Consider the following 72089-nt stretch of genomic DNA (forward strand, 5'->3'; position numbering starts at 1 on the left):
CTGTCTGTCTGTCCGTCCGTATGTCACAGCCACTTTTTTCCGAAAGTATAAGCACTATACTGTTGAAACTTGGTGAGTAGATGTATTCTGTGAACCGCATTAAGATTTTCATACAAAAATAGAAAAAAGACATTAAATTTTTAGGGTTCCCCATACATAGAACTGAAACCCAAAATTTTTTTTTTCATCAAACCCATACGACCATGTGGGGTATCTATGGATAGGTCTTCAAAAATGATTGAGGTTTCTAATATCATTTTCTTCTAAACTCTAAATAGTTTGCGCGAGAGACACTTCCAAAGTGGTAAAATGTGTGTGTCCCCCCCTGTAACTTCTAAAATAAAGAGAATGATAAACCTAAAAAAAATGTATGATGTACATTACCATGCAAATTTCCATCGAAAATTGGTTTGAACAAGATTTGGTAAGTAGTTTTTTTTAATACGTCATAACATAAACCGTAAACCCCAATTTTATTATGTTACTTGCTGTCACGGAACTCTTCATGGGCGAGTCCGACTCGCACTTGGCCGCTTTTTTTCTATTAAGCGTATTACTAGTATGAGGGTGGTGAAGTTACACCAAGAAAAGTCTGCAACGATTTGACAGCCCTCGCAGTGCCAGTGTTATTTTAATCGTCAAACTTCCATGAAATTATGACGTATAAATAACACTTCCACTGCGTGGGCTATCAAAATCGCTGCAGACTTTTCTTGGTGTAACTCTAAGTACCTACTGGTAGAATTATTTCCTAATGAGTAGGTATGCTAATTGTCTGCGAAGCGGCAAGAAAATTAGGCATCTAGATTTAGGGTCGGTTGCACCAAACAGTCTGTCACCGTTAAAACGTTCGCTAAGTTTTATTGTCTGGGAAGTTTCATAGTTCACTCCTGACTCTCCTGAGTGATGTTTATCAGTCCATTATATCGATGATTATGTGACGTTATAGATTTAAATTAGTTGTGCGATGAAAATAGTACCTTTGTATTTTAGTTTTAAGTATGATTTGCTCGACAGGGCGTGACAAATTTTAATGGATGGGGTGATAGAGTTTTGATTTTTAGGGTTTTGTAAATGTAAGTATAGTCAACCAGGAACTCTTACAGTTTCGCCGTGTCCGTTCATCTATTTGTCTGTGCGTGGCTTTTAGCTCAGTGACCTTTAAGTACTCGGAGATAGTAAAGCTACAGACATGGGTATACATATAATATATCTGTTTTATATTTTACTTCTGTCCCGATTGGTTTTAATGCTATTAATTTAAATTAATTTTGTTTCAGTGCAAGATGTTCTTCGTGATCACAATTATTTTAAACATAATGATGATGAGGAAGACACGTCGACGAAAGCACAAACCCCAGTGTTTGACACCGCAACGTCTGCGACTACCATTCGAGCTGATCTTCAATCTACATGCCTAAGAATTCAACCGGATAAAGGTAAGCGTAGAATTATGAAAATGTTATTGGCTCAATTAAATGCTATTGAGCATGCGACTTGTCCACCGAACAAGAAATGGTTAGGTATGGGATCATCCATTAATTACGTCACACGAATTTCTAGGTTTTTGACCCCTCCCCCCTCCTTGTCACACTTGGTCACATTTTGCAAATCCCTCCCCACCTGGTGTGACGTCACATTTTAGGCAATTTTGTTTTCAACGAAATCGGCAATACTAACTCGGCATTGTATAGCGGGCGTGGGTATAGTAATAGTCGGCACTGAAGTTAAAAGCAGTTTATTAAACTTAAAGTACACGGATTACGATACAACACAGTCCACTACACATTAAAATACTAAGGGTCGGTTGCACCAAACTGTTACGAACGTTAAAGAGTTCGCTAAATTTTTATGTATGGAAAGTTTCAGGCCCTATAAGTAGGTCAAATAGATCGGTATAAGGGCCCCCCCACATCTGGCGTCTTTCGAGCGTCGGCTTCTACAATTCTATGGCCGCTGCTCGATGCAACGTCGACGCAGCGTCGACGCAACTGCGCAGCGACGTCATTTTCCATAGCGCTGACCAGACGCCGACAGACGCCGACGCTCGAAGGACGCTAGATGTGGGGGGGGCCTAAAACAGATAAGAATAAGTTCAAAGTAATGTACATACCTACATATTTACACTTGGTTTACCGCCTCCGCCTACTAGGACTGACAAATAAAAATAAGTGATGATTTTACTCCTAGGGATAAAGTAATCGTATGAAATCCCATTTTATTCCGATGCTCTAACATTTTAAATCCTGCATATAAATTAATAGACCATACACGGTGTAACATGAGTAAACCGAATAATTTTAACAGCGTATTCCTGATCATATTTAGAAACAAAAATGTCCTATAAACTTTTTTTTAAAAACGCCTAGATTCAGAGATAATATTAATTTCAAAATAAACAAGTTTTTGTTGTTACATAATGTAAAAGGCCTTTTTGATGGTGATGTTGCTGCTATGGGACGTAGTCTAAATATCGTCGGTATACTTCTAAAACATGATAACTACCTGAAACATAGTTTCGAGAAATCGCGAGTTGAAAGTTTGGTCCTCAAATAAGGGAATTTAGAAACCCGTTTTGACTAATTTACTTTCACACTTAAAATTTTTGGATATTAAAATTGTCTATTAATTGATAAAAGTGATATTTTTAAACCGAAAAATATAAAATATTGGCCGACAAAAACATGGCATGTGTTAGTTATCATGTTTTACCTGTATAAAAAATGAACTGATTTTGGTGTATTTGTTTATAATCATATAAAAATAATTATATATAATTTAAAAAAAAGACAGTGATAAAAAATACTAGTTCACACGATATTATAAGCAAATTCTAAACACTAACGTAGAAATAAAAAGTAATAAATTACATGCAACGTGTAATTATTTACATGTAAACAGTTATAAGTGATTCTAATATTACTTTTCTCTCCTTTATTGAAGAATCATATGACAATACACTCCTTATTAACTAAATTACTTCAAAAAATTATGATACTGATATTGTTAGCGTTTACCGAGCATACTTAAATCAGTCTTAAGTGAATTTAATATTATTTAGTTGTATAATAGATCGTGTATTGAAAGAAATGCCTATAGGTAAATAATAATGAATAATGTTATGATATTTTACCAGTTACTCTAACTAGGTTCTAATTAATAACTACACTAATAACGGTAATTATAACTACATTCAGACAAAACATGTTAACGTTACTTTATATATTTTGCATGACCAGTTTTACGAGATATGTTGTTTTAAATACCCTTATTATTTTTTACGTGTACACTATATTTAATTTCCTGTCTGTTAGTACTTTTTTACACTCTATAACTTTGTAAATAATAAACATAAAAAAAAAATCACATATATATTTAAAACAATAAAATGTGAACAAAACTATATAAACAACTCATTTTTGACCATTTTGTCAGTTATCATGTTTTGGAAGTACACCGACGATATCTTTATTGATAGATGTCAAAAAGTGACAAGTAACACTTTGCAAAAAGAAGGTTTTACGAAAAAAAACATGTAAAAATCAATTTAAGTAACAAATTTACCAATAAGATTTATTATTTATGTACAAATACATTCAAAAATTTTAAAAAACAAACCAAAAAAAATTTTTTTTGGCGAAATTGACCTAAACTCGTGTTACATTCTTTCCTTCTTTTGACCTCAGAAATGCGTGGTTAAAATTATTCGGTTTCCTCATGTTACACCGTGTATATAAGGAAACCATTCGTTCAACCAGACAAATATAGTTGGTAATAGTAGATTGTACAACAAGGGCATAAAAGTGACATAAAATTATAAAAATGAAAGGGCATAAAATTGTAAAAATGGACATTTATAGCCCTTGTTGTACACTCTGCTTTTCACTACGATTGCGAGGAAAATAAATTATATTTTTCACGGCAATTTACACCATGAAATTGTCGTAAAGCGAAAGAACATAATACATATCCAATTCCCGCCAACTAACTTTTTTTTTATTTTCAACATGTGATCAGAGTTTCTGACGCTTGGTTTTCTGCCAAGTCAAACATTTCGGAGCATTTTTGAACGATAATCGATTCCTATTTTATGTGATTTACTAAATTTAATGACGGAAAATACGGATTTCAAATAAATTGTAGCAAAAATAAAATAATATAACAAGTTTTGTCATCTACACAATTTTATTGCTCAGTAAAATTGTGCAATAAGTTTTAACTGTTTGGCTGTTGAGACCGATTAGAAGAAAATCACCTATCAATCAAAGAAAAGACCTTAGTCTTAGAAGAAAATTTTACTTTTATGCTCTTAACTGCAAAACGTAATTCAAGACCAAAACAAAAAAAGTAAGAAATGTTGTCACTTTTTTACTAGCGCGTCTTGTTGCAGCCCTTGTCTCCTGATTTTAAACTGAAGTATTGGCTGCTGAAGTTTTTCTCTTGGTGTGCCTTGATGGGGATCGTATACCACGTCGGACACACAAATACTTCCGAAGCCACATTCGTTCGGTTCCGAGTTACCTCAAGATCGATGGACGTTAAGGCCAGTTATCTTTTACCTACTCACATACTACTTATTTATTTTATTATAGTAATAGTAAAGTAGTATAGTAAAGGCAACCATCATGGGACATTTAATGCAGGCCACACACGTAACGATAAATCGTAGCGATAAAACTGTGCAGTCCGATTTGCGCAGTTTTATCTGCCGTGTGTATGACAAATCGTTGTCGATTATCGTTGATCGGTGGCAGTTGCAAATTAAAGGCTTGCTACACGGTCGCCGACAAGCCTTCTAACCGTCTGACCTTGGTATGTCCTTAGTCAGTTTTGGTCAAATTTTGTTGGTAACAACTCTCTACACGGTCCGGGACCGGCCAAGGCCACGCGGTCTGGGGGCTTGTCGGCGACCGTGTAGCAAGGGCTTTATATCAGAAAAATCGTTGTCGATGCGTTTGCACAGTTTTATCGTTGCGTATGGATGGCGATCGTTCATTTCGGCAGTACTTCACGTCGCTCGCTTGTGTGCGCACGTTCGTTCCTCAAGTAAATAATGAAAATATAATTTTGAGTATTTGTGATATTTCCCTGATACATGTAAAAGTTCTACCGCTTAGCGTGTTAAAAGATGAATGTCCTATCAGTCTTTCCTGATTCAGGCGTGTTGTATCAAAGATACTGCAATTAGTTTCCACATACTTAACAAATTAAAACTAGGTTTTTTCTCCAGTCATCGACACCAAAGCTCCAGTAATGGAACCCCGGTAATGGACGTGAATCCAGTAATAGGCCCCCTAGAATGGACATACCCTATCAGTATAAGATATTGGAATAGGGAATAAGTATTTGGCAAAAAACTAGTTATTAGTTATTTTTGGTATAAGCTTTTATGTAAGAATGTATTTGTCTTTCCACAGCCGACTAATACTCATCGAGACAATTCTAACAAGCCCAAACACAATTAGGTGGCGTTTATCACAGAGTTCACATGGCCACCTCCTGTCTCCATCATGAGATCAGGTCAATGTTATCATAATATTGCATTGTCATCCGATTTGCATACGTATCCAAAATTTCAACTCAATCGGAAATCCGAAAGTGGCTCAAATTAGTTAATCGGCTCCAATGCTACCTATTTTGGATTTTTCCGCGGATGTACCTGGTACCTCATGAAGTTTACCATCGCCGGAAAGCTAATTGCTGACTGTAATTCACCCTCCTAAAGTTTTGGACTCATCTAGATCAAAGTTTTGGTTTACTACTGTCACTACTGACTACCAAAGAGTTCATATAGGTATCCACTTCTTATCATCAGTTCAGCTTGATATATGGTACCTACCAAATTAATGAAATTGATTTAGGTAGTTTAACAAAAATACCCAAGACTGAACTAAAGGTAGGCTGAAATCAACTTATAAAAAAATTATTATATTTTTAGTCCGTATCGCGTTACATTCCATGCTTGATACGTTCACGACAGCACGGTCATAGTATGATACTGCATGGATGGGTAGAGCCTTTACGTATTTTTAGTCACTCGCGCGACGGGTTTCCGAAAGCTCCATCATCATCATATCAGCTGAAAAACGTTCACTGATGGACAAAGGCCTCCCTCAACGATCTCCACAGCGGCCGGGCACACGCCGACCCCATGCAACTCCATCTTGTAGAGGACCTTCCCACGCTGCGTCTTCCGGTCCGTGGTTCCTAGAGCATATACTTGTAGGTCTCCATTTTTAAGTAGGTAGGTACTAATAACAGAGGCAAGCAGAGGTCACGTTCACGATGGCCCAGCGCCGCGTCCTTAATGCACGCGCTGCGTAGGTAGTACGCGACACGGCGCGTAGGTACCTACTACGCTCGTATAATAATACCTCTATAATTATGCGGATTATTTAATTTCAGCTTCAATACCAGCGAAACGCAGGGGCCTTGCTGACGAACTACCTGTTGGATCTAGGGATACTCTAGTTCTTGCTTCTGATAATCGAAAAACGAAGAAAAGGCTGGTAAGTCAATACGGTTTTGTTACTCATATTAAAAAACCGGGCAAGTGCGAGTCGGACTCGCGCACGAAGGGTAAAAAGCAAAAAAAAACGGTCACCCATCCAAGTACTGACCACGCGACGTCCGACGTTGCTTAACTTTGTTGTCCCATACAACTTAATCTTTAATTTTATTGCCCCATTTAAATCTTTATTTTATTCTGTTTTTAATATTTGTTGTTATAGCGGCAACAGAAATACATCATCTGTGAAAATTTCAACTGTCTAGCTATCACGGTTCGTGAGATACAGCCTGGTGACAGACAGACGGACGGACGGACAGCGAAGTCTTAGTAATATAGGGTGCCGTTTTACCCTTTGGGTACGGAACCCTAGGGTCCCGTTTTACCCTTTGGGTACGGAACCCTAGGGTCCCGTTTTACCCTTTGGGTACGGAACCCTAAAAATAAGTTTATCTCTCAGTAGTTTGAAGCATTAATTCCAAAGTTCATATTTATGCACAGCATATTATTATCTCATCTTCGGTTTAAAGGATGTATACGGCGGAATGGTACCAAATAATACTTTTTAATATTAGCCTGCATAATACATACCATTGCTTAAAACAAACCTAATTTCATCCACTTGGTAAAAGGTTCTCATACATCTTTTAATTTTTCCGCGGATGTAGTATTATGTTTGCATTGTACGAATAATGCATTTACGAGACCAAAGATTTCTACGGAGTTTCTTTAAAATTAATTTGGACTTGTTACAGATTACACTACAACGAAGAATGAATTGCTGAAGAAGCTCCAGAAAGTGTAATCGACTTTACTTTATTCAGCTTTTTGCCATCTTAAAACCATAGCTAGGAGTACAGAGGGAAGTAGGATATAAATAGTAAGCCTAATTCATAACTGCCATAACGAAAACTACTTAGAACACAGTTATAGGATTATTTGTATCTTGTTGAAAATGAACATATTTTACATGTCAAGATATTAGGTACATTTTATTCACAAAAAGATTGTCACATAGGTATATTTATATATTTATTTAAAAAACACAAGACAATAACAGTGACATAATCTAAACTAAAACAATGAGCATTAAAGTAATAAGTCCTCGCTGTATCACAATACTTATTCATGGCACGTATTTAACCGGTCAACTAATTAATTGAATTTGAGTAGTTTAAAAAAATAGAAATGGGTACTAAAATTAATAGATTGGCAACAAAAACTGAGCCTTAAAATATATCAATATGAGACAACATTTAATGCCGTTGCAGCTTTTGTTTATTTTTAAGCAGGTACCAAATATTTATTTGGCAACTGAATTATTATATTGGAGACCATTTATGAAGCACATTTTAAAAAGAAAACGGCTATCTATTAATTAAAAAATTAAGTTCTTTTAAAATATTTTGTCTGGTCACTACACGATCCTGTTTTCTTTTCAAAATGTGCTTCATAAATAGTCTCCAATATAATAATTCAGTTGCAAATAAATATTTGGTACCTGCCTAAAAATAAACAAAAGCTGTAATGGTATTAAAATGTTGTCTCATATTATATATTTTAAGGCTCCGTTTTTGTTGCCTAACTATTAATTTTAGTACCCATTTCTATTGTTTTAAACGTAGGTCAGGAAATGAATGCTCAAAAAACGTTGTAGAGGGAAATGCTAGGAACACAATTTTTGACTCCGTAACTTTGTTTGGACTAGTTAGGAGGTGAACATATCAAAAGTCCCCGGCTGTAGCCCCAGTGCTGGGGGGTAGAGGGGGGTAAGAAGGTCGGATTTTTCGATTTTTCATTGATATCTTGGAATGTCTTGGAAACTTTGCGTCTTAGCGACATGAATACTAAGACAAACCGAAAGCTTGTAAAATTAGTTACAAGCTTTATCCAGTCAAGTTTTTCGATATCTTGAATAGTTTTTGAGATACCCGCTCTTGAAAGTTTATTCAGGGATTTTAATTTTATCTTGATATCTACATCAGTGAAGCTGTTAGGCCATGTTTGGTATCATTTTCGTATAAATCGGGGGTGCTGAATTTTATTTTTGTTGGGTGGTCCACCACCATTCCTAAGAAAAAACTTTCAAGAGCGGATATCTCAAAAACTATTCAAGATATCGAAAAACTTGACTGAATAAAACTTGTAACAAATTTTATCAGCTTTTGGTGTTTCTTAGTAGTCATTTCGCTAAGACGCAAAGTTTCCAAGATATAAGTGAAAAACCGAAAAATGAGACCTTTTTTGCCCCCTCTACCCCCCCAGCACCGCGGCTACGGCCGGGGACTTTTGATATGTTCACCTCCTAACTAGTCCAAACAAAGTTACGGAGTCAAAAATTGTGTTCCTAGCTTTTCCCTCTATAACTTCTTATTGCTTGCCCTACCTACCCAAATTCGATTAATTAGTTGACCAGTTAAATACGTGCCTTTTGTTTTATTCGTATTAACTTGGTGATTGTACTTATGTAGCCATTCTGTGTCAGGGGTTAATAAGGGTCACATCACACAGTCCACAGCAGATCCGGCTTAAAGTTACCTACCTAGGCATATATAATTTCGATTCTTAAGTGTGTTAGGTATATATAATTCGGTTAGTTCCTACTTCCCTCCTACAGTTATATTTTTGTTTACCTTATCCTATTTAAATATATTAAATTCTAAGATTGGGTAAAAAATCTTTAGACCAAAATATTTGATTTTGTAACGAGCACAGTGTATCCGTTTTTAAATTCTACCTGAATATATTTTGTACAGTTCAGTGTGTAAAAATATAGGTACAGCATAATTATTTGTACATTCAGTATTCAAATTGTGCAATAAGAACAAATATGTATATACCAAGTATCAACTTAAGAAATTAATAAACTTTGTTATAAACTCACTGGTGTTTTATTTTCTACGATAAAAAAAATGTATGAGTAGGAGAGGAGTAGGATTATCAAGCGGACGGTTTTTATCGGTTTAGGAAGTCACTATTATCGATTTTTCGCAGCACTACTTTCTGTCATGTCGGTTATTATCGTTTCGAGAACTCACTATTATTGATTTTTCGCAGCACTACTTTCCATAAACTAATTGTCATTTGGCTTAAAGGTCTCGTAACCAGGCCATAAAATCCCAGAAAAAAAACTTTTCATTATGTTGGTATGAATGGAACTCCGACGATAAACGTCAAACCAAACCGTTTGACAAGTACTGTCAAATAATTACGTACTATGGAGTTCCGTCTCTTAGAACGTAGTGATTATATGCTCTTTGCTATCTAAATATGCGCCACACTCTTTAGCAAATATTATACTTTTAGCCAAATGCTAAAATAGCTAAATCATCATTATAAATAATCATAAGCGTAACAAATGACCCCAAATTTTTCGAAATGTAAATTTACCTATTGTGAACTATGAATCGCTATCGCCGTTTAAATAATTGTTAGGAAGTGGTGTTTTTTAGTAATTTTCTTCAAAATGCGACTTTATTCAAAGAAATTCCTCGTATTAGGTCCAGTTTCCTTATTTATTATATCAGTTATGTCCTTTTTTAACGGGAACGAGGGACCTATAGTGAGAGAAAGAGTCAAAAGAGAGCACATAGACAATAGGATCAACAAATTGGAGGAGTTGGTGGTGGAGCGGATTGGGAAGAAAGTAGAGGGGGATCCACCGGCTCCACCCAAGGAAGGCGTAGTGAATTATCTGCGAGATTCGGACGTTGGGAAGGCCGAGTCTAAAGGTACATTAACATTTATATTATAACTATTAGCGACCCGCTGTCTGTCTGTCCCTATGTATGCTTAGATCTTTAAAACTACGCAACGGATTATAATGCGTTTTTTTAATATATAAGAGTGATTCAAGAGGAAGGTTTATGTATAATTTGTTAACCCGTGCGAACTGCGAAGCCGAGGTGGGTCGCTAGTATGTTTATAAATAATAAAATATATGTTTCTATTGTGATTCCAGACACAGTACTACCGGTGCTCGTGATAGCGTGTGACCGCATCACCGTCAAGCGGTGTCTGGACAACCTCATCAAGTTCAGACCCAGCAAAGACACATTCCCGATAATAGTCAGTCAGGTGTGAAAATTTACCACGTTCTTGATTTCAGGACATGCTTTGATTTCGGATTTATTTCGCCTAGAATGAGGAGCTTTTCAAACCAGAAAAATAATCAACTGCAAAATGAAAATCCTTCATAGGTATCCCCTGTTTCTCTGTACTATTGTTCACACCTCTCAATTCTTTTATAAACCTACTCGTAAAGACGCAAGGATCGCTAATGGTTAATTAAGAATCCCTGAGGGACGTATAATCTGTTGGCTCATCTACACGATGGGACAGCGCCGGCCACTCCAAGGGACGCATTTATGCGTTAGAGGGAGCAAATGATATTGCTATTTCTGCCGTAAAGCTACTGTTACACATGCTGATTTCTAGCACGAAAGCATGCCACTATTGAGCAATTGCTACTTAGTAGCATGTGTGTCGAAACATTGCTAATAATGAGCATGCTCGTTTTGAGTTTGCTCAAAAATCAACGGTCGTGCGATTTTTGGGCATGCTACCTGCAGCGCGGGTGGAGGGGGGGGCGTGCTTTTAGCGCGTGTGAACAGGTTTCCTTATTGAGCATGCTAGTATCGATCAGTCGTTTGCAACAGGTGCGCATGAACAATTTTAACGCCAAAATGTCTCGCTGGGGCGACGAAAAAACGCTCAAATTTGTAAATTTGTATCGAAATAACGAGTGCTTGTGGAATCCCCGCATACCGCAGTATAAAAATAATGTTTTTCGAAATAATGCGTACCAAGACATATTAACGAACATGGAGGATGCGTCCTTGACTTTGAAAATCATTAAAACTAAGATTAAGAATTTAAGGTCTGTGTACCATACCGAACCATAACCCGCAGCATCTTCTTCTCGCATTTCTGTAAGCAATTGAGCACTTGCACCAAAGTCCTGTCTTCTAGATATCCAATCACGGACCCAAATCTTTCTCTTTCTTTTCTTTTTTTGCCGAGCTGATATAAGTTTCTGGATGCATTGCATCGCCAGCAAAAGGATGATCTTATTCAGCTCCATACGGATAGCTGTTTGATTGTCCATAGCTTTGTTTGAACTGACAGAGACCGAGAGAGCACGCTATAAAATAGCATGTGTATTTGGAGTGTTTGCTTTGAGTATGCTTATTCAGGAGCATACTTAAAACTAGCATGCGTATTGCTAGCAAATGTAAACTGCATATAAGCATGCTCGTATTGAGCATACTCAATAGCACGCTTTTTAGCATGCTATTTTAGAGCATGTGTAACAGTACCTTCAGGCTGCGTCCCTTGGAGTGGCCGGCGCTGGCCCATCGTGTAGAGCCATGTAATATTTTTGTATACTTCCAGGACTGTGGCCACAACGCCACATACCAAGTGATCAAATCCTTCACCGACGCCGACCCTTCCATCACCGTAGTACGCCAGCCCGACCTGTCGGAGATACCCCTCGAACGTACCAACATCAAGTATAAGGGCTACTACAAGATAGCGCGGCATTTAAGGTTCGCCCTGAACCATGTGTTCAAGACTTTGAGACACGAGGCTGTGATTATCGTTGAAGGTCAGTAAAGGTCATAAGTCACAGCTATCTATAAATTAAGGTCATACCGCAATTTATATAATGGCTATTATAACAAACTCCTCTTAATACTCACAACGTTGTATTAACTATCGTCAAGGTCATATAAGTCAAGGGTTCTAAAGGTCAAGGTCATTTATAAATTTATATTACCGTAGTCCGTCAACCTGACCTTTCGTAAATACCCCTCGAACGTACCAATCAGTTGGATTGGCAACGCAATGACGCATATCTTTCTTTGCAGATGATCTGGTCATTTCGCCAGATTTCTACGAGTACTTCCAGGGCACATATCCCCTCTTACTCAAGGACTCGAGCATATGGTAAATATATAAGTCTAACAGCAGTTATTAAACGGTAGAAAACCGTCGGACGTTTCAGTGGTTTCAGAATATTTTGAAGTCTGTAGTGAAAAAGCAGTCGAGAGTACAAATACGCAAGTGGCGGAAAAATATCGATAAGATCAAAGTGCCATAAATATGTATACACGACCTAATTGCCCATATATTAAGGTACCACTACCTGCTGCTTTGTCTGTATCGATATTTTTAGACGTGACCTTACTCTAATATTTATTATTTTAACATATTAGACTCGGAAATATACAAAAGAAGCTGGGCATGATTCGTAGTAAGTACCTACCTAGGAAAAGTAAACATCGTTTAATGTATCAATATAGAAACTCTCATTAAAGTTTGTTCCCGAATTCTCTATCGTAGTCTGGTTATGTTTAATATCATTGTTCTCAGGTGCGTCTCAGCTTGGAACGATAACGGCAAAAAACAGCTGGTGGACCTCTCAAGACCAGAACTCCTTCACCGCACAGACTTCTTCCCTGGTCTGGGCTGGATGCTGCGGGCGGACTCCTGGGCCGAGTTCGAACCTAAATGGCCTAAAGGGTAACTTATATACTTCAAGATTGGAAATCATATCGGATAGAGATAGGTTGGTATCCTACCGACTGCGCCATGTCAGGAGATATATAAACGGCCATTACATAACATAGACTATAGATACATATTCAGCATAGCCTAGCCAATTATCTAGCCATATTCTCGCGGTCCATGGAACAAAGGTAAGCGGATGGTGGTAATACAGAAAAATATTTATGGCTCCTCTACACGACAGCCCAGCGCTGGGCCAGCGAGATGGCCATGCGATGGTCGAGAGCACACACTATGGAATGGGCCACGTGTAGAAGCGTACGCACCATCGCTGGCCCACTACCTTTGATGTACGGACGGAAAACCGACACCGTGGCCATCCCATCAAACTTCAAACTTCAACATTTATTCAGCAAATAGGCCACAAGGGCACTTTTAAACGTCAACGTTGAATTTACATAGAAGCAAAAAAATAATAACGATACATCAACAATTATAAAATACAACTAACTGCAGCTACCAAATCAAACTAACGTATTACATCGCCATCCCGCAGCGCCATAAGCCATCCGACCCACTACCCTCTCTACACGCTGGCCCAGTATGATGGCCCATCGTGTAGAGCAGCTATTAAATCCATAGCTCAAACCTCAATACCTGTGATAAACACAAGTAGTAAGGAATTGAGAGTTCTGGCGCACCAGAACCCTTACCAGGATTCGTAGGCAGGGTCACAACCGACTAAGCTAGAAGTCCGTCAAATGATGACGATGACGTGTTCTCCAGGTTCTTCGACGCCTGGCTCCGCGACCCCGTGATCACGCGGGGCCGCGCCTGCATCCGCCCGGAGATATCCAGGACTTATACATTTGGCAAGGTTTTGACCTTTTAACTGGTTTATTTCTACATCCTTATACCACATCTTATAAAACAAAGTTCATATGTAAATTATGAATGAGTCAATTCATAAATGAGAGTGTAACTCTGTCTATCTGTTAAGCCCCCTACACACTCGTGCGCGAATCGCGGCATGCAGCCGCGAACGAGTGTGGAGGGGGCTCTACCACTCTTACCACTTCACGCTTTAACGCTGCAAGCATTTAGATTTGGTATGGAGACATAGTGTAAGTTAAAAAGACAAATCCAAATTGACTTCGAAGTTGAAAAACCGGCCAAGTGCGAGTGCGCGTTCTAGGGGTTCCGTACATTAAGGGCCTACTGCAGCCGCGTCTGGCGCTTCGTAAACCACGCCCGCTAGTTCTTCCCTCCCCGCTAACACGCACACATGGAAACGCTTCGCGCCGCACGTGAAGTTTGTGTGACCTTTTAGCACCATCTAACGTTACAGAAGTTAACTACCATTATACGCGGTCGCTGCGGTCGGCCAGAAACTTGAATTCGGAAAAAATTGAAACAGATGGCGTTGTTATTTGTTCATAATAGCAAACAATAAAATAATTAATTCATATACCTGCATATTTATTGTTGTTTTGGAAGATGTTAACAGCATAGAAGCAGCAGCGTATATAGCATATAAGTTAAGAGTGATAATAAGAAAATAGCACAAGAACAGAAAATAGATTATTTTTGATAAAATATGATGAAAACAGATTTACTTGATTACGCTCACCTGACTTTGCGGTCACTAAATGCAAATTTCAACCTTATTGTTATGGAGTTACAATACCCCTGGGGTTGCAGGCGTCCATAGTCGTTATTATTATAAATGCTTTGGTTGAAATGATTTTTAACCCTCGAATTTTTCATAGGTACAGTCACCTGCAATAATATGTTACTCTTCGACGGCCGCAAAAATATGTGACACGCTCTTATGGCTCTACAAATAAGATCTAACATGATCTACCGCAAAACGGCCTTCGGTGTGTAACATATTATTGCAGCTGACTGTACTCGTATTCATTGTTGTATAGGTAGGTATTAATATCTTTTATCCGATCGATTTGCATTTATTTGAAATAAATCACAGTGTTTAGTAATTATATGTTTTATTGAATAAGAGATTATTTAGGTATGTAAGGAATACAGGGTGCCTTTTTGAAACACTCATTTTTAGAGTTCCGTAGCCAAATGGCAAAAAACGGAACCCTTATAGATTCGACATGTCTGTCTGTCTGTCTGTCCGTCTGTCCGTCCGTATGTCACAGCCACTTTTTTCCGAAACTATAAGAACTATACTGTTGAAACTTGGTAAGTAGATGTATTCTGTGAACCGCTTTAAGATTTTCACACAAAAATAGAAAAAAAAAATTTTTTTTGGGGGTTCCCCTTACTTAGAACTGAAACTCAAAAAAATTTTTTTCATTAAACCCATACGTGTGGGGTATCTATGGATAGGTCTTCAAAAATGATATTGAGGTTTCTAACATCATTTTTTTCTAAACTGAATAGTTTGCGCGAGAGACACTTCCAAAGTGGTAAAATGTGTGTCCCCCCCCCCCTGTAACTTCTAAAATAAGAGAATGATAAAACTAAAAAAAATATATATGATGTACATTACCATGCAAACTTCCACCGAAAATTGGTTTGAACAAGATCTAGTAAGTAGTTTTTTTTAATACGTCATAAATCCCCTAAATACGGAACCCTTCATGATTTCAATTTTGAATTTCAATTGTCAGGGGTGCCTACATTATTTTTTAATACATTTTACAATGACAACAAACAAAAGTTCAAATTCGCCGTATTTTTATTACCCGGGTCGATCGCAACAAAATAGAAAATCATGTTTCTCAAATCTAAGCGTTATTGTAATTTATCTCAAATAACCAAAAAGTCAATCTGACTAGAACTTAAAAACAAACTGAATTATTTTAATATGTCGATTTTTCTTGGTGACCCAGGAGAATTTTTTTTGTATCCCATACAAAAAGAGCGTATTCCAATCGCGTATCGGTTTTGGTTTTTACTTATAAGTGTGAAAAATATATTCTACCATATACGAAGGATGTGTGTTTTTTCATGTTTTATGTGTCTTTTTGTACAATAAAATGTTTTACTGCTACTAATATATCATATTAACGATTAACTAAAAAGGTATTTACATCTAATTTAACTGGTAAATTATTAAAGTCCGCTAAAATTAATATATATTCAAAATAATATTTGTTAATATGTCCCAAAATCATGGCTCATTTTTTAAGTCTCCTGACTTACCAAACATATCGCAACGAAGGCAAGGGTACAACGCGGCATCGTGAACCTAATAACGTAACGTTTCAGTTACTTTTTTAGTCGCCGACCATTTTATCCGGGGTACGAAAAGAGGTATTAGATCTATCCTGGGTCTAATATGTTATAAAAACATAGTTTTTTGAAAAATGTTCGTAGGTAGTACACAAAATTTACATTTTCTTTTAAATGTGATTTGGGTCATCGTTCTCCCTGGTGACTTTTCTGATGACCCAAGAGACATCAATTTTATTATGACTCAGGAGACTTTTTTTCTATGCACTTTGATTTTTTTGATGCGCTAATTTTGTAATCTTAAATAACTTTAAACTGCTGATATACTTATATCACTTTGCTGATGAGTGGAAGTGGAATTGAAACTTAATTTATTGTTCTCTCCCTTGACATTTTGGCATACATTTGACATGCTGCAATGCACTCCTAACGTTAATAAAGACATAATTTTTAGAAAAAGCTTTAGGAAAACTCACTCTTGAGCTTAAAACGATTAAGTCCTTATCATATTATGTTAGATTATTAGTACAGACCCCAAATCAGTGAAAATGTCTCTTAGCCAACTAAATTTGTCTCTGGGAAAAGTACGATATCCCTAAAAATTGTACGTACATTTCGCATTTTTCTGAAGGAACGGAATTCATAAATTGGTTTATTATTATTTTTTCAGATTATTTGATTGCATTGACATATCACCAAGATAGATAGAACATTTAAGTTACCAGAAGAAAAGCATTTGTGTTCTTTTATACAGTGTGGAAAAAGTAGGTTCGATTCCCGGGCGCGACTAAGCGAATTTAAAAAAAGCGGCCAAGTGCGAGTCGGACTCGCCCATGAAGGGTTCCGTATTTAGGCGATTTATGACGTATAAAAAAAAAACTACTTACTAGATCTCGTTCAAACCAATTTTCGGTGGAAGTTTACATGGTAATGTACATCATATATTTTTTTTAGTTTTATCATTCTCTTATTTTAGAAGTTACAGGGGGGGGACATACATTTTACCACTTTGGAAGTGTCTCTCGCGCAAACTATTCAGATTAGAAAAAAATGATATTAGAAACCTCAATATCATTTTTGAAGACCTATCTATAGATACCACACACGTATGGGTTTGATGAAAAAAAAATTTTTGAGTTTCAGTTCGAAGTATGGGGAACCCCAAAAATTTATTGTTTTTTTTTTCTATTTTTGTGTGAAAATCTTAATGCGGTTCACAGAATACATCTACTTACCAAGTTTCAACAGTATAGTTCTTATAGTTTCGGAGAAAAGTGGCTGTGACATACGGACGGACAGACAGACGGACAGACAGACAGACAGACAGACAGACAGACATGACGAATCTATAAGGGTTCCGTTTTTTGCCATTTGGCTACGGAACCCTAAAAAAACAACGTGTTGCATTCCGGGAGTGCCGACAGAAGTGAAAACTCAATGACTAGTCCAAAATGTCTGCAGCACTATGTATAATTGACCCATCCTCCTTTCTATTGAAAACTTTTGGTTCCGAAATTGCTGGTCAGTGAGCTTGTTTAAAATTCGAAATTCAAATTTATAGCGTTAATTGTTTAAAATTCGAATAGAAATTGTAAAGTTACCTTGCAGACCTCGCATCTAAATATATTTGGTCATGATATTTTGAGTTTTATTCACCAGTACTAGAGTTCACTTTTATTAGCGATTTCATCAAGATGTAGCTTTATTGAATTATATTTGAGTGATATAAAGTTATAATACTGTGAGATCCTCGTATTTCAGCCCGTACAAGATTATAACCTTTTTCATGTAATGTCATTGAGTTTTTCTTTATTGATTTAAATGCCATCTAAACCTTACGGTCACATGATCGCCTTACGCTGTCTCGAGTTTATCATTTTTTCCCCACCTTAAAAAGTGCCTAGCGCCGCTAAAGAAGTTTTCACTTCAAAAATCTTTGAATGCAGTTGTTTCTTTAAAAAACAATAATGTTTCATTTAAGTAAAATGAGCAAACTTAAGGTTTTAAGGCACTTTCCCTCCAGGGCCCATAATTTTTTTCCACCCGGTAGTAGACAACTATTTTTTTCGACTAAATGAAGTTTTATTAGACACAACGTTGATCACATGGTTCGTTTCACACATCACATCAAATCGTTTGTCATCACAATCAAAATGTGTCAAAAGTAATGAAATTTATGCCAAAAAAACATAAATAAAACATAAATTCAACACATTTTTTTAATAAAAATCTTTCTCGATGATATAAAAAAGAACATCGACAAATTATGTTCAAAGAATTAATATCAAAACAGATGTCATAATTAGGATTGGCTACTTTAAGAAAGGGACAGAGAGATTTAATCCTCTCGCTCTGCACGTTTTTCTCATTACTCCTTGTCAAGCCAAAATAAACTATAAAATAAAATGATAGTAACACAGTACATTGTAATATTCACTTTTTCCACGGTATCATGTCATTGTAAATTACTTATGTGAAATTGTAGTGGCGTGCGACTTTCAAACCGGAGGTCACGGGTTCGAACCCCGGCCCGTGCAAGTGAGTTTTTTTAAGTAAGGACCTTTTTTAGTGGTACTTAAATATAATAACTTTTCGTATTATTGAAATAAAATATTTTATTCAAACAAACTTAATAATATAATAATTAAAACGAATAATATCAATTAGTTTTTAATATTTATTCAATTATTTTAAATTATTTGAGCATGAAACATACTAGATTTATTTTTATCATTACAATAGAAAAAAAGCAAAAAATATATTCTTATAGATATTTTATTTTCAATCAAAAATAAAGCAAAAAGTTACGGTTAGATTCTGATGGCTAAACACCAAACAGCTACCGATACATTTCAATATCTGTCGAAATTTCCTAACCCGTTGTAACTGACAAAGAGTATAGATTTCGACGTAGCATGACGTAGCCTAGCAAACACGCACACATGCGTAACGTATAGGCCTGTAAGAAGGCACCATCATAGGTTTACCTCCGATTCCGTTACTACTCAATGGAGTTACGACTCAACGTTTATTGGATATTAAAATTTTACGTAATTCGGAGCGCTGCGCGAAGTGACATAGGTCTTACCTCTTTGAGGCACGACGGCCATCTAACATTACTGGCATAAAGGATGCATTTATGACTTTGACGCATGACAGAAAGAGAAACCGAACTGCGTAAAATGGGCGTTTGCTGTTGAATTCGTAAAATCAAAAATCGATAATAAATCCATCGGTAAAGGATAATAAGTTAATATTTAGTTCTTTGAAAGTTAAGACGAGATGAAAACCTTTGCTGTAAGGTGGGTTGTTCTGGATATGGATGTGTTTTCTAGTTGCACGAAGCTAAAACCGAAAAATGAACACGTAAGTTTGGATTTATTTTCTATCGAGAAAATTTTAAGCATTCGTGTTTCGACTACTACGAAATCACTTATCATATAGTCAAGAAACATATATCCGAAAATCACTACTGTTTGTTTCCGGGGCTAGCCACTGCCACGTTTCTAAGATCCTGTTATTTTTCAATGCACGGCCTTAAGTCCGACTCACGCTTGACTGCACATTTCTCATAGGTTTTCCTGTCATCTATACTCTATAGGTAAAAGAAGTATTGTGTGTATTTTTTTTTTAAATTTTAGACCCAGTAGATTGGGGGAATGGTCATTTGTTGCCTTTTTTCTTAAATTACCTACTTTACTACTAAAAAAATACATTCGAAAATTTCAAAATGAGCTCTTTTATTCGATATATAACACGAAATAGTTTGAAAAACTTAATTTTTTAACTTTTTCATTTACCCCCCAAAAGTGGCCTCTATGTTTTGTACTTAAGTAAGAAATTGGCTATAATAATTATGTTTCCAGGCTGGCGTCAGTCAAGGCCTGTTCTTCGACAACTATCTGCGCTACATCGTACTCAACTCCGAGTTTGTTGAATTCACCAAAAGGGATCTCAGTTATTTACTAAAGGTAGTTTCACATTGTTCGATCCTTCGATCCGATATTGGATGTCGGATGACCCGTGGAACAAAATAAATTAATAGCCGCTAGAGAGTGCACAGGGCTTAAAAAAGAAGCTTTTATTTCGGACAGCTTACTCATTGTATTTTTGTATGTATCGGCACTTTATCCATTAAATGGATAAATAAATGTAAAAAGGCACAATTGAAATTTTACTCCTTTTCGGATTGGACTTGGCTGTTTTCTAGCTGATTATTTGCAGTTTTTTAATCATTTAAATCTTGTTTTACTATCAACTGTGGAACAGCGAATAATTTGGCTCTATCATAACTTTCATAAAGTACCTAAGCCCTAAAGTCTCCAAATAATTTCTACTATCGTAACCTCGAATCTGCGTGTCTCAAAAACCCGTTCATAACCAAAACTTATTCCTAACAGGAAAATTACGACAGCAACTTTACAAAATACGTGTACTCCCTGCCTGAGAGCACTGTAGAGGCAGTAGTGTCGGGCGCAGCGCCGGCGCCCACCGTCCGTGTAACCTACCAGGACTGGGATACGTTCAGCATGGCGGCCAAACGACTCGGCCTCATGGATGACCTCTGGGTGAGTTGTACCATGGTTGTACCACAGTATAGAGAAATATAGTAAGACAAGAGTGCTCACTCCATACATCAGTTAGACTATTAATTTCAGTGTCTACATCTAGCGTCGAGTAGCGGAACTATCAGTACTGCTACTTGACAATAGATGTAGCAGTACTGATAGTTCCGCTACTCGATGCTAGATGCTAATAGTCTTTCGTACTAAAACTGATGTATGGAGTGAGCAATCTAGGTATGTATTTTTTCTCTATGACCACATTATAAATAATAGAACTAGGTAATAGGTACAGAAGATTCACTCTACAAAACGCGTCTACGACAGACTCCTAAGTGGCGCAAGCGTTTGCCGCTCCATCTATTGTTAAACTAGCAGAACTGATAATGTCCGCTACTTGACGTTAGATGTCGACTACGCAATAACTCGCGTTTTTGTAAGAAAACTGATGTATGGAGTTACCACTTTTTCTTTACTTATATTTATCTATGCTATGGCTAGACGCCAAAATTGGTGTCGACCCGTCGACCGCATGTACTTTGTAGGTAGTTGTAGCGACGCGACGAAATTGCGGAGTGAGCCACGCGTGGAACGGTTGTACAGAGAGAGGCAGAGTATGTGTCCGTTTTTTAAATTATACAAAATGATACTTTACGCAAACGTCATAAATGTCATAATTCATAATCAACTAATATGTTTTCCCTTTCAGACTGGAATACCACGGACGGGGTACCGAGGCATAGTGCAATGTAGAGTGAAGGACCGACGCGTGTACCTCGCGCCGGACTTGTTTTATATTTTACATTTTGTTTATAATATAATATAATTACGTATTTTTTTTTACCTACTGACATGGCATAAATTTATTAATTTCCACTACATAAAGGTTGTCTGGAAGAGATCGCTTTTTAGCGATGAGAGCGCCTGTTGTTTAACCTCTTCTTTTCTGTATTCTTTGTATTGTTTTCTGTACTTAATGTGGTGTGCAATAGGGTAATTTAAGAGTATTTGTAATGTATTGTATTTTTGGGATATTCCATTTCAGACATCTTAAACTTAATTAAGATTAAACATGTTAATAGATATAACTCGATAAATAGATATATTAAAACTGAGAAAACTGGATGTGACTGGACTGATTGAAATTTAGCTAAATAGGTCAACAATCGCGGAGCGTTATGTACCTACTATAGTTCGTTTTTTAGCATTAGAAAGAAGGTAAGCGATCTTGACATGTCTTTTAATTGAAAACGCTTTTTAAAAATCAGTAATATTACTTATGAAAGCAAAAGAAAATAAATTATCGTATTGGATTCATACTTGTTACATATTTGCCGTGAGTTATTTTTAAAACGTGTTTTTCAATTAAAAGACACATCAAGATTGTTTACCTTATTTCTAATGCTAAAAAAAAACGAACTATAAACAGAAAGAGATGGATACAATTTTGGCGACAAACAATAGCGTAATGTTTATTCAGTTCGTGCACGATAGTTCCGAGTTCATATTTAACATATTTCTCATCGGATATCATCTCATTTTGATATCAATATCTGGGAGACCGAGCTTTGCTCCGAAAACCTACCTACTAAAAATCAAAAATGCGCGTTTTCCCAGAGATAGACCTAGCTAGATCAATTTTTCGCCCCCAAAACCCCTATATACTCAGTAAATTTCATCGAAATCGTTAGAGCCGTTTCCGAGATCCCCGAAATATATAAATAAACAAACAAGAATTGCTCGTTTAAAGGTACGAGATAGGAGATAGATTAGATATATAAATAAATAAACAAGAATTGCTCGTTTAAAGGTATTAGATATACATTGATAAATTTAAAGTAATCTGCGCTGCGCTCCGCCGGTTGAGCGTGTGCCAAGGAAGTCCCAAGTTTTTGTTGTTACTAGTATAAGTCTAGTGCAGCCATTCTCAAAGTGAGGGTTCCGCGACACCCCTGCAGGGGTTCCGCAAGAATTTAGAATAATTTAGAATAATAAAATAAGCATAATTATTATGCTTATTAATAAAAAAATACACTTTTAAAAACTATTGTTTTATTGTAGGGTTCCATCAAGTATTTGGCTTTCCAAAAGGGTTCCGTCAAAAAAAAAAGATTGAGAACCGCTGGTCTAGTGAAACTAACCAGAATCATTCAAAACTATTTTTTTTTAATTTGCCGCTCTTTTCTACTGACGAAAATGGCTTCACAGAGTATATATACTTGGTCAACCAGATCTTGTCAGTAGAAAAAGGCGGCAAATTGGAAAAATGTAGGCGCGAAAGGATATCGTCCCATAGAAAATTTGAATTTCGCGCCTTTTTCTACTGACAAGATTTGGTTGACCATCTATAGATGGTCAACCAGATCTTGACAGTAAAAATAGGCGGCAAATTTGAATAATGTAGGCGCGAAGATGGCGCGAAGGGATATCGTCTCATAGAAAATTTGAATTTCGCGCCTTTTTTACTGAAAAGATTTGGTTGACCAGCTATATTTAAAATGCGCGCCATTAAAAATTTATGACATTGACACTGGAAAATGCACTGACATTTTTAATTCTTTGGATGTTTAAAACCATGTCTGGACTAAATCAGACCTAAATGTTGGCAAATTTTTATTTAAGACTGGTTACACTGAACTCGAACTGTCATTTTTAGTGATACCACGTAAGGAAAATACCGACGATTAAAGGATTTTCTTTATCTGTTCATTGATCCGTTCAGCCGAGAATGCCCAAACGTTCTAGTGTCCCCCCACTGCCTGAAGGGAACAACTATAACTATTACACACGGTGGAAGAAATAAGAGATTTAATATTTATACTTGGTCAAGCACATCTTGTCAGTAGAAAAAGGCGGCAATTTGAATATCGCGCCTTTTTTTACTGACAAGATTTGCTCGACCAGCTATAATAAAATAATCATCATTCAGTTTAATTTTAAGTCTTAATCTTGATTTTAATTTTATTTTGTAAATGAAATTTGGGTTTTTAAGACCTAAAATAGAAGATTTTCATTTGTATTTTTTATTTATTTATTCATATAAAATATAAAGTAATGATTTCACTATGGGATTGATGATCAAACGCATCAACGTCCAAAAACGGCAGCTTTGCTGTTGTTGCAATTGTCAAGTTTATCTAATTTATAAATATGCACCACAGTTCACCACACTCTTTAACAAATGCAAAAATAGCTAAATCATCATAAAAGTTTGTCAAAGGACTGTCTCATTTCAAACATAGACAGAGAGAATCATACTATCTTTGTCTTACAGTAGTACTAGCACCCAAAAGAAAAGGATGACTATAGATTTTATTGTTCTTATTTTTTGACAAATTGGTTTGACCAACTATATAATCGACGGGATTCTTTTTTATTGTACTGGCAATACCGCAAAATAACTGTCACTTCGATTTCGTTCGCCCATCGCCGTCAATTGTTTCTTTGACGTGTCCGACATTGTTGTTGTGATTTATTTATCGGAATTTTTAACATTTACTCAGTTGTTCCCGACACTCGACTCTTGTTGACCAAACTGCAGCACATTACGCCCGTGAAATTGCCTCAGAAATGTGTGTAAACAGTATACTATTGTGTTTAGTCTGTTAATGTTTTTCCTTGGACTCGGCGCAATTATTTTTAATTAAAAAAATCCCGGTAAAAGAATGTTTACTTTTTAATTGACCTATTATGGACTATGATTATCGCTATCGCCGTCTAAATACATGTAAGGATTAGTGGTGTTATTTAGTACCTAATTATATTCAAAATGAGACTTTATTTAAAGAAATTCCTCGTAGTGGGTCTATTTTCCTTATTTATTATATCAGTTATGTTGTTTTTTAACGGGAACGAGGGACCTATAGTGAGAAAAAGTGTCAAAGTTGAGGACATAGAAACTAGGATCAACAAATTGGAGGAGATTATGGACAATCAATTGACTGAGAGTGGTAAATTGTTGCAAATGGTTGTGGAGCGGATTAGGAAGAAACATGAGGGAGCCAAGGCGGAGGTAGGAGAGAATTATCTGCGAGCTCCGGACATTGGAAAGGCTGAGTCTAAAGGTAATCTAACATTTATATTATTAACTCTTAACCTCCTAAGTCCCCGCATACAAAATTTTGTACATATTCCAAAAAATATTATGAACTTTCATTGAGTAACTAAGGGTTCCAAATTCAAAAACAAAACAAATGCTTCTGGGTCTCAGGAGGTAGTGTTATTTTAACATGATTATATATTTGCCCAGAAATAGAGATACAAAATATAATTGAACGCAAGGCCTTTTTCTTTTTATTGGCTTCTGGTTGGCTTGAAGTTCAGCCACCTACAATTTCTTTCAAGGCTTAAGTTTACAAGACTTCATCATAATTATCACGTGATCTTGGGGTAGGGGGGAGGGGTTGCATTAAAATCACCAAATATCACCAAGGGGTGGGGGGGGTCAAAAATAGGCCAAATATGATCACATGATTTCGGGACGACCCCTTATATTTGTGCAAAGACTCAGAAAACAAATCAGTCATAACATACGTATATATATTTACAAAATATATAGCATAAACCTGAACTATTGGTTAAGAACTCTCTTTTTAATAACTGTTGATTTACAATTTCACAAAAATAAAATTAACACAACTATATGACTAACACCTCTATAATTTCTTGTATTACTAAAAGTAACTTATGTAGGTATCTGTATTTATAATGCTTTAAGGAAAATGTAACTATATCACCATACTGTGCTTGTGTTGTGGGTGCTCAGACAACGATATACATTATAGGTATATAATATATAAATACATAGAAAACACCAATGACTCAGGAACAAATATCTGTGATCATCACACAAATAAATGTCCTTGCCGGGGTTCAAATCCAGGACCATTGGCTTCATCAAACTATGAGGGTACACATTTTTTGGAGCACAAACATTAACAAACTATCTTGCAATAAAGTTCAGTTCAAAGACCAATCAATTGTGTTGTTTCCAAACAAAAAGTCTTTGGCGCTTGCCATAATTAAGGATGCTATGACAGGTTATTTCTATAAAGATACATGCAAATCTTGTCCTTATGGTATGTGACAAAACAAAGTGACCTTTGACTAGACTTTGACACAATTTATATATTTATACATTTTGTATCCAGGGTTGCTAAGCTAATAGTTTTGCTGACTGTTACACACATGCCACAGTATGTAAACAGCTTAAAACAATTGAATAAAAATTTCAATTTAATTTGAACCTTCAATCAAAGTGCTAAGACTGCTAAGGCTGGCTTTCAGGCTGAATTCTCAAGACACATATGTGGTTGATAAATCGTTTTCGTTTATTAATTTGTTGTACTTATTAATTTGTTGCTTCATCCAAATGGGAAATACCATCCTGTTGTTGCCAACTTGATTATCATTTAGCACTTCCCAAATCATGTGTAATCCGAACCAGGTACCAGTTTATGACTGACAAATAAATGTTGTTGTATAGTCAGCAGCAATAGTTCTAAGCGGGCGATTGTCTCCGTGGTCTTGGAGAACGCCTGGCTAATCTACATCCAAATATTCTATTTAGCCGCGTTAGTTTTTTTTTTCGACTTGAACGTTAGGTTTTTTTAAAGATTAAAGTACCTATGCACGCTTAATAAATTCAAGCATGTTAGTAAGTGAGAAATACCACTGGCACCGTCGACTGCTAACAAATCACGCATCATGTTACGTAACCGGTACAGTCAGCAGCAGGAGTTGCTAAGCGGGCGAGGTGTTCAAAATTACCTTGACGCGCTCTTATTCTCTTAACAATAAAGTCGCGTCAAAATCATTTTGAATACCTCGCCCGCTTAGCAACTTCTGCTGCTGACTGTACATGTGTATGTCGTTTATAATGGGTCTATTTGTGCAACGGTCCATGACAATGGGCTGCTATAGTTACCGTACTATCGTCACATTCGACTAAACGTTCCTATGCCGTATTGCAACGGAGTAAGGTCCACATTAGGTCTACTGATGTTGCTGTCAATGTTGCCGTACTAATACTTGTGTCACATTCGACTAAACATTCCTATGCCGTATTGCAAAGGAATAAGGTCTACACTAGGTCTAACAATGACCTAGAGTGTTACTGTCAATATAAGCTTATACCGTTTGATACGGTTATGTTAACATTTTCTTTCAAAAGCTACTTAACTGGTGGTTAGCGATTGACCCGAGTCTATTTGACACTCGTGCAATGCAATATGGTTATGGCCGTTATGGGTGTGGGGTGGGCTCAGGCTTCCTCACTTAGCCTTAAGTCACAGAATAAATAATAGTACTAGGTACAGAAGATTTACTCTGTAACAAAAGGCAGCTATTACGACAGATGACCGCTAGGTGGTGCAAGCGCGCAGGCGTCCGTTACGTAGCGGCGCGCGGCAACTACTATGGCTAGACACCAAAATTGGTGTGGGCCGCATGTACTTGTAGGTACTTGTAGCGACGCGACGAAATCGCGGAGTGAGCCACGCCTGCTGGTGGTTAGCGATGAACCAGAGTATTCGACACTCGTGCTATGCAGTAAGTATGGTTATGGGCTCAGTACGGTTACCATCAGTTTGTCACTGACATAAACGCCGTCGAGAACGTAATTTACTTTCTATACATCTCGCTCGCACTCGCATATTAGTGCAAACGGGATGTATAGAAAGTAAATTACGTTCTCGACGGCGTTTATGTCAGTGACAAACTGATGGTAAGTTACCATCAGTTTGTCACTGACATAAACGCCGTTGGTAACCGTACAGTTTCAGTGTCTGTGTCAGTATCATATCAAGTAACGTAAACAGATTTTAAAAAGGGGGAGGATTATATGTGCGTAAGCAGGCGTAGGCGTGGCTCACTCCGCGATTTCGTCACGTCACTACAAGTACATGCGCCTCACACCAATTTTGGTGTCTAGCCATAGTCAGGCGTGGCTCATTCCGCGATTTCGTCGCGTCGCTACAAGTACCTACAAGTACATGCGGCCCACACCAATTTTGGTGTCTAACGACATTACTGTTGGTTAGGATTCGAGTCCATTGAGTCCTCTGCTTCAAGACTCGACTCAGTTTTTCAGACTTTTATAATTAAGCCTGAACTCGAGTTCTTTTCAACTTGGTAGATACGCGAGTCTCTGGTAGAGACTTGAGTCCATTGACGTATAATATCTAAGGACGGGCTAATGGGGCACTAAAAATGGTACTAGTTCAGCGGTGCTACTCACGAATTCCAGCCAATCGTGCAGTCTACGCAACTAGTTGCGACCAATAGCGCGCGTAATGCGAACTCGTCAACCAATCGCGCGCGTGATGCGAACTCATCAATCAACCAATCGCGTTGTAGCGATTTCACACCGCTGTACTGGCCCCTGTCATGCCTCATTATTATTGCCCGTAAAGCCAGTCCCTAGATATCTATGTCAGTACTTGAGTCCTTTTCAGAGAACTCTTGATTTTTAAACAAACAATTTCGAAATGCATTGTCGTTATGTCAAATTTGTGGATTAGGTACACAATTCATACAATTACCTACGACTAATGTCTTTACTGTTATTTAGGAAAAACCTAAAAAATTGTCGACGGAGTCTTTATTCGGAGGCTCGAGTCCTTTTGAGTTGCTCTTAAAAAAGACTCAACAAACGACTCGACTCTGGACTTAAAAGACTCAGAAGTTTTTTAAGCGCGTAGTCTTTTAAAAACCGGCCAAGTGCGAGTCGGACTCGCGCACGGAGGGGTCCGCACCATCAACAAAAAATAGAGCAAAACAAGCAAAAATAACAAGGAAAAATCGGTCACCCATCCAAGTACTGACCCCGCCCGACGTTGCTTAACTTCGATCAAAAATCACATTTGTTGTATGGGAGCCCCACTTAAATCTTTATTTTATTCTGTTTTTAGTATTTGTTGTTATAGCGGCAACAGAAATACATCAACTGTGAAATTTTCAACTGTCTAGCTATCACGGTTCGTGAGATACAGCCTGGTGACAGACGGACGGACGGACGGACAGCGGAGTCTTAGTAATAGGGTCCCGTTTTTAGCCTTTGGGTACGGAACCCTAAAAAACGAGCAGAGTTCTTTAAATTCAGACTCAAAGGACTACTAGTTCCTACCAACACGAATCGACATGCATATTAACATGTGTGATGTGATGTGACGAATTGCGATTATGGCGATAAGCTGATAAGCGCGCCGTGCACCGTTGTAATCTAATCGTTTCGAGCAGGGATGTTGCGGATGCAGATTTTTTGACATCCGCGGATGCGGATGCGGATGCGGATTTTTAAAGGCTCACATCCGCGGATGCGGATGCGGATGCGGATGTCAAGATTAGGTACTTAGAAAACGTCAAATATTACATTTTTAGTATTTTTTTAGGGTTCCGTACCCAAAGGGTAAAAACGGGACCCTATTACTAAGACTCCGCTGTCCGTCCGTCCGTCTGTCACCAGGCTGTATCTCACGAACCGTGATAGCTAGACAGTTGAAATTTTCACAGATGATGTATGTCTGTTGCCGCTATAACAACAAATACTAAAAACAGAATAAAATAAAGATTTAAGTGGGGCTCCCATACAACAAACGTGATTTTTGACCAAAGTTAAGCAACGTCGGGCGGGGTCAATACTTGGATGGGTGACCGTTTTTTTGCTTGTTTTTTTTTTTTCTTTTTTTTTTGCTCTATTTTTTGTTGATGGTGCGGAACCCTCCGTGCGCGAGTCCGACTCGCACTTGGCCGGTTTTTATTAAAAAAACCAAACGTTTAGTATTTGAGCAAGAATATAGGTGTGTTATATTTAATAAACAGTAACTTCGCCGACTTTTCTGGATCTAGACGATTTCGTTATAGGTAATGACGAAATTACCTAGCACTTACGCCGCCGCTAAGACGTTCCTGTACCGACTTGTAGTCGGGTCAGCACAGTTCATAATGTATGAGAGCTCTACATGAATTCTCACACTAGAGATTTTTTGAGATGTGATAACCTATGTTGCAAATACTATATTTTAAAAAAAATCTCCACAAAATATGTCACATGGTTTTAATAAATCCAAACTATTATTAAAATAGAAAAAATATATCAAAACATGAATCCGACACTCGAGATTTTTTAATATGCAGTTCTCAAACATATACTCATTATGTATTTATATTTTCTCCCAGCTTGACACCAAAACCAGCTCCCAATAATTTTCTTTATTAAAAATATTTTTTTATATAAAAATAACAACTATGTGTACATAACAATTACATGTTAATTAAGCTCTGTATATTTACTATATCCTACAAAAAAATCTCTCACGTAAATTAATCCATTTAATTACTATTAACCATTTTTGTTTTGAAAATGTTTTCGTTGCTTCGAGAAAATGGACAGTGGGTTTGTTTTTCACTTTCTCAAATCTCTTTCTCATGTTAGTGTAACAACAAAAAATCTCCCACGTATATGTAATATTGTATGGAATAAAACCATTATTAAATCATCCAAGCTATTTAAATTACCCTAAATGGCGGGTACTGATTCACTGTAGAGAACGTTTTATCGACTTCCATATCTTCGTCTCACTTCAATGTTCGCGGCAGACGATTGTTCCGCTTCAACAGCCGAGAGTTCGCGATCCGGTCGACCGTTAATTCTCCCATGACTATCTTACCCAGTTTCATCGGTATGCGTTGCGCGCTTACTTAACACACCTCAGGCCAAGCTCCTATAAAACGCGCAATGCATGCATGCATTGCGGTATCTCCTATACGTCACATATGTCAGCTATGACATGGCTATGACAGACTGTGGCAGTTAGTTCCAAACAAGTATACAGACTTGTCTACCCACCATAAAGTTTAGCGTAAAGAGAATATATCACTCCTTAGTGAAAAACCATACGGTTTGTGCGAAGTTGAGCGTTATGTCAATGCTAATAAAGATGATGGTTTGACTTACGGAAATGAATAATATAATATCATTTTATTTTATATTTCCAATTCCCGTTTCATTTACACCCAATATTAAATCTTTTTCCGTAATAAAATGCGTATATAATTACTGTCATCATCTGTATTTATTTTATTTCTTTAACCCCCGTTATTCATAAACGCGCTACAAACCTCAATTAGCTAATAATAGTAATAATCGTTTGTCCTTATCTGTCACTTTAACTTATGTATTTGTAAGTAAGGGATAAACATAATTGAACTAAATCAGGCCCGTAAAGTTTATGAATAAAGTGGTTAATCTTTATTGCACAAAAGTAAACCTTATAGTACAAGAGGCGGACTTAATGCCATAAGGCATTCTCTACCAGTTAACGATGGCTTGTCCTCCGGCCCATTTGATCGATGACCTCCTTTGATTATTTATTTTTAATGGACGCCAAAATCCAGACAGGAACTTCGATTTTGACATTTACCACAGTAATGCAGTCGGTAGCAATGTCGCGCTTCAAAATTGCTGCAGTCGACTGCATTGCTGTAGAAAACGTGAAAAAGGTCATTCAAAGGGTAATAGGGTTATATACACCGCGGGATTTAATAACCCGAAAGATTTAAACCAACGATTTTAGAGCCTAATTAGAGTATATAAAGTTATATAACACATAGTCCAAAAACCCTTAATTTAAGAGATATTAATTATTTAAAACAAATCACAAGTAAAAAAAATCTCAATTCTAACACACCCTTATGCGTGACGTAGCCACCAACTAATTTTACACGCAGACGCACTAACTACATGGTTATTAGCCAGTTTCACTTAATTAAGTTTGATATCCTACAAAAAGGTTTCACTACCGAAATTTTGTTCTGTTCTCAATCACGAGAGTACAAACTATTTACGTTTACGATAACTGGCTGATAGTTTGACGAAAATGACGAAATTGATGTCAATAAAATGACATATTTCATATGTCACACAAGATATGCGCAAGATAACATCTTTAAATTTGATTGACTGTAATAAATAAAATTCATTTAGCGGATATTCACTTTGTGTACGGATTTGGAAACCCGAAGAACTATGTGCTTCCGGCACGACGGACCCACTTCAGCCTAGAAGTTCGTAAATTGGCTAGACGAACAATACCCTGAGAGGTGGATTGGCCGTGGAAGCAACGTCCTAACCTGGCCCGCCCGGTCACCCGACTTAACGCCATTGGTTTTTTTCTATGGGGAACTCTGAAAGATAAGGAAGGAATACTCAACACCAGTGAACTCTGGAGAAGAATTATTAATAAAAATTCGAACGGCTTCCGAAGAAATAAAGAACACTTTTGTAAACCTAAATAATGAAATCCGTTTAAAATTAAATCTTTGTGCTGAAAACGGTGGTACACACTTCGAAAACCTAATTCATTAAATTAATAAAAAAGCGTAATTGTTTAACATAGTTGTTTATTTTACTTTACTCGGTATAAATCAACACATCGAGAATTTAAAATACGTACTGATAAGCATGATCGATATTTTAACAAAAGGTCATTCATGTAATCATCCCTTTCCAGCTGTAGTATGAGTTAAAACAATAAGAGGCATGATTTCTTTCGGATATAATCATGGTTAATGGCTTTGGTTACCTCACTCAAAGGAAAATATTTTATCGCAAAGTTTCAACAATAATAACTGCACTGTACCTACTGTTGTAGTAATTAATAAAGTTTTGATACAATTTGTGGTATTTTGAGGTGCCAATCAATTGAAATAATTTCAACGTAAACATGATCCTAGACATAACTTGACAATTCTTGTCATGGAACACATGTCACTGCATTCGCCGTGCATCGTATGATATCGGAGTGATTCATGAAATGTCATGCTCGCTCTCTGTTTCTCTACTTGAGATTAATTAAACTCGCTCACTCTCTGAATAAAGGTTTGTTCACAAAGAAGCGGTAAGTTAATATGATTTAATTTGTACTGAAATAGTAGTTTAATTAAAATATATAATTGGACCCATGTTGATATAACATTATTTACTCGTACTGTCGTCAAAAATAAGTGGTTTAAATCTTTCGGGTTATTAATCCCGCGGTGTATAAAATGAAATGATGCATTAATAAAACTTTAGTTAATTAACAATATTATATTAAATCATTAACAACTTTGACAGCACGATCTCTTCGCAGGTAGGTGCTCTACAAGGAGTTTATATTACAACATTATTTCCAAGAAATAATCTCTCATTGTTACGAAAATGTTGGTAGGGTGGCTTTAGGTTACTTTTCGTTCATATCGTCTTGGATATGGGTGAACATGGTGTTAATACACTCAGTATCAATCAACCTGTAAAGATATTGTAGCCTGGCCTTTTCTCGAAAAGTCTTCTAGAAAAATTTACGCTCATGTCGTCTCGGATATGAGTATATTTGGTATCAGTGCATTCAGTATAATATCCTGAACACAAATATATGAGATGACAAGCGCGAAAGTGGTGAGGGTAGTTGCTATGACGCAAAGTTTTTACCATTTTTCTTTTAAACATACCATGTGGGGTACCAAATGAAAGGGCCTTGTGAATAGATCACAAATATATAACACACTGTAACACTTTTACTACTTAATCCAACAAATTATTTGAAAACGTTCAAAAATTTCACAATGAGTTGAATTCCAACTGCTCTAAATTGACTAAGATAACTTGATCCCAAGTTTCCTTACGTAATCGAGGGCCAGGCTCATACTAGTTCTCATGTCGCGATGCGCTAACGCTAACAAAAACTAAGCGTTACGAATTGCTGACATTTGCTTCTTTTAATTTCACTCTACTCAAGCATCGGATGACAGGATCGTTGAAAAGGGACAAACATATCCTTTGACGTTACGTTACTCTTCTCGTGAATTGTCAAATTTTAAAATTCGAAATTAGCTTTGGAATTTGTCCGGGTGGCTATTCGAAGTATAACTTGGTGGACGGTACTTACTAACCAAATAAGCTTGAGATCCAGTATCATAGATAGTTGTAAGACTTCAAGGGTCTATTTATATCTGACTGTGCATCCTGTATTCTAAACGTTTTGTGAATAGATATAAAAATTGACACCTATCATTTTTCACATAAACACAGACACTTTATGCATTGAATTATTAAACTTTAACGCAATGCCATAAGTCATAAGGTATATTTTCCTAATATACCTTGATGCTAATTCGAACTTTGTTATAAAAGATGTCATTTTATATCATTCGCGCGTGCATTTCACTCGTACTAGATGAAATATGTATTGGTGCGAGCGAGACGGTTGGGCGAATGTAACAAAATGATATCTTTTTGACATCTTAAACAAAGTTTGACTTGGCCTCTGTGGAAGCCTGGAAATACAGCATACTTCATTGACTTTTTATGCTGGAAATTGATTTAATAATTGCGAGAAAAATAAGTATGTTATTCTTCAATAACTTGTACAGTTACTGTCAAAAAACTAGAAGTGTCCATTAATTGTGTAGAACATTATTTGCTGTTTGTTTCCAATATCATGCTGCTATTCTGCGAATATAGCAGTTCCTCAGGCAGATAAATTAAACATGATCGAAACAAATACTATTAACCACAATAGTAAACTTTTCTCTCAGTGTGGGATATTCTCGGTCATGAAAAACTTACAAAGTTATTGTTTTTTTCATTAAATCTATAATTAATATTATTGTCGGGAGAAATTCTGACCGTGTAGTCGTGTAAGCTTCATAGCCCATTCTTCAAAAAATCTCTAGTGTGAAATTACTGTTTAGGTAGTATAAAATATAAAATAAAAAAAATGTTATTTCTCAAAAACGGGAACAGATATCAAGTTGTTAATTCGCAGCCGGGTAGTCAATATGATATATAATTCACCCGTGTAGAAACATTTGACTGTGCAATTAATGTAACTTTAACTTTATATTGACTCCACTATTGTTCAACATCCGCATCCGCATAAGCTCCGCATCGATTTTATGCGGATGCGGATGCGGATGCGGATGTTGAAAATAATGCGGATGTTCCGCGGTTGCGGATGCGGATGCGGATGTTCGCAACATCCCTGGTTTCGAGCATGCATTACCAACATTTTTAAAGGAAACTTAGCTTTATTATTTTTAATTAAGATTGAATCTCCAATATTCATCAATTGTGAGATGTGGCCGTATTGCAGGCAGGCGGTGTATTGATTTCATAATTCGTTTATTCATTCATATCGTAACATTCATTCATTAATTTTTCAATTAAAAGCGATGCTTATTAAGTTTGAAATTTTCAGTTTAACCGTTAATTCATTAACATTGAACACCAATAAAATTACTTCTAGCTTCTAGTTTAGAAAGGCTTCTAAACTTTTTGACCAGAGGGCCACGGCGGCAGGGATTATACGTAATACGTATGTGGCTTTCCATCGCGGAAGGGTCCTTAATCGTTATGCTTGAAGTGCTATAAGAAGTTTTTTATCTGAAATACTAACAGAAATTTAGGCCATTATATCAGTGTCTCTTAGAGCGGTGTAAAAAAAAACACATGTTCATTAAAACACTTCTATTATGTAGATAAGTATTCAATATTTTCATTAATGAAATATAACATTATAATTTATTGAAATAATATTATTTACCTTTTGGTTTAAATCTATATAGAAAGTTAATTTCTGTATTCGTACCATCGCCCACACCGACAGTTCGTAAACCTTATTACAATAGGCATAAGGTCCACCGAAGGACAGTTAACGAGTGTTGCTGTATGTAAAATAAATTGCAACATGTGTTTGTTTATTTTTATCAGACACTTAGTCGCGGTCTCGACCTTTGTCTGACCCGGGATTAAACTGCAGTGATTCACATTGTTGTCAAATAACATGTAAGGATATGACGTGTTTTATTGCGTTTCCTACGTTCTTCCAATATCATAATCATAATTAACATTAATATAAACTTTGCATAGGTATTATAAAACAATTTACACCGTTTACTCCTCCTGAATCCGAATGTCCTTTTAAAAGGACAAAATAAAATCGAATTTTAATTATAATGGAATAAAAGAAGCAAGGGTAAGACGTGTTTTATTGCGTTTCCTACGTTCTTCCAATATCATAATCATAATTAATATTAACATTGCATAAGTATTATAAAACAATTTACACCGTTTACTCCTCCTGAATCCGAGTGTCCTTTTAAAAGGACAAAATAAAATCAAATTTTAATTATAATGGAATAAAAGAAGTAAGGATAAGACGTGTTTTATTGCGTTTCCTACATTTTTCCAATGTCATAATCATAATTAACATGAATAGAAACATTGCATAAGTATTATAGAACAATTTACACCGTTTATACCTCCTAAGTCCGGATGTCCTTTTAAAAGGACAAAATTAAATCGGAGTTTGAAATATAATGGAATAAAAGCAGGTTCCAAATTTAAAAATGCAAAAATTAATCCTGAAATATGGCTACTGTTATACCCTTTATAACAGTAGCCATATTTCAGGATTAATTTTTTTTTAGGATTCTTTATAAACCTTTATAACCTTTATAACCTACCTTTCAAGAAGCGTCATGAACAAGATGGAAATATACTGTGCAGTAGGTATAGTGTCATGTCAGCATCATAATACAATCAAATCACAATCGCGACAAAGGTCGCAATCTCGAGAACAGTCCTAAAATTTGGTGTGTAAGTTTAATAATAGGTCCCGATTTCATGTTCAGCCGCCGCGGTATGCGTTCGAGCAGTTTGAAATACGGGTATTGTATTCGCTCGACCGCGTGCCTCCGTGGCGGGCGGCGGTGCCACACCGCTACGTGTGTTGTTCGCCTTATTAATATAAGTATATTACCAATTTCAGGACTATTCTCGAGATTTAGACATTTGTCCTACTTCGATTATATTCTTCGATTATATTTAAGTATACCTAAATAATGAAATATATGTTTCTATTGTGATTCCAGATACAGTACTACCGGTGCTCGTGATAGCGTGTGACCGCGTCACCGTCAAGCGGTGCCTGGACAACCTCATTAAGTTCAGACCCAGCAAAGACACATTCCCGATAATAGTCAGTCAGGTACGTCACTAAAAATACTTAGAATACAAATCCTCTTTATTGTACATCCTCAGAATAAATGTACATGGAAACACAAATTATACATGAAGACAGAGGTAAACAACAGGCTGCCTTATCGCTGTGGAGCTATCTCTTCCAGGCAACCTTTAGGTAGTGGAGAAATGAAACTATACTAATAGGTACATGTAAAAATATTTAATCTGTGTACGATTTAGAACAAATTATTTCCATTTTTCCATTTATACAGGGTAGACGGACATAACTATTAATCCATAAACCTTGCAGAGACGTAACATGCTCCGATGGCAGTATTGACCGAACGTTAATTGCAATTGACCATTAACCATTCAAAAGCGCCAAAATTGCCTTGGGTCTTACGAGGCTAGAGTGTTGCTGTAGTTTGAATTATTTTCAGGACTGCGGCCACAACGCTACATACCAAGTGATCAAATCCTTCACCGACGCTGACCCTTCCATCACCGTAGTACGCCAGCCCGACTTGTCGGAGATACCCCTCGAGCGTACCAACATCAAGTATAAGGGTTACTATAAGATAGCGCGGCATTTCAAGTTCGCGCTGAACCATGTGTTCAAGACTTTGGGACACGAGGCTGTCATTATCGTTGAAGGTCAGTAATTTATTTTACAATTTATGTACTCTACTAATATAGTTTTTAAGCAGTGTAAACTAACAGAATATGGGCCGACAGACCTGAAATAAAGATTTTCAATTCAATTCAATTCAATTCATAGTCAAGATCACGGAAGGTCAGGGTCATATTTGATTCGAGGCTTAAACGTGACACACCTTCGCATTGTGCGCCAAATTTCGTTAAAATTCAATCAAGAAGAATAGATCAGACATGGAGTATTTCACGGAATTGTATATCGTGTAGGTACCGTGTGGCACATACATACATACAAATCAGAATTTTCCGCAGATTGTAGGTATTAATCGATATTGGGTCGCATAATAATTGATTGTCCTAATATGTTACGCATAAAACTCATTTCGCATAATTGTTATTGTGCTGAAACTACCTATTAACATTTCTGAAAAATTATACTTAAAAGAAACCTAATCTAACCTAACCTGTTCTACACAACCTACGCAAAATATTTTCAAAAATACTTTCTGTGTCTGGAGAAAAATTATGCGAAAAGAGTTTTGCGTAATATTAGGGCAATCTATTATTTGCAATTGGCAACGCACTGACGGAAAATCTTTCTTTGCAGACGATCTGGACATTTCGCCGGATTTCTACGAGTACTTCCAAGGCACATATCCCCTCTTACTCAAGGATTCCAGCATATGGTATGTGGACGTTAAACAACTGCTTTAAACATACCCTGGGGTTTTGGGCGCGGGAATTCATTTCATTTCATTTATTCACTTCAATCAATTAGCACTTACAGACAAACCTTACGTGCTAATTGGAATGATTTCGTGTACTGTAAATAGTTACGAAACAATAAATAAAAAATAGGTAGCAAGCTCCATATGGGGTTAGATGTGTTAATATAATTTATGTTATTACAGTGTTGATGTTTTGCAGGGTTCGAAAGAATATATATCAATGATAGTTATATTTAATAATTATAGTCTTTGATAATTATCGCGATCGCAATGATAGTTATATTGATAACTATCATTGATATCACGATCGCAATAATTATCAAAGACTATAATTATTTGGAAAATTTCGAACCCTGATTTTTTGGCTAGTGTACATTCCCGCACCAAAAACCACGGGATATAGTTATAAAACGCTAGAAATCCTGTTGAATCCTGTCTTTAGCCACATTTATGAGTAATATTGTTCTCAGGTGCGTGTCAGCGTGGAACGACAACGGCAAGAAGCAGCTGGTGGATCTGTCAAGACCAGAACTCCTCCACCGCACAGATTTCTTCCCTGGTCTGGGCTGGATGCTGCGGGCGGAATCCTGGGCCGAGCTCGAACCCAAGTGGCCGAAAGCGTGAGTACTATGGTACCATCGAGCTGATCCAGGGTTCGAAATTATCGAGATAATTATTGTTTTTGATAATTATCCCAGGTATGGATGGTGCTATATTTATTTTCTTTGAATTCTTTGATAGTAAAAAATAATCGGATGTTTTCTGCTATTTTTTCAAAAAAACGTATTAGGTTATTATCAAATCGATAATTATCAGGCATAAAAATCAAAATAATTGTCAAGATAACTACCATTGATAATTGTCCTTTCGAACCCTGAGCTGATCTGATGAATGATGATGAATACAGGAGGTGGCTATATGATACAAAAAACCTGGTTGTTTACTGTTTCGGTTCGTTAGAATTGTCTTGATAATATTTGACTGTTGAAAGAAAAGTACAGCCAGCGATTTATTTTGTTTAATTTTTGACAATCACACTTTTTTCCAGGTTCTTCGATGATTGGCTCCGTGACCCGGTGAACACGCAGGCCCGCGCGTGCATCCGGCCTGAGATATCTAGGACTTATTCATTTGGCAAGGTAACTACAATCTTCGTTTTACTGTGTTATACAAATTGAACAAAATCACATCAAATTGAGGAAAACATCGTGAGAAAACCGGACTAATCCCAATGAGGCCTAGTTTCCCCTCTGGGTTGGAAGGTCAAATGGCAGTCGCTTTCGTAAAAACTAGTGCCTACGTTAATTCTTGGGATTAGTTGTCAAGCGGACCCCAGGCTCCCATGAGCTGTGGCAAAATGCCGGGATGACGTGAGATAGAAGCAGTGCTGAGTGTGCGCAGTGGAAGCGTGCTGGGCCCATAACCTAATAGAAATGAAAGAAATGGCTTTAATTATGCGACTTTAATTATAATAAGTAACTAACAGTAATTGACACTTAATCGAACAGAGTACAAGAGTAGAAGTGACATATACATGTCTATGCGTAGAGCGATCGTGTGCTAGGTGCAGTTTGCTCCTAGTTTCCAAGCAGGCGCTCAAGTGGTTTGTGTTTACTTTCATCAAAGAGATACAAATTGAACAAAATGTAGTGGCCCCGGGAGCTGTGAATCTCGCGATAAGCTTAAGGAAATTTAAAAAAAATACGTCGTAAAGTCACTATCGACCTTTGTGCCAATTACGGTAATTTTAAATAACTGCTGGGTGAGTCCACAACTCCACATCAATGGAGATAAAGAAAAACAGAGAGGCCGATATATATATCACATTGTTTAATTTTGATTTTTATATAATTTTTTAATCTTTATTTTACATGTTCATTCGTTTTGTTTTGTGGTTATTATTAATTTATGTTATTATTTTTATGGTGTTTAGCAGTTAAGCATTAACTCCTAAATGTAAGTACTTGTAATACTAACAATTTTATAGACCTATGCAGTCTGAAACAAATATATTTAATTGAATATCATATGTCCTCATCCGAATGTCCTTTTAAAAGGACAAATTCAAATCGACTTTAATTTTTTTTTTTTAAATAAGATTATCGGGTTTGACCGCTTAGCCCTCGAATATGTACACAGCATTAAGTTCGCCTTTTGGACTCTTAAGTTTTTTTTATGCAACATAATTTAAATAAATAAATATGTTTCTAGGCGGGCGTCAGTAAAGGCCTGTTCTTCGACAACCATCTGCGCTACATCGTCCTCAACTCCGAGTTTGTTGAGTTCACCAAAATGGATCTCAGTTATTTATTAAAGGTAACTTTCATATCTATTTCTTAATAATTGAAATTGAACCTTAACTAGATCTCACATATAATATAACGATTGTTGTAATTTAGTCCGATTCCGTAATAAAGATTGCACATTTGGTTACCCTACGAAAGAAAAATAACTTGTAGTGAAACTTGTAACTTGTATCTTTTTCACATTGTCCTATTCGAGATCGGATGTCGGGTGATGCTTTATTTTCGTAAGATTTGTCTCTTTCTAAGTCGACAAATAATTTCTACTAGACTTATATAGGCTGGGATATGAACCGTGATTACCTTTAGTATTGTTTTCGAGCTCCCGATATTTCGACGCAGTTACATGCATCTTGTTCACGGGTTAGTCGGGGAGCTATAAACCAATACCAAAGGTAATCACTGTTCATATCCCGGTCTATATTAGTCTAGTGAAACTAACCTTGAATCATTCAAAACTGTTAAATAATTTCTACTATCGTATCCTTGAATCTACGTGTTTGTGACTTTCATATGTATGTATGTAAACACTTTATTGTACATAAGACAGGTTAAGATACAATTAAAGAAAGTATACAATGTACAAAGGCGAACTTATCCCTATAAGATATCTCTTCCAGTCAACCTTTGAGCAATTGAGAGTAGACAAATGAAAATGACAGATAAACGAACACTATGTACCTACAGAAAAGTAAATTATAGTTCAATTATTACCCAAGTAAATAATTAAAACCTTTAGCCTATATTCTAATATAAATACACATATATAATACATATTAATATAAATACATACATAGAAATAAATATATAAATAAACATAATTAAATAAAGATAGTTAGTAGTATAAAAAAGCGCTGGTGGCCTAGCGGTAAGAGCGTGCGACTTTCAATCCGGAGGTCGCGGGTTCAAACCCCGGCTCGTACCAATGAGTTTTTCGGAACTTATGTACGAAATATCATTTGATACTTACCAGTCGCTTTTCGGTGAAGGAAAACATCGTGAGGAAACCGGACTAATCCCCATACGGGCCTAGTTTACCCTCTGGGTTGGAAGGTTAGATGGCAGTCGCTTTCGTAAAAACTAGTGCCTACGCCAATTCCTGGGATTAGTTGCCAAGCGGACCCCAGGCTCCCATGAGCCGTGGCCAAAATGCCGAGACAACGCGAGGAAGAAGAAGAAATAAAGATAGTACTCAATCAACGTTTATTTCTAACAGGAAAACTACGATCGCAACTTTACAAAATACGTGTACTCCCTCCCTGAGAGCACGGCGGAGGAGGTGAGACAGGGTGCGGCGCCGGCGCCCGCCGTGCGGGTGTCCTACTCCAACCCCAAGACGTTCCACAAGGCGGCCAAGCGGCTCGGCCTCATGGACGACTTCCGGGTGAGTTAGTCCGGCGACAAGTGGATTCGGGGACGTAACTTAAACATCCAAAATAAATGCACATTAGGAGTTTATGCGAAAAAACTATTTAATAAATGCTTTTCGAAGGCTTGCGACTAAGGAATAATAAAATGTGGTATACATTTTCTTGAAATAAAGCAAGGTTAAAACAGAAAAAAGTCTATTTACAAAACTACTACTATACAAAACTGACATTATTTTTTTCATTATGCCTATGATACACTTATACATTTTACGACAAAGCTATTTGTTAGAATGAGATAACATTCTACAGTATAGCTGTGTCTTTACTTACGTAAGTAAAACTTACAAGTGTATCTTAGGCCTTACATGCCCAATCTGTCTTAATCAACTAAGTTTTTCCTTTCAGAGCGGTATACCCCGGACAGCGTACCGAGGGGTAGTGCAATGTTCAATAAAAGACCGACGCGTGTACCTCGCGCCAGACTTCCTGTGGACTCAGTACGACCGCAAGTGGGAATAGCGAACGTAGACACGCGTAGATAGTCTTAGTTTACCAAGTAACCACATGTCCTTTTTTTAGGACATCTAATTTATCAACACTTTTCAGACTGCAAATGTCCTTTTTGTAGGACACTGGGTCTCTGTTTCATTTATGGAGTTTAAAAGTGACAATTTTTTTAAGTGACTCCGTCTTTTGATATAGGATAGGACTTTATCGTCGTGGTTTTTGTCAGGATATTTTTTTTTTCAAGGTCAATGCCATCAAAACAAGAAAGAGATGGACAATATTTCTCGCGTGGCATGTTCTAATCAACACATTTTGACGTCACACAACAGCATAGAGTTTGTAAAGTGTCATTCTATGGAACTTGCTAATTATGTAAACAAAAGTCACTGGTAAATTCATCATTCAGAGACAATTTCATTATGGCGGTTTGTTTACATAGCAAGTTCCATAGAATGACACTTTATGGTTCGAGCACGAGTTCCGAGGAAGCGGAATGATGACCCTCGATACCTTGTGTCCTAACTGTAAAAACTGATGCACTATTCTCCATTCCTTTCAATACAGTCTCAGAAAATAGTTATTTACGATACAAGTGCGGAAAAGAGGAAATTCGAAACGAGTGGCGAATTACCTATCCGCACGTGTATCGTATGTTTTACAGTACAGGTGGCACTTTAAACTTTCGACATACACACGGAAAGTGCTCTTTCCCGCACTAGTTCGGGAAAGTAGCACCATATGAACTGTAAAGTAACATTTGCCTCTCTATTTCTATAGAGAAATTTTAGTTACTAATTAAGTACCTATAGGTTTAGTACCTATATGATTTTAGTTTTAAACTCCTATAGGTATAATAACACTTATAAGAAAGAGTTATTGATTGTTAAAAGAATTCTTAAGTCTGTGAAAAATCGTTCCTAATTTGAAAGCTGAAATATATGGCGCTAAAACATGTTTTGTAACAAGATTGTCAAGGCGGCTCCAGTTTGAAGGCCAGTGACACTTACCACGCGACCACACTTACCAGTATTCCTCACAACTTTCTGCAATTGATAACTCTTTGCTTATAAATTTGGTCGATATTTTCGATCGTTAGACAAATTTTGTGAGAATGCAACTGAGTTGTTTAAATTTTAATTTATTAAATGTAATATATAAATTATAAGTAACATGTCGTGCATTTAGATAATATTGACTATTTTACAATTTTATACAATCTCATCCATTTATTAGACGTGTATATAATAATTGAAATGTATGTAAATATAACATTTGTGTAATTGTAGGGACAAGCCATGGTCCTATACAAAACATGTCACAAAATTTATAATTGCCAGACTTATTGTGTATAAAATAAAATATGCCAATGTAATATTTAGATTAATTCATGTATTTAAATTATAATTACTATACAAACTGGAAATGATGAAAACTTGATTCAGTACCCATAGGTTGAGAATATAATTTTTATTTAATTTTTAAATTATGGAACAAAAAACATTTAGATTGAATTATTTAAAATACCCAAATGGACACACTATGTATATATAAATTAATAGGCTATTGTGCACTGACACTAGAGAAATACACTAAAATCGGTGTCGCAATTTGAGAAGAGACGAATGGAAAGAACGATGAATGAATGAACGTAACAGGTAATAAAAATATGGAGGTTATTGTATAAACTTTAAAAAGGCACTGATATTTTCATCCCTATATACGAATTGTATGTAACTGTATGCCCTCCTCTTACGAATTCGTTTCATATAATATAACTACATTAACTACGCCCTGCTCAATGTTCTCGAAATAGGACAGTATAATACCAGGAAATAAAGTGTTCTTTATTAAGAACATTGGGCAGGACGAGACATTGGTTGCACCTTAACAAAGATTAACCCCTCCTTCAATTCAATCAAGTAACAAATACAACATTTATTTTATGCCGAAATTCTAGGATTAATTGTTAGGTGAATCAACTATTTCTTGTCTTCTGTCCAGACAATAGTAGCCCTTTGTTAGAAGACCTATTGTACCACGTTATACGTTATTGTACGTGGTAGGTGGCCCATTGTGTTTGGTTAATAAATGTCCTAAGACTAGCAGTGACCATGGCACATTGCTTCTGCCATAGAGAAAAAAATACATAGAGTGCTCACTCCATACATCAGTTTTAGTACCAAAAAGACTATTAGCATCTAGCATCGAGTAGCGGAATTATCAGTACTGCTACTTGACAATAGATGTAGCACCGCCCGGAAAGTCTTAGGCTGTTGAGATAAGACTTTCCGGTCGGTGCTACATCTATTGTCAAGTAGCAGTACTGATAGTTCCGCTACTCGATGCTAGATGTAGACACTGAAATTAATAGTCTAACTGATGTATGGAGTGAGCACTCTTGTCTTACTATTTATTTCTCTATGATCATACTCTCTTTGCTTCTACTTAAACGAGAGGCACTTTTTGAGTAGAGCTATAACTACAGATGTGCAAGTTGCGAAGAGTTTCCATAAAATTATATAAATTCTCGCAAATTTCATGAAACTTTCAGGAAATATGGAAATTTTTTAATTTAAAATTGGAAAGTTTCAATTCTCATACAAAAATGTATCCAAAAATCTTCCGAATTTTTCCTACGTTAAATTTCCGAAACTATTCGCAATTTTGGAAAGTTTCCTTAGGCACATCAGTAGCTATAACTATTTAACCTGTGTAAGACTGTGATCTGCATATTCGGTGTGCGCTGTAACTAGCTAATGTTATGTAATTGTAATTTAATATAATTCAGTTTGTTATAATTCTGTCATGTTTTATTTACACACCATTTTACTGACTATATTTATAGTCTTGTCAAGCAATTTCCATCGGTAGAAAATCGCGGCAAATCTAAAAAATGTGGGCGCGAAGAATTTTTGTCCCATAATAAATTAAAATTTCGCGTTTTTTTTCTACTGACAAAGTTGTTTGACAGGCTATACCTATAAAGAAAATATGCCGGTCTTTGTAGGATCCTAGCTTTCTAAACTAAGCACAGATTTATGAATATCATCTTCACACTGACCAATTGTAGATGTGGAGAGTAAAATATTATTCCATTTTTTTTATTATGAGTTTTTTTGGGACAAAACTATTTTCCAAACTCTTTAACTCGTACACAATTCGCTCCGAATATACCGTAACGTAATAATTCAATGAAATAGTGGCCCTTCCAAAGCCCCGTCGGCCATATCATCTGTATAATATCCCTATCCTCCGCATGTCCTTTTAAAAGGACAAATTCAAAATGGAATAAAAAAAGGTGCCAAATACGAAACTTCACAAATGACTTTGGAACTTTGGCTATTATCACTACATAGTATAAAATAAAACAAAGTCGCTTCCCGCTGTTTGTATGTATGCTTATATCTTTAAAACTACGCAACGGATTTTGATGCGGTTTTTTTTAATAGATAGAGTGATTCAAGAGGAAGGTTTATGTATAATTTGTCAACCCGTGCGAAGCCGGGGCGGGTCGCTAGTTTACTATGATAGTGACATTGAGATCAGAGCCGGGCTCCGGGCCCCGTCGGCCACAGCATGTGCTGCAGCGCGCGCCCGAACACGTGGAGCGCCCGCAGCCTCCCCGCCCTGTGGTCCTCGTCTAGCACCACGTGGTAGCCTGTCTTGTGGAGGCCCCGGAATATAGCGGTGTCTTTGGCGACGATTAGGAGGTGGCCTGAAACGGGCAGTGCGAAAAGAATAGTTATTTACGATACAAGTGCGGAAAAGAGGAAATTCGAAACGAGTGGCGATAAATTAAAACACGACCGAAGGGAGTGTTTTAAATCGACACGAGTTGCGAATTACCTATTCGCATGTGTATCGTACTTTTTACATTACATATATGGCACTTTAAACTTTCGACATACGCACGCAAATTGCCATTTCCCGTATTAACCGTAGTATTAAACCATATGTACTGTAAAGATTTTTTCATTGTTATAAAGAAACACCTACATGTACCTACAGTCGCCATCAGATATATCGGAGCGGCCAAGGTGTTCACAATATCTGAACACGCACTCTAACGCCCTGACAATAGAGGCGTGTTCAGATATTTGTGAGCGCCTTGGCCGCTTTGATATATCTGATGGCGACAGTATCAAAGGTTATGGCGCCATCCTTTGGCCTAATCTCGAGTAGATGGCGTTACTTTTAGATATTTAACAAATTGAACACATATCAGTATTACCTCGTCAGTGAAAGAATAAGGATCAAGTCAAATGGCGTTCTAAAAATTTTAAAATCTGTCGAAAGATGGCAGTAAAGATAAAGTGGTGGCTATTACACATTGGCTACATAATTTACTTTGACAATTCCCCTCTACATATTTCAAATTCTCTTTGGTAGAACTTTACCAACTTTATTTCGATAATCTGAACCACCAGCATGTGTAGGTATCCGTGGGACACGGCACAGATTCAAATCCATCCAACATTTCTTTGGTTTCAATGACGGTGCAGCCATACCTAACCCCTACCTCTACCCCACACTGGCGCCATATTCTTGTTGTTGCTCATTTCTGTTTTTTTTTTATAATTTTAAATTTTTGATAATTAAACGTTGTAAGAAAAAAAAACCGGCCAAGTGCGAGTCGGACTCGCGCACGGAGGGTTCCGCACCATCAACGAAAAATAGAGCAAAACAAGCAAAAAAACGGTCACCTATCCAAGTACTGACCCCGCCCGACGTTGCTTAACTTCGGTCAAAAATCACGTTTGTTGTATGGGAGCCCCACTTAAATCTTTTTTTTATTCTGTTTTTAGTATTTGTTGTTATAGCGGCAACAGAAATACATCATCTGTGGAAATTTCAACTGTCTAGCTATCACGGTTCGTGAGATACAGCCTGGTGACAGACGGACGGACAGCGAAGTCTTATTATAGTAATAGCAGGCGTGTCTCACTCCGCGATTTCGTCGCTTTGCTACAGGTAGCTAAAAGTACATCCGTTCGTTCGGCCCCAATTTTGGGGAAAGCCATAAGCCGCGCGTGGCGCTGTCGCCACCTAGCGGCTATATCTGTGCTGATCGTAACAGACGCGTTTTGTTAGAGAGTGAGTCTTCTGTACTTAGTACTATTATTTATTCTGTGGTAATAGGGTCCCGTTTTTTACCCTTTGGGTACGGAACCCTAAAAAGAAGTTTACCAAGAATCTTCTCGTCTTCATCTGTAGCGTGGCATAGTCTCGGGATATGCTTCTTCGGCGCTACCACGTAGTGGACAGGGGCTTGCGGATTGTATACTTCATCGAACACGAAACACTGAAAAATAGCAGTTTTTATAAAGCTGGTCAACCAAATCTTGCCAGTAAAAAAAGGCGCGAAATTCAAATTTTCTATGGGACGATATCCCTTCGCGCCTACATTTTTTAAATTTGCCGCCTTTTTCTACTGTCAAGATCTGGTTGACCAAGTATAGTTTGGCATTTCTGTTATAGTTGGTCAAACCAAGGTTTAATCATTGGATAGACCGTCATTATAGCTACAGAGCATGTAAGAACATCTACTTACTTTTTTTTCGGACACTTTCTGCCATCTTTCTGTGAAGGACTAGGAAATAATATATCCCTTTCTCTGTCCCTCTCAGTAAAAAGACCGCCGAAAAAGATGGAATAACCCCTTTAATCTTAAACGAGCAATTCCTGGTTGTTGCAATTATTGTTTCGGGGATCTCGGAAACGGCTCTAACGATTTCAGTGAAATTTGCTATATACCTATAGGGGTTTTCGGGGGTGAAGAATCGAGCTAGCTTGGTCTTATCTCTGGGAAAACGCTAATTTTTGAGTTTTTATATGTTTTCCGAGCAAAGCTCGCTCGGTCTCCCAGATATTCATACCCTTCACCAAATATGTCACACACACGCCAACCGACCTAATTACTTATTACCCTAAGGATATATACTTATATAGTAAGGAAGGACAATATACTAAGCGGTACATACCAAATCGTCCTCGTAAATATAATCTTCAGGCTTAAGACCAAAACTGTTTCTGTTTGAATTCGTTTTGCTTTCTATTGCAGCCATTATTTAAAAATAAAGTTATTCTGATTAATTTAACTCGTGAATATTCATTGAAACTGTCAGATACTTGTAGAATATTTGTTTTGACTCTGATTAAACATGGACTGAACAAGTCACCGTGAATATTGATAATGATAACACCATGATAACACCTGATAAAACTTTATCAATCTATACTATTGTTTTTTCAATGTTTTCAGAAAGTTTTCTAAATCAATTGCAAGTTTAGCTGATAAAACAGTTAGATACTCAAGCTGTTTATTGTTTGTTTAATTTGCCCTGATCTTATTTAAGTTATTCAATAGTTTTTAATAAGGTTTTTAACATGAAAAACATTGTGTAAAATTAAAATAATTTTAAAAGTTTTGATATCGTTTCAAATTTTGAAGAACGGAACGTAATGCGCCATCCTGTCAAGTGTCAACGAGTAAAAAAAAGAAAGAAAAGAAATAAATATGGCGGGTGGAGAAGTAGAACTCGCGCAATCTGCTGCCCCTGGTGGCGATACCATCTTTGGAAAGATTCTCAGGAAGGAGATTCCAGCGAAATTCGTCTACGAAGATGATCAGGTATTTATTTCGCCAGTTACGTCACCATTCCTGATGAATTTTACAGTGTATCCGTACCGGCACTTGACATTTCGGTGATTCGGTCAGCTGTTTATCACAAACATTTGAGTTTTTGCTGTACTACCCTAGCTCAATATTACCTGAATTTCTATATTGTAACCTGAAATTAAGAAAATTCATCGATATCATGATATAAAATATGTTCAAATAGAAATTTGTCCTTAATTTGAAGGTTAGGTTAGTGTTGCCAGATGTTAAACTTTTTCCGGAATTCTTAGGAATTACAGAATTGTATTTTTATTATTTTCAGTGCGTCGCATTCCACGACGTGGCTCCGCAAGCTCCCACGCACATCCTGGTGATCCCGCGTAAGCCCATTACTCAGCTTTCCAAGGCCGAAGATTCTGATGAGCAGTTACTTGGTAAATATGTTTTACTTAGCTATAATTTGTTCTATATTCATTATTCCACAGGTTATTTTTGTGAATTACTTCATAATAGAAATAGGTCGTTGTGATCACACAACTAGCTGGCCCGAGTTTACAATATCAAGTATTGGAATCTAATTCGTTTTGCTTTGGAAAATAGTTGTAAGGTTGTCAGGAAGACATCGCTGTTTAGCGATAAGACCGCCTGTTGTTTACCTCTTCTTGATTTTTTATATTTTTTGTATTGTTTTCTGTATTAAGGTTTGAAAAAAAGAGTATTTATATTGTAGTTGTAATTAATTTACCTAATTCCTCAGGACATCTGCTGATCGTGGCGCGCAAGGTGGCCACACTGCAGGGTCTGGACGAGTCTGGCTTCCGTCTGGTCATCAACGACGGCAAGAACGGTGCCCAGAGCGTCTACCATCTCCATATTCACATCCTCGGCGGCCGCCAGCTCAAGTGGCCCCCGGGCTAATTTTGTTACTATTATAATAAAGTATTTGTTTATGTGAAGATCTTTTTTATTTTTCTCAAATTATAAATCACACTTTAGCTGCTCTAAAATTTGATTGCAACTGTACATTATTCATTTCGTAGTCCACACAAAAAAATATACAAACGAAGTGCTTTGCCAAGAATTTCGATTTGGTTCAATGGGTTGAATTACATATGTTCGAACATCTTGAGACAAAAGAAATGCTTCTTTGTGTAGTTGTGTACATTGTAATGCACATATTGTGGGCGGCACGAGGTTAAACAAATGCAAACTATCAGTAAAAAAGAACTACATTTTAAGTTTTTTTTAGTGCAATGCGCTGGCAACATTTTTAGATAACCTTTGCCGCGTGAAAGCCGTGACGTGAAACGAAACGAAACGCAAACTCGCCCGCCGCATCACTTGTTCCGGTTGTTTGCGATCCATAATTTGTTGTTTATTTACATAATAACTACATCTTATAAGTAAGAAAACATTAAGAATGGGTGATAATCACTTAATAAAGTCCATCTTTACGGAGTTCCAAAAAACTCTTGACGAGGAGCAAGAACTGCGGGAGGTAAGATCGAAATCGAAATTCTTAGATGTAAAAATTTGTATTTTTCAATAAAATTACTAGTTTTGACTGTTCGACGTCGTATAACATGTCTTGTTAGGGTTTTTTTGTGTTATTATTTATTTATTTATGGTGTATTTAATGTGTTTTCGCAATAATTTTAGGTTATCCGCACAGTATGCAAGGAGGTGGATCAAATCTCACGCGAGGCGGTCACAATACTGCAGGTCATTCATCACAGCGACGACGGAAGTAAGTTTATTCTATAAGTTTTATTTAAAGTTCATCCTGTACTTTATGAAATACCCGTTTCTACAAGACACTTTCTAAAGCTTTGGATTCCTCCGAAAACGGTGCCGTCATATGACGGCCGTCATATAGCGGCAGCAAAAGACGGCCGTCTTTACGGTGGCGACATGTGGAAAGTACCACGGCGTCATAACACACCGTCATCCACCAAGGTCAAAGCGGCAAATTTGAAAAATGTAGGCGCGATGGGATAACGTCCCATAGAAAATTTGAATTTCGCGCCTTTTCCTACTGACAAGATTTGCTTGATCATCTATAATTCACTTGGAGGATGAAATATCATCAGACAAGGAAAATAATCGTAGTACGGAATCATTTATTCAAATCTCGTGTCATTTATTCCAAAATGGCGTCACCGCTATCTAATAAAACGTTCACGAAACTATCTACAAGGTCATGACGGCCGTCATCTTACGTTACGTTGACAATCAACGTAACGTAACGCCGTCTAGGAAACCGCGCCATCTTGTTTACATAGACAACGTTCTAGTGACGTCAGTCAACGCTATATAGCGGCCGTAATATGACGGCACCGTTTTCGGAGGAATCCAAAGCTTTAGGCAATATTTTTGTAATAAATTCTTTAAACTTTCAACAATTTAGCAAATATTTCTCATTTGTATTCCTGGTTATATGCGATTTTTATCGAACAACATAATTCTTCAAAAGTATATAACAAAATTTAATTGATTTAAATAATTGGCCTTTATTCTATCCATAGAGAAAACAACATGTTTTTTGCATACTTTTTTTTTTAACAAATGTGGACCTGGATGCGAGTTTTTGCATACTGTTATAAATCGCATGGTGTTAGCTGAGTCAAAAGAGATTTATATACTTGGTCAACCAGATCTTTGACTTTCGCGCCTACATTTTTCAAATTTGCCGCCTTTTTCTACTGACAAGATCTGGTTGACCAAGTATACTTCATCATTGTGTGTCAGCTGCAGAGAAAAGGTACCACCCCTGCATAGAAGTTTGTATGCAGGGGTGGTACCTTTTCTCTGTAGCTGACTGTACATGACCTAATTCCAGTTGCCCCGGCCTGCCAGCGCGCTCGAGAGCTGTTTGAGAAGGCCCGCGCCGGCTACGCCAAGCTGCGGGAGACTGTACCGGCTACGGATTACTACAAGTTTGTATCTCTATTTTCATTATTTATATCAGTATAGAATCTATACCAGATAGAATTAATAGAATAGTATAGAATTTGTACCAGGGATGTTGCGGATGTGGATTTTTAAAGGCTCACATCCGCGGATGCGGATGCGGATGTCAAGATAGATACATAAAAAACGTCAAATATTACATTTTAGTAATTTTTGTTTCAAAAAACCGGCCAAGTGCGAGTCGGACTCGCGTTCCAAGGGTTCCATACATTAAGTTCCACTCACGCTTGACTGCTCATTTTTAATAGGTTTTTTTGGCTAATGAATAAATTACCTAGTCTACCACTTACGCCGATGCTAAGATGTTCCTGTAGCGACCTGTTCCACATCCGCATCCGCATTAAATCCGCATCGATTTTATGCGGATGTTGAAAATAATGCGGACGTTCCGTGGTTGCGGATGCGGATATTCACAACATCCCTGGTATAGATACCTTGATGTACATGATACATTTACTTAAAATAGCATTTAATTCGAGATATTATTACACAGATACCACGACCACTGGCGCTTCATGACCCAACGGTACTGCTTCCTCGTATCCCTGACCATATGGCTGGAGAAAGGCATCCTGGCCACACATGAGACGGTGGCTGATGTGCTCGGCAGTAAGTACCTCAAGGAAATATTATTGAAACTACTGTACTGGACAAGTCTGGCTTCCGTCTGGTCATAAACGACGACAGGAACGGTGCCCAGAGCGTCTACCATCTCCATATTCACATCCTCGGCGGCCAGCTCAAGTGGCCCCCGGGCTAGTATACCTGACCATATGGCTGGAGAAAGGCATCTTGGCTACACATGAGACGGTGGCTGATGTGCTCGGCAGTAAGTACGCCTCGAGGAAATTTTATTGAAAAGGTCTTTATTTATATAAAATTAAAGTTTAATTTGGTTTGGTAAGAAGGAAAACGTGCCGAGCGAAAAAAACGGGGAAAGCTTTTTTCTCTTTCTAAATGTAACCAATCAGGATAATTAAAGCTTCTTTGGTAGTTAAGTATTTTGCATGTAATTTACAACTTTCACTTACTTGTCCATTTGCTTATTGTTATTTAATATTTTTAAGTGAGGTTATTATTTTTCACCTCAGCAGCTCGAACAAGGGTACTTTGCTACTTAAAAACAGTGAGCAAAATCGCATTTTGCTCACTGAGTGAGACAAAATGAGCAAAATGCTACTTAGCTCACTCAGTGAGAAAAATGCGATTTTGCTCACTGTTTTTAAGTACTCGCTACGCTCGTGAATCTAGTATAGAATCATTCGCTTTCACGGGACTCAAAATAAGCACTCAAAGAAATATCAAACTTTGATCTCTTGTTGTACAAATAACTATTTAAGTGAGGTTATTATTTTTAAGTGAGGTTATAAGTATCGCAGCAAAATCTATAATAATTTCGTTAATAAACATGATAGCATGTTTTGAATCATTGTGGCAACTTTCATTCAGTTGTTGCTATCTCGCTTGGTACACTTTTTCGGGTTTCCAATCTAGTACATAGTTTCTGAATGTATGGTACGCATTATTACTAAGACATGAAAATAGCCCAAATAGGGCTGACTTGCAGATGGCCGGTATTTATAAAAGTTGCAATTTCAATCATGATAAAAATCTCATATTTTGCGTTTGTATTTTTCAGTCAGTCCGGTGGAGGAGAAAGAAGGATTCCACCTGGACGTGGAAGATTACCTGGTCGGTCTACTGCAGATGTGCACTGAACTGGTGAGTTTTATATTTTATGAACCTTTTGTAAATTATTGCAGGTAACTAAAAAAACATCCTCTATTAGTGGATCTGTGAACTAAACCTCGCGATACGTTATGGTTATAACACAGCCGTTTTGAAAATATTCTAATACGTAAATCAATATAAAAATTGAATATAATAAAATTGTCTAACCTAAAACAAATTTTCACGAGAAACGGTTGAGAAGTCGACCTGTAGGGGAAATTGCCGGACAGACGTACAAAAACATTTCTGCGTCAACCACAGATATATAATAGTTCTTACTCTTACGAACAGATCTCTCAAAGAAAACGCACATACCTACTGATACCTACACAAAAATACAATGCAGTGACCTTGCACCTTGCCAGTGCACCTCGTCTTTGGGTGCTTGCAATTTTTGGACGCGCGTGGACTGTCAGTAGCGACGGCCAACCTCAACGCTTGGTCGGGGTTCGGACACGCGAAGTAGATGCATTTGCGTCATCTAGTGTATATTCATATATAAACGCGTTTTCAATTTACCCATTCCAAGAGTAAATTCAGCATTTGGCAAACGTTTTGGTGATTGCATCAGAGCGTCTACATACAATGCAATAAACAAACTATGTAACCTCAGGGATTGCACTCAAATGGAAGCGAAAAAACTACTTTTCATACTGCTGCACTCACAAAATTATGCCGAGACAGAAGCCATATTTGACAGGATCTAGTTTCAATATTGTGTCTAGGGTTAGCTTTAGTTTGTAGTTAAGATTACTAGTCGTAAGTAGTTTCTTACTAAATGTTAGACTAAATGTAACAGCTCCGATATTTAATTGTAATTTGGTTCCCCGCGATACAGGCATTGCCTAGTGCGGAGACCCCTGGTATATCTGTAACCTATTGCTGAAATAAATGATCTTTATTCTTATTCTTATATCTGTGGACTCGGTCAATAAAAATCATAGTAACTGAATAGCTATGAATAATGTTGTATTATATTTGCAGTCGCGGCTGGCGGTGAACGCGGTGACCCGCGGCGACTACGCGCGGCCGCTGCAGATCTCCAAGTTCGTGATGGAGCTCAACGCGGGCTTCAGGTGATACTCTTTTTAGGGTTCCGTAGCCAAATGGCAAAAAACGGAACCCTTATGGATTCGTCATGTCTGTCTGTCTGTCTGTCCGTCCGTATGTCACAGCCACTTTTCTCCGAAACTATAAGAACTATACTGTTGAAACTTGGTAAGTAGATGTATTCTGTGAACCGCATTAAGATTTTCATACAAAAATAAAAAAAAAAACAATTTTTGGGGATTCCCCATACTTAGAACTGAAACTCAATTTTTTTTTCATCAAACCCATACATATGGAGTATCTATGGATAGGTCTTCAAAAATGATATTGAGGTTTCTAATATCAGTAAAATGTGTCCCCCCCCCCCCCGTAACTTCTAAAATAAGAGAATGATAAAACAAAAAAAATATATGATGTACATTACCATGCAAACTTCCACCGAAAATTGGTTTAAACGAAATCTAGGAAGTAGTTTTTTTAATACGTCAAAATCCCCTAAATTTGGAACCCTTCATGAGCGAGTCCGACTCGCACTTGGCCGCTTTTTAGGACATACAAGCGTTCAGTAACTGTAGGGGCCTACTTAGAGGCTTACCCATTACCGCCCACACCCACTCTTTGGAACCCACCATTTTTTAATTTGGATCTATTAAATGTGTTAGTGACAGTACTGACAGTATTTTATCTTAAGGCTAATTAAATGTGTTAGTGACAGTACTGACAGTATTTTATCTTAAGGCTAATGTTAGTATAATATACTAATGCTAATGTTAATATATTTTTAATGCTGTTAGGTAGAGTTACAGTAGAAAATCTAAACTAACACCTTAATCCAGGTGTACCCAAGTGGGTACAGTCACAGTAAATTGGACATTCCATAGCGTAAGTATGGAACAACCAATTTAGCTAGGACCCTAAATGGCGTAACAATCACGAAGCGTGATGGTACAAGCATTAATAATATTAATATTACTCCAATAAAACTGAAACGGATTGTAAAAGATGTAAGTTTAAGATAAATTAGTACTTCGAGTTTGACAGCTGATGCAGATGGCGCTGTACGGCCTACATCAACAGTTGTGGATTCCTCCATACCTAAAAAAAACCTGTATTCACAGGAAGCTAATGAAATAATTTTGTTTTCAGACTCCTGAACCTTAAGAACGACCACCTCCGCAAGCGGTTCGACGCCCTCAAATACGATGTGAAAAAAATTGAGGAGGTCGTGTACGACCTCAGCATCAGGGGTCTACTGCCGCGGCCGGACCCTGTCGCCGTCTAAAGCAGGGATGTTGCGAACATCCGCATCCGCAACCGCGGAACTTCCGCATTATTTTCAACATCCGCATCCGCATAAAATCGATGCGGAGCTTATGCGGATGCGGATGTCGAACAAGTCGGTACAGGAACGTCTTAGCGGCGGCGTAAGTGCTAGCTAATTTCGTCATTACCTATAACGAAATCGTCTAGATTCAGAAAAGTCGGCCAAGTTACTGTTTATTAAATATAACGCACCTATATTCTTGCTCTAATACTAAACGTTTCGTTTTTTTTTTTATAAAAAAATACAAAAAATGAAATATTTGACGTTTTTTAAATACGTAATCTTGACATCCGCATCCGCATCCGCGGATGTGACCCTTTAAATATCCGCATCCGCGGATGTCAAAACATCCGCAACATCCCTGGTCTAAAGTAGCCTAAACAATATGAAAGAAAATGAAATGAAAATATTACTTCGTAAAGACTGGCCTTACGAGCACTAAGAACGGTGTCAGTACAGCGGTGTCACGCACACGAATTCGAGGAAAACGCCACAACGCAATAGGCTAGATGAATTTTCATGCATGGTATCAATCGATCAGGTTTGTTTTTATATGAAATGTAAGGATTCGAATGGTACATACCCTTACTTTTTTCCTTTTTGGAAGTTAAAAAGAAACTTAAATTTTGAAACTTTCAGGTCCTGTATTTTTGTAGTTTTTCCATATATTATTTATTCACATTATAGTGAAAAGTTGCTCATTCGCTACCTATTTTACTAGATCTTGTTATAAAATTCAACACGTGTCATCATCCCTATTGGTAGATGAGTTCGCATCACGCGCGCGATTGGTCGCAACTAGTTGCGTTAGACTGCACGATTGGCTGGAATTCATGAGTGACACCGCTGTATTGACACCATTCTTAGTGCCCGTCTTTAGATATATGTCAATGCTTGGTAGAGTTGGTAGTCACATATTATCTAGGAATCACCCATTGATTCTAACCATAATTGCTATTTTAATATTATATAAATAAAAATAGAGACATTTTCTTAAGCACGGTGTTTTTAATTTAAAGATAAAAGATGTGATCAAACTCCTAGAATGATAATTAGTATAGCGCTTAGATTTTTGTTTGTATCTATGGTTGGTTCGAGAAAGAAAATGTGTAAACCATTTTATACCTACTTACCTGAATGATGTAATTAATACCTATAGGTAGTTTTTAAAGTGAAAACTTCTTTAGCGGCGCTGTGCACTTTTTGAGGTGGGGAAAAAAATGTTAAACTCGAGACAGCGTAAGGCGATCACGTGACCGTAAGATTTAGATGGCCACTCATTTAGATGGTATTTAAATCAATAAAGAAAAAAGAAAAACTCAATGACATTACATAAAAAACTGTTACATGTAATGTCATTGAGTTTTTCTTTATTGATTTAAATGCCATCTAGTAAGTTTCGCTCTAACTGGTATTAATATAACTCGAGTACTAACAGTGATGTGCTTAGGGGTTTCAAGTAATTAACGCTAACGCTAGATGGCGTTAACCTCAATTATATAATTTTGCACTAGTTTTCACTTCTGCCGGCACTCCCTGAGTGGAACCCGTTATTTTTTTTAATAGGTTGATCACTTAAAAATAAGAATACTTACACATTTGATAATTAATTAGTAATTATCAAAATAAAGTAGTCATCAAAATAATTTCAGTTCGATTTCACGATTGCTATACAATTCTGCTTTGGTAGTCGCCATCAGATATATCGGAGCGGCCAAGTTCACAAATAACTGAACACCTTGACCTGCCTTTTGAACCGCTATTGTAAAGGCGTGTTCATATGTTTTTTAGCACTTCGGCCTCTCCGATATATCTGATGGCGAGTGTACCAGTTAGTACTAAAATGAAGTTAATAATTTTCATTAAATAAACTCTTAATAAATACATTTTAGGTAATATTAAAATAAAGTTTAGTTAAGAGATCTGACGGAGACTGATCGAGAACATTCGTTGTTTGTGTCTAATTTATGTTTATTAATAAACAATAAGATTTTATAAACGAGTTTTAATTATATCGAACTGTACCAGGCGTGTCTCACTCCGCGATTTCGTCGCTTTGCTACAGGTAGCTAAAAGTGCATCCGTTCCACACCAATTTTGGGGAAAGCCATAAGCCGCGCGTGGCGCTGTCGCCACCTAGCGGCCATATCTGTGCCGATCGTAACAGACGCGTTTTGTTAGAGAGTGAGTCTTCTGTACTTAGTACTATTATTTATTCTGTGACTGTACAAACAGCAACACTCTTAACTGTCCATCGGTGGGCCTTATGCCTTTTGTAATAAGGTTTACGAACGTCAGTTAATAGTGTGGGCGATGGTACAGTCATCAGATATATCGGAGCGGCCAAGGAGCTGACAAATATCTGAACACGCCTCTATTGTCAAGGCGTTAGAGTGCGTGTTTAGATATTTTAGAGCACCTTGGCAGCTCCGATATATCTGATGGCGACTGTACCTATAGTGATAAAAGCGGGTTAGAGGGTTGTAAGGTGTATTAGGGTAATTTCGAAAATTGGTTATTCCCGAAAATCGATTAAAAATCACTCTTAATTCCGTTTAAGAGTCCCTTTTCGCAAATTGTCATTTTTTAGTGTTTTTTCCTATCCACTTGACCGTCCGGCCCGCGAGACTGTTTTCCTCTCGACCGTCCGGGTTTTTTTAGCGACGCACGCCCCGCGCTGCGCATCTACAACTTTCTACAAAAACCTAGCGTACACTGCCATCTATATTTTATTAGAGCTAACTATTTAGTTAGGCTACGTTGTTGCATCAAGAGAATTAGTAAATAATGCCGAAATATTCCGTTAGATGGCTCTGAAATCAATTCTTTCTTCCACCCCTTTGGATAGTAAGGTTCCCGCGGACGGTAAATAGCATATTTATTTCGGATACAACGAATTTGATTATTATTAAGTAATTTGTATTTTTTTTTTGTACTTTTCTTTCAACATTGGTGGTAGGTGAGATCGATTTGAACGTTACAAGTTGAAGTAGTACAGATGTAGTGCATAATTATTTTCCATCGTATTTTCTCGGAAACATTCGTATTTCGTCGCTATAGTTACACAACCTCATATCTGCAACAATCATTTGATGGAAATGTCGCTTTTCTTTCATTCGGAATTGTTCGGAATACCTACGGGTGTTTTTGTCATCAAATGAGTATTGCAGATACGAGGTTGAGTAAGTATAGCGGCGATTTGTCATGCTACTTCAGTCAACCTCAGTACTTTTTGTACCGAGACTGACTGAAATAGCAAGACACGTTCGTACGTTTCCGTGAAAATACGATAAAAAAAAAATTAGTAATTTATTCAATATTGCATTATCATGTACATAATAAGGTGTTACAATTTAAGAGGCCAGGTCATGACACACAGTAAGGGCACACAATAGTAGGTAAAATATACTTATTTACAGTTTAATACGACTTTAGACAATTCTATAAGGTTATATATAAATAATCATTTAAACTCACCATTTAATTTAATTGAAGGGATGTGTACAAAAACAACATAACTGCTTAGAGCGGTTGACACTTTTTTAAGAACATTGTTAATCGTTTCAGGTGTCAACCAGTGTAGTCAGTTATGTTGTTTTTTAAAATATTAAATAAATAAAATAAAATAAAATATCATTTATTTCAGGCTTTTCACCCATAAAACACAGAGACAAATCACACAATACATAACACAAGTACTTAAACGACACAATAACAAACCATATATATATACTAACCTAACAGAACAATACAAAATAATGAAAATAAAAATGAAAATGAAAATAAAAATGTCAACAAATAAATTATATTTATATAATTATATTTTTGTAAACATCCCTTCAATTATTTATGCACTACATTTGTAGTCAGTATTTCAGCGGTCAACGCTGGTGGTGCGCTTGCTCCAGGTGTAGGTCCAGGTCTCCAGGTCTCTCGTGGTTGCAGGTCAGGTGGGTTCGAGGTTACCAGTAGAAGTAGTCTGTATTCCAGCCATACTCCAGCGGTCGCCACCAGCTGGTGGTGCGCTTGGGCCAGGTGTAGGTCCTGGTCTTGCGCGACTTGTCTGTGGTGGTGCGCGTCCAGCGCTTCCCATCCTGGAACACGCCCGCTGAAAATCGGAAACATTATTATAGCTGGTCAACCAAATCTTGTCAGTAAAAAAAGGCGCGAAATTCAAATTTTCTATGGGACGATATCCCTTCGCGCCTACATTTTTCAAATTTGCCGCCTTTTTCTACTGTCAAGATCTGGTTGACCAAGTATATATTATATTACTGACACAGAATAAATACCTAATTAAACAGCAACACTCTTAACTGTACAGTCAGGCAAGAAAGTGGTCTACCACTTTTCGACTCAATCATCTGATTAATAGAGTCGAAAAGTGGTAGACCACTTTCATGGCTGACCGTACATCGGTGGACACAGAATAAATAATAGCACTAGGTACAGAAGATTCACTCTGTAACAATACGCGTTTAATTATTACGACAGATAATATGACTGCTAAGTGGCGCAAGCGCGAGCAGGCGTCCGTTCCGTAGCGGTGCGCGGCAACTACTATGGCTAAACACCAACATTGGTGTTGGCCGCATGTACTTGTAGCGACGCGACGAAATCGCGGAGTGAGCCACGCCTTACTGTGTGTACATCCTAAATGTACATTGGGCGGCACGAGGCTAAAAACAACTGAGTCCTTCATTTCGAGTATAAAAACCGAAAACTATGGTTGTAAGTTTTTGCAAAAAGCCGGTTCCGATCCCTGCTCGGAGCAATGCTGGCCGCGTAGCCAACGTGCCAATCGCTTACGCTCCTTAGCGATCGAAACGCAACTGTCACTGTCGCACCAATGATATTATATAACCATAGATAGGTTATCCTCATACTTGAGGAGCACAAAAAATACTTCCATATTTATTTCTGTGCCTACGAAATCTGTTATTTTTGATTAATTTTCTCATTCCATCCATCTTTGTCACACTCGTTGTTAAACATAAGGTCATCTCTTTCTCTTTCGGTGTGCCGGAGCTCCCTAGCACGTGCACATTTCTCGCTTGTCCAGCCGCAACTAAAGGCAACTTGTCCAATTTGTCACAAGTTACGCGCTTCAATTTTGGAATGCCTATAACCTATCTTGAGTGATAAATCATTGTGTCGCACTAATATGGAAGAGTGATAGAGAGTCGACACAAACCGTTTCGTCGTCGAAGCGATAGCGATTGTCACCTTGGCTAGGCCACCTGGCCCCGTAGCCTACATGCCAATCGCTTACGCTCCGTAGCGATCGAAACGCAACTGTCACTTGCACTAATATGGAAGAGTGATAGAGAGACAAAGTTTCGCTGTCGAAGCGATAGCGATTGGCAGCTTGGCTAGGCCGGCTGAGCCGAACGGACCCGAGTTTGCCCGAAAGGAGGAGTGTCTCCCGGGTCTCCGAATTTTCGTTAGTCATAATTCATTTCGTTCAGAAACGCGTATCTTTTCAGGATTGCCATAAAACAAACCTAACCTAACCTATCTATAGGATAACCTAACGAAAATCCTGAAATGTTAACGGTTTCAGTTTTATGACTAATGATAATATGACAAAAAATACATTATGACTTAAAACTTTATGGGAAACAACGGGACCCCGTGTCTCCTCCATGCTTACACCCGTTGATGGTGGCGTCCATCTTGTATTTCCGCTCCACCTCGTGCAGCATGTTGTGCAGGTGGTATATCCGCCAGTGCAGCTTCTCGAACTTCTGGAGGAACGTCATGTGATCCAAGTTCATCAGATCAGTGTTGTTCTTACGCATCTCCACCGTCGTGTTGTAGAGGTCCAGCATCTTTTTATACGTATCCTAGAGAAGAATTTTAATTTTTAACAAGCAGAAACCGACCACGGATTTCCATTTGCTACGATCCTGACATACCGTTTCCAGCTCTTAAGAATTACTTAAAAAAGTCATTGATGTTAAAAGCTTATTACAGAGTCGAGGACTACTTGACAGACAAACATGCATGGTCCAAACCAGAAACTAATAAAAAGTAGTAGCAATTAAAAACATTGTATTATGTATAGAGTTATAGGTGACACAGCTCAGGTAAGCACATCAAATATTATATGTTGGTAATTCATAATAATCAATCAGATTTATATAATATGTTTTCCCATTTCTTTTAATAACTTTATTTTCTTTTCCTTTTGTAAGAATTTGATATGTTTTCTGAAAGAGCTACGAATTTGTATGATTCCATGTACATATGTATATTTTCTAAATCAAATTTCTATTACACCTTATGTGTATAATTGCATGAATTCTATAGTAATTTAAATTGTATTTTTTTTCCTTATTTTCTCGTAATGCATGTTAATTATAAGATGTAATTATTTTTGAAAAGATGTGTCCCGCCGAGTTTGTTGCCGGTCCCATAATGGGATACCCTCCTCCAATTGAGGGGGGATTTAAATCTTCTCGGGGCAGAGGTGTAGGGTTGGAGCCGGTCTACCTAGCTTTATTTGACGTTCATAAGCGCATGTAATTATGCCTACTTGAATAAATCTTTTATCTTTATCTTATCTTTACCTCTTTCGCTTCCGTTACTTTCATAACATTCCTCACGCTCGTCGGTTTAGGGTGCTTTTGGCCTGGCCTTTCTCCACGATTTCCCCGATCTGATCAGAGAAAGTCCGCCGAGGTCTGCCCCTTCCAACTCCCTCTTCTACTTCTCCCTTATACACTCTCTTTGTCAACCTTCTTTCACTCATTCTTTCCACGTGTCCAAACCATCTCAACATACGTTTCTCAATTGCGAAAGAAGCAATAAATTTAAAATTGGAAAAATTACTGTCTTGGGTGAGACAACTCAAGGCCTCTGGATCGATACTCCAGCGCTCTGCCATCTGAGCCATCAAGACCTCGTCCATAGCCAGCAAATCTTTCCACCATATGGGTCAAGGGACCCTAGCGACATCTACTATAAGAGCGTTACACGTCTTAAACGGCTACCGGCGGCTTGAGTTCAAATCTCACCCAAGAGTAATTTTACCACTTTTAAATTTATTGCATCGTTCGCAGACGTTTCTGCTTGTTAAAAAATAAAATTAGTATGGGTAGCACATCGTAACTGGTGAATTTCCAATATGACTTGGAACTCCGGTAGCCGTTTAACCCTTCGTATGTATTAGCACTGATCAGTGTGAACGAATTTAAATCCATTGTTTAGTTACAATAGGTTTAATTCGCACTGATCAGTGCTTAGACATACGAAGGGTTAATAAATAAAAGCTGTAGCAAATTCCCCTGCCTCCAGAGTCTTGAAGACGAAGCCGACCTCGAAAGAGGCGCACTGGTCGCTCCTCATCCTGACGTCGGCGGTGCGCCAGACTATAGCATTACTCCCGTGTATGATGTCCGCCGCAGACATCACCAGCAACTCCTTTTCCCTGTCGCTGTCTGATTGCGGATCCGCAGTCGGCCGGCTCGACGGCACCGCGCCGCGCTGGTAGGCTGACTGAGGTGGCTGTTCGGCGATTGTCTGCCGTAATAAGCCTGGACATAGTTGGTCAAACCAAATTGTCAGTAAATAGGAACAAAAAAAAACTATAGGTACTCATCCTTTTGGGTGCTAGTACTAGTGTAAGAAAATGTTTGAAATCTATGTTTGAAATGAGACAGTCCTTTGACAAACTATATATGCTGGATTAAATATATAGATGGTCAAGCAGATCTTGTCAGTAGAAAAAGGCGGTAAATTTGAAAAATTTAGGCGCGAAGGGACATCGTCCCATAGAAAATTTGAATTTTGCGCCTTTTTCTACTGACCAGATTTGCTTGACCACCTATAAATAAAAAAAGCGGCCAAGTGCGAGTCGGACTCGCCCATGAAGGGTTCCGTATTTAGGCGATTTATGACGTATAAAAAAAAACTACTTACTAGATCTCGTTCAAACCAATTTTCGGTGGAAGTTTACATGGTAATGTACATCATATATTTTTTTTAGTTTTATCATTCTCTTATTTTAGAAGTTACAGGGGGGGACACACACATTTTACCACTTTGGAAGTGTCTCTCGCGCAAACTATTCAATTTAGAAAAAAATGATATTAGAAACCTCAATATCATTTTTGAAGACCTATCCATAGATATCCCACACGTATGGGTTTGATGAAAAAAAAATTTTTGAGTTTCAGTTCGAAGTATGGGGAACCCCAAAAATATATTGTTTTTTTTTCTATTTTTGTGTGAAAATCTTAATGCGGTTTACAGAATACATCTACTTACCAAGTTTCAACAGTATAGTTCTTATAGTTTCGGAGAAAAGTGGCTGTGACATACGGACGGACAGACAGACATGACGAATCTATAAGGGTTCCGTTTTTTGCCATTTGGCTACGGAACCCTAAAAACAACACAAACTTTTTTAAACACTACCGTGAATATACATTCTATTGATCGTGTTTTAAAAAAAAAAAAAAAATCTTAGTAATTAGTTAATAAATCAATAAATACCTGATAGTAAAATTACATGCTTGCATATTAAAATAAGGAAACTACCGCGTCGTTGCATCATCTCTCTCATTGTTATGTTTCATGGCGATTTATTCCAGTAATTACTTGTTTATCACGATATTTAATTACCAATAAAAATGTTCACAGTGTAGGTAGCTGGCTAATCAAAATATTGATTATATTGTGCTTGAAAGTTTGATGGTTAATGTACGGAGCCGTACAGCGCCATCTCGTTTAGCTGACAAATTCAAAGCACGAAATTATCAGACTTTACACATCTTACACGATCAATAAAAATCACTACACCTTATAAAACAAAGTCCCCCGCCGCGTCTCTCTATTTGTATGTATGTATGTTTGCGATAAACTCGAAATCTACAACGGATTTTCATGCGGTCTTCACATATCAATAGAATGATTTTGAAGAAGGTTTACGTGTATAATTTGTTACGGTTTTGTGTAACCCGTGCGAAGACGGGGCGGGTCGCTAGTTAGCTAGAAGGACCACATAGATTACCTTCGCATTTAGACACTTGTACTTCTGTGTTTAAGCACTAACATCCTGGACGCTTCGGCCCTACGCCTTCGCATTAGCTATCCACACCACGTTTCAAGTAAACCATAGCGGATATGTCCCTGATACAGCCTATCACTATTTTTGTCTAATATTCAATGTATTGTGACAAGTTGTCCATTTTCTATCTATTTCAATAGATTTTGTTCTGAAATAGATTCCTAGATTATGCAAGGTAGTAAATAGCTGTAGCCATATAATCGATATACACTTTGACTCTGCGTATCACTTTAAAAAATCTGGTCGGGCCTGCCTGCTTAGCAAAAATAATAGTATAAGTTAGTGATATCCACTCAATGTAATAATGTCTGCCCCCTTTATTAGTTTAATGCCTGCATTATTATTGTAAACGGTATGTTAATTATATGTAATTTTAGTACCTTAGTCAATGCAAGTGGTGTTTACCTATAAGTAATTGTTACGCTTAGCATAATAACTCAAAACGTTTGTTGTTGTACTTTATATAGTGTAAACTATTGTTGGTGAACCAATAAATAAATATAAATAATATAAATCAGACCTAGCTGCGTCATCATCCCTATTTCTTAAGACCTCTAGCATTGTAGACATACTCCTACTGATCGAAGTGACCGATAAAAAGTAAACACTTAATAACAAAATAAACTTTTATTTATTTACTTAATTATAACTAATAATACAAAAATTTATTTCAAAAACTAAGCAAGTGCTTATGAGGCAACAATATTAATAATAAATGCCAACTAACTAGCTTAAATAAGGCACTTCTTTTGCCTCAACATAAGGGGGAAAAATCTGCCATTTTAGCTCGTGTTATCAGTATCACGCCCTTATAAATTCAGGCCCTTAACTAAATTAACCTAGAAATATTGTTTGTACTCAGCCTACCTATTGCTACGATATTTCTGTACGTATCTTGTTTTGGCAATAAAGAAATTAGAAGTTTAAAAATGCAAATGGTTCCTAAGTCATGGCTTTTTACTCTACTCTTCCTCTACTCATCTTTATAGCGGTCAACAAATACGGATACACCACATCATCCATATCTCTTTTACTAACAGGGCCCTTAGGGGTCGTCCAGAAATTCTCGATTGCGAAACCATTTTTTACGTATCTCACATGACAAATTTTTTATAGAGTTTTACCCGTACAGAGATGTTTACGCAAACCACTTGCATCCACAAAGCTTCTGGTGCAATCTACACAAATATAGGGCTTTTCGCCAGTGTGACTTCGCCTAATATGTACTACAAGCGCAGATGAATGCGCAAAACGTCTGTCACAATCTTCGCACGAATATGGTTTCTCACCAGTGTGAGTCCGTTCATGAGAAGACAAAGCAGACGAACATAAAAACTGCTTTTTACAAACTTTGCACGTGAAAGGCTTTTCGCCGGTGTGGAGTCGTATGTGCATAGTTAAGGTACCTGCATGTGCAAATGCTTTTTTGCATATGTAGCATGTATACGGTTTTTCACCGCTGTGTATTCTTTTATGAGTGATCAAACTGCTTTTGTCCAAAAACTTGTTTCCACAAATTTCACAAGAATAGGGTTTTATGCCAGTGTGGATTCGTTGGTGTCTTACCAAGTAACTGTAATCTTTGAATCGCGTATTACATATTCCACAAGCGAACGGCTTTTTATCACTATGAATTTGCGTGTGTAAATTCATGTGACCTTTTTGGGCGAACCGTTTGTCACAAATTTTGCATGAATAAGGTTTCTCACCAGTATGAATACGTTTATGCGTCTCCAGATAGTCCAAGCGGGTAAACGATTTCTTACATGTCTCACAAGTAAAGTCACGCTTCTTGTGAATCCTTTTATGCTTTTTAAAGTCTATCGGTTGAGAAAATTTTTCGTTGCATATTTTGCACAAATACGATTTTGCCTTGTGAGTTTGTTTATGGTTACGCAAATTTTGCGAATAAGCAAATCGTTTGTCGCAAATCTCGCAACAGTAAGGCTTTTCGCCGGTGTGAATTCGCTCATGAATACGCAAATGCTCTAATCGCGAAAACTGCTTTCCACATACGTTGCACGAGTGAGGCCTCTCGCCGGTGTGAGTCCGTTTATGTGACTTAAAGTGTCCAGAATCTGAAAACTCTCGATAACATATCTCGCACCAGTACGGTCGTTCGCCAGTATGGATCCGTCTATGTACGCCTAAACGACCCGAAGTCTTAAACCGTTTTTCACAAAACTCACACGAGTACGGCCTTTCGCCTGTATGCATACGTTTGTGTATGGTCAGACTGTTAGAATACGCAAACTGCTTCATACAGATTTCGCACGAATACGGCTTTTCGCCAGTGTGTATCCTTATATGCGTTTTTAAACCAGCCGCACTAAAAAACGATTTACTACAAACATCACACGAAAAAGCTTTTTCTCCCGTGTGTCCTCGTTTATGAGAAAATAAAGAACCACTGTTCGAAAACTGCCTTTTACATATTTCACATGCGTACGGCTTTGCACCAGTGTGAATAAATGCGTGTATTTCCAAATAGCTTTTCTGTTTATATTTTTTTCCGCACGTATCACATGCGTATGGTTTTGCGCCAGTGTGAATAAATTTATGTTTATTCAAATTGCTTTTTTGTTTAAATTTTTTCCCGCACGTGTTACAAGCGTAAGGTTTCTCGCTAGTGTGAATAAATGCATGTGTTTGCAGATGTTTTTTTTGTTTAAATTTTTTCCCGCACGTATGACAAGCGTATGGTCTCTCCGTTTTACAAATGTTGCTTTGAATATGACGTATCAAGTTAAATTTTCGTTGAAACGTTTTGTCACAATCGTTACACGCATACATCTTCATCTCTGGGTTATTTTTATTAGGGCTTATTTCGTGTTGTGACGCTGAGGGTCCAGACACAGCGCGCCTTGCTTGTTGGTGGAGCACAGCAGGTCTCATGTTGTATCTGAGCAGCGCCTCGTGGTGTTGGAGGCGTTCGAGCTTCACGCAGCAGTCCTTTAGCTTTAGGCATTCCTGCTTCATCGCGACAGCGTGGTTGGAACCAGCTAAAGAGAGAAAACAATATCATGCTAGCTTGTAGACCTTAAAGTTTTGTTCTATGAGATTTGACTTGAATAGCTAACATCCAGACAACATTCCGCAATAAAAGACAAAAAATTAAAAAGCGCTGGTGGCCTAGCGGTAAGAGCGTGCGACTTGCAATCCGGAGGTCACAGGTTCGAACCCCGGCTCATACCAATTAGTTTTTCGGAACTTATGTAGTTATGTACGAAATATCATTTGATATTTACCAGTCGCTTTTCGGTGAAGGAAAACATCGCGAGGAAACCGGACTTATCCCAATAAGGCCTAGTTTACCCTCTGGTTTGGAAGGTCAGATGGCAGTCGCTTTCATAAAAACTAGTGCCTACGCCAATTCCTGGGATTATTTACCAAGCGGACCCCAGGCTCACATGAGCCGTGGCAAAATGCCGGGACAATGCAAGGAAGATGATGAATAAAAGACAAAAAAATTACACTTTTCGTAGCATAAGCGTCTAAAAATCTAAATTATGTGTGATGTAATTAATGGACCCCATACTTACAACTGTCGGCCTGTGTTTCAGTTTTTATGTCACTTCCCTTGTTAACACACGTTGAGGAAACGGTGTTATGGCCCATTGTGTTGGGACACATGTGAATGAGTAGTTTATCAATGCGCTCGAGCCTTACATAGCAGTTCTTTAGCTCATGCCGTTCTTGCTTTACGGCTGCCCCTGAAATTATGCTTTAGTTAAAATATTATAATTAAATTTAACATGCACATCCCAAACTCAGTAGCATTATACTTCTCCTGTTATAAGTATTTTCTAATAAAATAACATAAATAATCTGCGGGTGCCGAACGACAATGGTATTAAAGGAGATCGTCGATTTTCTTAGGCGTTTGGGCCCCCTCGCAAATTGAATGTATATATCATCACCATCATCATCACAATTTTAAGAGCCTGGCTCTTGTCCGTATATGGGTTATTGGCCACTAGCAGTGTTTATATTATGGCTGGTGTTTATATTGTTTTCAATTGGGTTGGGTACTTCCAATAGAGAATTTGATTTTCATGGACACAACTTACAAAGTATATTTGGTCTCATTGTGGAACTGTGATAAATCCTTTGTCTAATCTATTAATTTAAAAACAAATAAAGCCATAGACAAAGTTACCATGAAGTTTGTAAGCCGTTTCCTGCGCCTTCACATGCTTTGGTTCCAGTACGGGCTCGTCCTCCATGCCCAAGAACAGGTCGGACACCATGTCTGCCTCACTCACGCAGGGGCTTTGACTTTCCCCACATGACAGATCCTCATTTACTTGTGCTTCTTTGATTTTGAGCTCTGTATTCTCTTTAATGTGCACTGCAAGATTGAAAATATCATTAAAGTCTGAACGTTTTTTTACAATATTTAAAACTTTTAAAAGACATATTCATTATATTATAGTCTGTCAAGCTGGATATGTCAGTAGCAATAAAAAGCAAACTAAAGTATGGTATCCCTAGGAAAAGAACAAAAAGCAGTAATGTACATCAAACAACGATGAAATGTAAAGTATGTAAACAAAACAGTTCCACAGATAAGATATAAATGACATGCGATTTTCGAACAATTCAAATGTAGTGTTGCTCTAACCCGCAATTTTTCTAATTTGCCGCCTTTTTCTACTGACAAGATTTGCTTAACCAAGTAAAATTGAAATATGTTGCTTGTATAATTTGTGGGTATGCAATAAGACTACCACTTATCTCAGGTTGGTCAAGAAGTTGTATGGTGATTTTCTAGTAGAAGTTATCTGAGTTTTGAGACAAGACTAGCTTATATATTACATTTTTAACTAATTAACATAATACAATTCAGCTACATACAGCCAAGCTTTCAACCAGTCCATAGCTAACCAAAATAACTTAATTTCCAAGTCTCAGATAAATGGACAACCTATAAGATTGTTTTGGGTGTGATGGTGATGGAATCTTATATCCATAATTATACTAAGTGAATTGACAATTTAGTAGATTTTTTGTTACTTACAATACTTGCTAGACTATACCTTTACAAGGAAAAGACTGAGTCACTCACCTTCGTCCGCGAACAGCGATGGCGGCAAGTCTTCTTGGTCTAGGTCACCCGTCGGCTCCTGCTTCACGCACGTCGCTTGCGCAGACATGCTAACTCACAGAAAAGATTACCTTATTACTAGTTCTGTGTGCTAACTACACTTCAACATAGGTACATCACAACAACTAAAGCTAAGCATAAGTAACAGCTTTTGCCATGACTGTTACTTCACGTAGCTAAAGTGACAAAACAAGACAAACGTTACTTAAACCTTGCACATGTTTATTTTTTGCTGACGAAACCAAATTTAATAACCTAACCTAGAATTGAAAAGTAAAATTGTAAAAGTGACAGTGAATTTTGAATTTGACTCGTTTTTTTTACTATGATCACCACAGATATACACACAGGTTTAATTGCCTGGCCGCAGACGTTCGGAATTTTTCGTACAAAATGACTTGTGCAAGCGAGACAGCGCTATACATTTGTAGGGCGACGTCCCGTTTCCACCTGCCAGGGTTGGTCCACGGTAAGTGTGAATGTACCATTAGATAATTTGTAAAAAAAAGAAACTGTCATAGTCTCTGGTATAAACACTTAAATTTTCGAATCTGTGGGTGGTGTCTGGTGTCAATTTTAAAAATTTTGCAAACTTGCACTTTTGTTTTATCGTTTCGTTTTCCGCGTCTCCCTTGCTATTTCTCATGTATTTCTGTAAGATGTTATATAAGTCATCTTTATTTATAAGATATATTATCGGGGAATAGTATTATGCATGGAAATGTGGAAATTCGACAAAATTCTGTTCGGCCAAGCACATGTGCTGCGAGAGGGCAGTGGTGGCAGCATGGCGTTGAAAGCGCGCGTGAAAGAAGAGACCCACGATCAAGTTTCGGACCATGGTGAGGTTTGCGACATAACTCTAGAAGCAGTCTCCCGATAGTCCGCTCTAAACTTAATATGTGAGTCGCACGTGAGTGGGGCACAATCACAATCCGCGACTAAATCGAGTGTAAAGACGGTCAAAGTCGCGTGTGAAAGATTTATGCACTAACTTATAATATACAAAGTGGATAGGTCCACTATATACAAAGAAATATATTTCGTTTAAAATGCTGTTTATTGTTTTTTGTTTTGTGTATAAATAAGACATCAATGTTACTCTCTTCGGCCGCGGAGCTGACCCACGCGACCGGCGGCGCGGTAAGCGATAGCTTAAGTGCAGTCCATGGCCTTATAGATTTTGAATAACTAAATTAAAAATTTTCTAACCCAACATGTATAATGTTTATTTGTAATTAAAACACTACTATGAAAACATTACACAGGAGAGCATCTTTAATTTCTAAATGTCTTACAAGAGCTATATATGATATTGAACTCTCTGAAATGCTATTCTTTATTAAATCCACATCTCATGCACCTATTGCCCTTTTGATGTTTATGCCCGACTGCTGGTATATTCACTGATTTGGTAAAACTTTAATTCCGATGTAACTATGGGTTTGGCCAGTCTAAAGTTTACCTGTCAATGCTATGAATAGTGTCAAATGCTTGTTTTTTAATTTATGACCTGGATGCTTAGCTCTTTAAGTCAATTCTCATAGCCTCCTAAGGCCCAAAGTCCTACCTATAGTACCTATCCAGTTTGATGTAATTTAAACCATGTTCAATAGGAACAGAGTCGTTTTTGCTTTGTTTCATTCAATTTTCAAACAATGCAAAATCAACTCTATTACCTACATTTAAGTTCAAATTTCAGTGGCAAATTTTGGATGTTTCGTTTGTATGGCCTTAGAAGGAGAGAACAAAACAAGTAAAACCTATGCTGGCGCCATCTATAAAAACCTTTGACAGTTGCCAACCCCATGTCCCATTTTTTCACAGCCCTTATTAAGAAAGAAGCAGACTTCACAGACGAAGAGA

At 37.3% G+C, this 72089-nt stretch overlaps 6 protein-coding genes and 1 long non-coding RNA gene across 7 annotated transcripts; 4 read left to right on the plus strand and 3 right to left on the minus strand.

Moving 5' to 3' along the window:
* Positions 1–2267: 2267 nt before the first annotated feature.
* LOC134659305 (uncharacterized) lies at positions 2268–3737 on the minus strand. Its single transcript, XR_010097794.1, has 2 exons — positions 3456–3737; positions 2268–2466 (listed from the first exon to the last, which is right to left on the minus strand). It is a non-coding gene; the product is annotated as an uncharacterized LOC134659305 (long non-coding RNA).
* A 6300-nt stretch (positions 3738–10037) lies between these two features.
* LOC134659081 (alpha-1,3-mannosyl-glycoprotein 2-beta-N-acetylglucosaminyltransferase-like) lies at positions 10038–21838 on the plus strand. Its single transcript, XM_063514687.1, has 9 exons — positions 10038–10239; positions 10470–10585; positions 11903–12116; positions 12379–12457; positions 12884–13033; positions 13805–13895; positions 20089–20193; positions 20623–20790; positions 21830–21838. Exons 1-9 carry the CDS (start codon positions 10038–10040, stop codon positions 21836–21838), a joined length of 1134 nt encoding a protein of 377 aa, XP_063370757.1.
* A 2340-nt stretch (positions 21839–24178) lies between these two features.
* Positions 24179–42453, plus strand: LOC134659329 (alpha-1,3-mannosyl-glycoprotein 2-beta-N-acetylglucosaminyltransferase-like). Its single transcript, XM_063514993.1, has 9 exons — positions 24179–24848; positions 36697–36812; positions 37228–37441; positions 38049–38127; positions 38640–38789; positions 39218–39308; positions 40381–40485; positions 41689–41856; positions 42248–42453. The coding sequence occupies exons 1-9, from the start codon at positions 24554–24556 to the stop codon at positions 42359–42361; spliced, it is 1332 nt and encodes a 443-aa protein (XP_063371063.1). The 5' UTR covers positions 24179–24553; the 3' UTR covers positions 42362–42453.
* A 3438-nt stretch (positions 42454–45891) lies between these two features.
* On the minus strand, positions 45892–48439 carry LOC134659335 (adenosine 5'-monophosphoramidase HINT2-like). The gene is made up of 3 exons (XM_063515001.1): positions 48331–48439; positions 47537–47651; positions 45892–46064 (listed from the first exon to the last, which is right to left on the minus strand). The coding sequence occupies exons 1-3, from the start codon at positions 48412–48414 to the stop codon at positions 45892–45894; spliced, it is 372 nt and encodes a 123-aa protein (XP_063371071.1). The 5' UTR covers positions 48415–48439.
* Positions 48440–48783: 344 nt separating this feature from the next.
* On the plus strand, positions 48784–49924 carry LOC134658951 (adenosine 5'-monophosphoramidase HINT1). Its single transcript, XM_063514557.1, has 3 exons — positions 48784–48980; positions 49291–49402; positions 49726–49924. The coding sequence occupies exons 1-3, from the start codon at positions 48867–48869 to the stop codon at positions 49884–49886; spliced, it is 387 nt and encodes a 128-aa protein (XP_063370627.1). The 5' UTR covers positions 48784–48866; the 3' UTR covers positions 49887–49924.
* A 393-nt stretch (positions 49925–50317) lies between these two features.
* On the plus strand, positions 50318–56001 carry LOC134659332 (translin). The gene is made up of 7 exons (XM_063514998.1): positions 50318–50466; positions 50628–50715; positions 51808–51904; positions 52432–52547; positions 53578–53660; positions 54654–54745; positions 55866–56001. The coding sequence occupies exons 1-7, from the start codon at positions 50389–50391 to the stop codon at positions 55999–56001; spliced, it is 690 nt and encodes a 229-aa protein (XP_063371068.1). The 5' UTR covers positions 50318–50388.
* A 7302-nt stretch (positions 56002–63303) lies between these two features.
* LOC134659082 (zinc finger protein 271-like) lies at positions 63304–70272 on the minus strand. Its single transcript, XM_063514688.1, has 5 exons — positions 70185–70272; positions 69276–69467; positions 68659–68829; positions 66241–68118; positions 63304–63581 (listed from the first exon to the last, which is right to left on the minus strand). The coding sequence occupies exons 1-5, from the start codon at positions 70270–70272 to the stop codon at positions 63304–63306; spliced, it is 2607 nt and encodes an 868-aa protein (XP_063370758.1).
* Between the last annotated feature and the right edge of the window lie 1817 nt (positions 70273–72089).

The sequence above is a fragment of the Cydia amplana genome, chromosome 24 (assembly GCF_948474715.1).
Source record: "Cydia amplana chromosome 24, ilCydAmpl1.1, whole genome shotgun sequence".
Taxonomy (NCBI): domain Eukaryota; kingdom Metazoa; phylum Arthropoda; class Insecta; order Lepidoptera; family Tortricidae; genus Cydia; species Cydia amplana.

Coding starts and splice junctions, on each gene's coding strand:
- LOC134659081 (XM_063514687.1), top strand. CDS start 10,038: ATGTCCTTTTTTAACGGGAACGAGGGACCTATAGTGAGAGAAAGAGTC. Junction 10,240..10,469: donor TGGGAAGGCCGAGTCTAAAG/GTACATTAACAT, acceptor TTGTGATTCCAG/ACACAGTACTACCGGTGCTC. Junction 12,458..12,883: donor CTCAAGGACTCGAGCATATG/GTAAATATATAA, acceptor CATTGTTCTCAG/GTGCGTCTCAGCTTGGAACG.
- LOC134659329 (XM_063514993.1), top strand. CDS start 24,554: ATGAGACTTTATTTAAAGAAATTCCTCGTAGTGGGTCTATTTTCCTTA. Junction 38,790..39,217: donor GAACCCAAGTGGCCGAAAGC/GTGAGTACTATG, acceptor ACTTTTTTCCAG/GTTCTTCGATGATTGGCTCC. Junction 39,309..40,380: donor GGACTTATTCATTTGGCAAG/GTAACTACAATC, acceptor ATATGTTTCTAG/GCGGGCGTCAGTAAAGGCCT.
- LOC134659335 (XM_063515001.1), bottom strand. CDS start 48,414: ATGGCTGCAATAGAAAGCAAAACGAATTCAAACAGAAACAGTTTTGGT. Junction 47,652..48,330: donor ATATTTACGAGGACGATTTG/GTATGTACCGCT, acceptor GCTATTTTTCAG/TGTTTCGTGTTCGATGAAGT. Junction 46,065..47,536: donor TGAAGACGAGAAGATTCTTG/GTAAACTTCTTT, acceptor TGCCCGTTTCAG/GCCACCTCCTAATCGTCGCC.
- LOC134658951 (XM_063514557.1), top strand. CDS start 48,867: ATGGCGGGTGGAGAAGTAGAACTCGCGCAATCTGCTGCCCCTGGTGGC. Junction 48,981..49,290: donor TCGTCTACGAAGATGATCAG/GTATTTATTTCG, acceptor TATTATTTTCAG/TGCGTCGCATTCCACGACGT. Junction 49,403..49,725: donor TTCTGATGAGCAGTTACTTG/GTAAATATGTTT, acceptor CTAATTCCTCAG/GACATCTGCTGATCGTGGCG.
- LOC134659332 (XM_063514998.1), top strand. CDS start 50,389: ATGGGTGATAATCACTTAATAAAGTCCATCTTTACGGAGTTCCAAAAA. Junction 50,467..50,627: donor AGGAGCAAGAACTGCGGGAG/GTAAGATCGAAA, acceptor CAATAATTTTAG/GTTATCCGCACAGTATGCAA. Junction 54,746..55,865: donor GAGCTCAACGCGGGCTTCAG/GTGATACTCTTT, acceptor TTTTGTTTTCAG/ACTCCTGAACCTTAAGAACG.
- LOC134659082 (XM_063514688.1), bottom strand. CDS start 70,272: ATGTCTGCGCAAGCGACGTGCGTGAAGCAGGAGCCGACGGGTGACCTA. Junction 69,468..70,184: donor ATCGCTGTTCGCGGACGAAG/GTGAGTGACTCA, acceptor TCAATCTTGCAG/TGCACATTAAAGAGAATACA. Junction 63,582..66,240: donor GCGTAAACATCTCTGTACGG/GTAAAACTCTAT, acceptor AACTATGTCCAG/GCTTATTACGGCAGACAATC.